The sequence below is a fragment of the Pteronotus mesoamericanus genome, unplaced genomic scaffold, assembly GCF_021234165.1.
Source record: "Pteronotus mesoamericanus isolate MK-2021 breed Mesoamerican mustached bat unplaced genomic scaffold, CSHL_Meso_final contig_502, whole genome shotgun sequence".
In the NCBI taxonomy this organism is placed as follows: domain Eukaryota; kingdom Metazoa; phylum Chordata; class Mammalia; order Chiroptera; family Mormoopidae; genus Pteronotus; species Pteronotus mesoamericanus.
The window spans coordinates 5,483,617-5,553,682 of record NW_026555187.1 but is presented as its reverse complement, the minus strand read 5'-3'; the positions used below and the strand labels follow the sequence as shown (position 1 = coordinate 5,553,682).

The 70,066-nt window shown below is 49.6% G+C and overlaps 2 protein-coding genes across 2 annotated transcripts; one reads left to right on the top strand and one right to left on the bottom strand.

Moving 5' to 3' along the window:
- The first annotated feature begins 12,045 nt into the window (after positions 1 to 12,045).
- LOC129074927 (tumor necrosis factor receptor superfamily member 10B-like) lies at positions 12,046 to 44,732 on the top strand. The gene is made up of 9 exons (XM_054578817.1): positions 12,046 to 12,183; positions 33,314 to 33,428; positions 34,274 to 34,387; positions 35,327 to 35,438; positions 36,427 to 36,680; positions 37,262 to 37,293; positions 37,710 to 37,892; positions 40,271 to 40,346; positions 41,717 to 44,732. Exons 1-9 carry the CDS (start codon positions 12,046 to 12,048, stop codon positions 42,010 to 42,012), a joined length of 1,320 nt encoding a protein of 439 aa, XP_054434792.1. The 3' UTR covers positions 42,013 to 44,732.
- A 6,038-nt stretch (positions 44,733 to 50,770) lies between these two features.
- On the bottom strand, positions 50,771 to 69,440 carry RHOBTB2 (Rho related BTB domain containing 2). Its single transcript, XM_054578978.1, has 10 exons — positions 68,843 to 69,440; positions 64,537 to 64,738; positions 63,778 to 63,881; positions 63,046 to 63,231; positions 61,369 to 62,387; positions 60,973 to 61,091; positions 58,677 to 58,827; positions 54,970 to 55,058; positions 54,163 to 54,268; positions 50,771 to 52,988 (listed from the first exon to the last, which is right to left on the bottom strand). The coding sequence occupies exons 2-10, from the start codon at positions 64,726 to 64,728 to the stop codon at positions 52,771 to 52,773; spliced, it is 2,184 nt and encodes a 727-aa protein (XP_054434953.1). The 5' UTR covers positions 64,729 to 64,738; positions 68,843 to 69,440; the 3' UTR covers positions 50,771 to 52,770.
- Positions 69,441 to 70,066: the final 626 nt, after the last annotated feature.

The following is a 70,066-nucleotide window of genomic DNA, read 5'->3' as shown; positions in this document are numbered from 1 at the left end:
TTGTTACAGCAGAGTAGTATTCCATTGTGTCAATGTACCATAGCTGTTTTATATCTACTCATCTACTGATCAACACTTGGGCTGCTTCCAGATCTCGGCTATTGTAGATAACACTGCAATGAACATAGGCAAGTACCACATGATCTCACTCATATGTGGAATCTGGTGTACACACTGAACTGAGGAGCAAAAGAGACAGACTCATAGATAGAGATCAGGCTGACAGCTGTTGGTGGGGGTTGGGGGTGGAGGGATTGAGCAAATAAGAAAAAGAACTCATGGCTGCCGACAACAGTGTGGTGATTGCGGCGGGGGTGGGGGGTGTGGAGTTGGAAGATGGCGGGGGGGGGCGGATAAATGGTAATGGAAAATACAATAAAAATTAACTATTAAAAAATACAATAAAAATTTTAAAAAAGGAATGCTGGGGACTTTAGCAGCCCTCTATCTCATTCAGCCTCAATCTCTGCTGTTTTTTACAGCCAGAAGTTATGGGGACTTCTCTTCTATCACTGGAACCCTGGGTTGGGGGGCCTAGTGTGGGGCTGGGACCCTCCCTCTTCAGGGGCAACCTCCACAGCCAAGATATCCCTCCCAATTTTTATCCACTACATGTGGGTGTGGGACCAGCCTGCTCCATGTCTCTGCTCCTGCCACCAGTCTTGATGTGGCTTCTTCTTTATATCCTTAGTTGCAGAATTTCCCTGTAAATAGATTTTAGGCCATTCTGAATGATGGTTTCTCTGTAGTTTAGTTGTGCTTTTCATGTAGTCGTGGAAGGATGAAAGTACCGCATTTACCCACCTGGCCACCTTGACTGAATCATATGCTCTTTATGATAGAAGTACCAAAAGCTCTCACTTTATTCTAAGCACTACTTTGCAGTATCCTACAATTCTGATGGGTTATAGTTTCATTATCATTAATTTTGAAATATTTTCAAGTTTTGATTTATTCTTTGAACTATGGAGGAGACATGTTGCTCAATATATCAAATTTGGAAATCTTTTTAGATATTTTTATTTACATTTTAATTTCACTTAGGTAAGGGAATCTGCTTTATATGATTTCATTTCTTTTAAACTTATTTAGATGTGGTTATAGTCCAGAATGTGGTCCAAATTGATGAAAGTACCATGTTCATGTGAAAAGGATGTCTTTATTAGAAGCTGCACGTTTGCTGTGAATGTTCATTAAGTCAAAGTGTTTGACTGTGTTCGGATCTTTTATGGCTTTACTGTTGTTTTCAACTACTCATTCAATCAATTTTATAGGAAAGCATTATAATCTCCATTTCATTCTCTTAGTCTTTGTTTTATGTCTATTTAAGCTGTATTACTAGGCACATACACATTTATGATTCCTAGAAATAATGAATTAAACTTTTTACTACTACAAAGGGCCCCTCTTTATCTCTGGCAATATTCCTTAAAACCAACTTTACCTGCTATTAAAATAGGTACAGCAGATTTTTTTATCCTTAGTATTTGAATGTTATATCTTCTTCTATCCATTTATTTTCAATATATCTGTCTTGCTTTTAAATTGCATCTCTAATAGACAGTACATTGTTTGGTCTCGTTTTCTCATTTTTGCAACCTTTTTAAACTGTGAACTGTAATGCTTAGTGGATTTACAGATAGTGTAATAACTGATATTGTTAAAATCTATTTACTAGCTGTTCATCCAGTCTATTATTTTACCAGTTCTTCCTTCCCCGCACATTTTAATATTAATTAAATATTTTATGGGATTGCATTTTCATCCTTTATTGGCTTTTTATTTGTAAATATTTCAATTTTTTGCAGTTGTTATAGAGCAGACAATATATACTTATAACAGTTACAGTCTACTTAAAGTTTTTTTTTTAAAAAAATAGGTTTATTGATATGCAACAAACGGCACATAATTCAAGCATATAATTTGATTTGGCACACATATGTGTCTGTGAAATCACCACGGCCACCAAGAAAATGACTGTGCCATCAGCCCCAAAAGGTTGCTTACAAATATAAAGTCCAAATATTGAGGGAGGTGTAAAACCCACAGGATGGGATCTGTAGTTTATGGTCATCTCTGCTTGAGGGAACCTGAGGACGCAGCCAGAGATCGGGGCGGGGCGGGAGGAATGAGAAGGGAAGAGGCGTGGGCTGCCCAGTCGCTGTGCCGCGCGGACTCGATGGGCCCTGCCCCTCCCGGCGACAGGCCGTCAGCGGGGCTTGCCAGTGAGAGCGGGGGCCCTTCCTCAGCCTGCTTCTCACCGGGGGCTCAAGACGTAGATGCTTCCACAGACAGGCGTGACCATCGCACCCTCAGAAGCCTAGACATAAGCATCGCCCTAGTTCTCAAGGTTTCCTTTGGCGATAGATCTGCTTCTGAAGTTTGAGTTGGTGTTTGTAGTAAAACACTGAACTGAAGGTCAAGTCATCTGCCTCCCAGTCCAGGGCCAGCCACGGAGGAGCTGCACGATCCTGGGGAAGCCACGTCCCTTCCTCTCCAAACCTCGTGTCACTTCTCTTGAAATAGCAGGTTGCGCTAAGGGACCTCTCAGGGACCCTCGGGCAGTGACCCCGTGCTGGCTGACCGCAGGCCTCGTGGATGGGCGCCAAGCGCTCAGCAGGGGACCCGGTGACCTACACGCTGGGCTGCTGCCCCGGACGCTGCTACCCGACCCCGCTCAGCCCCTCCACTGCATCGCTGCGTGACCGTCAGCAAGTCACCAGATTTATCTGTGTCTCACATTGCTCAGCAGGGAACACGGATAATCAGAGCCCCACACATTACGGTTGCTGTGACCCTTCAATGAATTACTGTGTACAGACAACGCTGAGGACAGAGCCGGGTACAAGGTAAGTGCTGCATCTCAGAACACGCTAGGGCTAGTACAACCATCACCCACAAAGCCGATTAATCAAGATCACGTCCTCCAGCCCAGCGGTAACACACCGTGAGGCCTGGCCACGCCGTGGCCCCACCTCTGCCAGGCGAGGTATGGGGGAGCGGCACTCGCAGCTGCCGTGGCGGCCGCTCTGGAGCCGGGCGGAGGCGAGGGCGCTGGGGTCTCCCGGGGCGGTTAGTCCTTTGGTCCCTGGGGGCTCCCAGGAGCGGGAGAAGCACAGCGTCCTCTGCTTCCCTCCCCCAGGGCCCAGACTGTCCCTAGCGAAGGGCTCGTCAGCCTCTTGGTGGGTGAACAAGGGCTTCCTCCCCGGGGACACCAAGGAGGTGAGCCTGGGGACGGCTGCAGGGCACTGACCGAGGCCGGTTTCCAGGCTGCAGCTCAGAGAGGGGCCCCCAAGGGCTTTCCCATGGCCTCTGTTGAGGAGACGCCGATCGGAGCTCCCAGAGGCCGAGCGCGGGGCAGAGAACTGGAGGCGAAGACACGGCACAGAGAGCGACCCAGCGATGAGTGGAGGGCCCACCCAGGGCCTGGGCGAGTGGCGGTCTGTGCACACGCGAGAGGAACCGGCCCAGGTGGGAAGAGAGCATAGGAAACCGGCACGAGAAACCGCCAAGCACACGTCCTTCTGCACCAGAGCGGACAGAGCTCGTGGAAGCGGTGCTTGCTCATTATTAGAGGTTACTACATCCTTAGCAGTTAATGAGGTTAGATCCCACCTAAGACACATGTAGGTAAGACATAAATGAAAAGTTAGCCTCAGAGGAGCAAACTAATTTTTCACTTCCTTAAATATGACCATAACAATCCCCAACACTCTTTAGAAAACCACCCCAATACCCGTACCAGTGGAAGTACTGTTCGCAATGTGGATGTGTATTATCCAACTGTAAATGACTGGCATGAAAAATAAAATCCCCCAAACCAGGAAGAAACCCAACTGACAGCAGCAAGTTAGGAAGCGACCAACACTAGAATTAATAAACAAAGACCTAAAATAACTGCTACGAATCTTATCAGAATTCAGAAACATGTAAAAAGAAACATTTTACCCATCCCTGCGATAACATAATTAGTAAAGAGATACTGGAGATCTGAAAAGAACTTCTAGAAATTAAAAATAAAAATAAATATAAAAAAAGTACTCCAGCAAAAATGAAAAATACACTGAATAAGATTAGTAGCAGGTTAGATGCCGCCGAACAGGGACTGAGGCGTCTTAGCATGGGCTGGAGTGATGAGCCGCCTGCAGCCACATGGATTGATACTTTCCCTGCTTGCCCTTCACATGGAACCATGCAAGGTGCCTGCCAGAGGGATGACTGAAGCACCAGGACATGCCAGGCCTGTGGCCCCGCCCCGCCACCACCGCCTCGCTTGACGCCTGGCTCCTGCGTTCACACCCCGACGCCCCGCGGCACAGCTCCCTGCCGCCCCCTCAAGGAGCCATTCAAGCAGGAGCAGCCACTGCTGGGGCGGCGACCATGTGCCCTGCGGCCTTCCCAGCACCAGACCGCCGGCACCCACCCTCCCACACAGCCTCCCACCCAGCCTCCCATAGGGGCCCCCACTGCTCCCAGGGTTTACAACGGCCCTGCAGACAGCCTTCCCTCCCCTCTCCTCTGACACATGAAGCGGGGCACACCCGGGGCCCAAAGCTGGAAAGGAGCAGGGCAGGCCCGCCGTCTCCGCTTTATCAGGACGCGTGGCAGTACAGGCAGGGCGGGGGCCATAAGTGACCCCAGGTGACATAGCTCAAGTACACGGCTGGGATTCTAGTCCCCCTGCCACCCAACCCGGTCTCCTGGTCATCACTCCCAGCCTTGGAAATCCCCGCTCACAGTAAGGAATCAAAACCTTAACAATGTGGTGCCCTGCTTTCTACGCCTTTATCTGCAAAGGATTAAATTCATGTAGCAAGGGTGTAAGGGATGATGAGAAAATATCCCGAGATGTTCTAAATTAAATTTAGGGGCCAAAGAGTGGGAGAAAGAGAACTCTTAGTCTATTAACGGTCACGGGGTAGCCAACAAAAGATTCCTTACACTCCGGTTTTGCCTTTTGGAACTTTAGAGTAATTTCCAGTTTGCTATTTTCGCAGACTATTTTAGTTGGGCACACTCTGACTCCAGGAACCTCTGCTCTTTTGCACATGGGCTTTCCGAACTGCCGCTCCAGGTAATACACAGGAGGGGACCTTTCCTTAAATGGACTCTGCTACCCAAGAGCTGGCTTTGTTGCCAGAAGGGGAGGGGGTCTGGCCCTGAGCGGGGCTGCCTAGGACCAGCTGTCGCGTACGTGAGTTCTTAACTTCCTGCTCAGGTAAGTTTTCACAGCATGAGCCCAGGTGACTATGAGGATACGTTACTAGAGCTGGGGACAGTAAACCAAGGAAGGGCTTAGCATAGAAGCAACAGGAGAGCCCAGGCTGGGCTGCCTGAGCTCGCTAGGAAGTCAAAGAGGGGGCCTTGGGGACAGGTTTAGGGAGTCAGCCTGGGACAAGCTGCCACTGCCCACTGCTCCCCTGGTTCCAAGTCGCAGGGCCCTTAGAGTTTAGGAGACGTGTGCCTGTGGGGGGAAGAGAGGGAGGAAGGGGGGAAGGAAGTGGCAGGGCACGCTCCCCGGAGGGAGCGCACGCACTGGGCCCTTCGTCTTGAGGGTTTTCTCTCTGTCTTGCAGGCGAGACTATTCGGACAGTTCTCAGAGAAGGGTTTCAGCAGACGCTGCATCAGTTCCGCAGGTGTGCCTTTCCGGGCTGTCTTCTCCGCTGATTGACCAGTGACAGGGCAGGGGGCTGTTAGTCACTGCAGCTGGTTCTTACATCACCCACCTGGTCTTGCTGCTTTTCTGGGCCTGGAGCTGAACTACAACGGAGGCCTAGATGTTATTTCTGGGGAGGTGACGTTCTGTATCTGTCTGGGATTTACTCAGCCAGTTTGTTCAGCTTTCTCTCAGTTTTCTTATTTCACTTTTCCTGCCCATAGCTCATGTAAATGCTTTTGGATTACCTCCTTCTTTCCCCTTCCCCCAACTTAATGTACGCAGACGCTTACAAAACTCCCAGTGGACGTACTGCCATTTCTACCCAGCCATGCTGCTGGCGGTTTAGACTTCAGGCCCCAAGGTTGCTCTTTAGGCCAACATTTTGGGCTCAATGAAACAATCCTTACTGAAGGTTTTAGCAGTAGAAGTTAAAGATTTTCAGTCGAACAGTAACAGAAACAGGGTGGTCTCCTGGTGTAAGTATAAAATGGTGCAGCCTCCTTCTGGAGGACAATTTGTCGTTATCTAGAAAATCCTCCAGTCATTGATCCAACCGTTACACTTCTAATGAATTACATAAAAGACATAAGGACACATGACACATATAAAAGTAGTCACTACAGGGCTGTTGGAACTAGCAAAAAGTTAAACAGTATAATAGAAACAGCTGTTCCATCGGAGGGATGGGTAAAATACACTGTGGGTCACCCAAGCAATAAAATGCTGTGCGATTACTTGAAAGAATAAGATACATCTTAACATACTTAGAAAAACATCTAATGTAATTCGTTTTTAGGTTCAGATTTTTAAGAAGTGAGGAAGCATGCAAATACATAGAAAAAGGCAAAACTTAACGGGCTATGTGGAGAATCGGAAAGGCACAGGGCGCACGTTTGCAAAACCACCCATCTCGGCTTCCGACCTTGTCCACACAGGTGCCCTTGCACCCCTGGGAGACATGCCGGCCTGGCTAAAGTGAGCCATTTATGAAGCAGGGTTACACGGGGGTCACCCCTAACACAGGCTATTTTAAAGATAACTTCTCTAATGACTTTGGGTACAAGATAGCACTGACTTCTTGAATTTAGTAATAATAAGACATTTAACATTTTATTATTCCTATAACCTTTTTTGTCATTTAAGAAAAAAAATCATAGCATCATAAGAACTCTCAAAGGGACAATTGGCCAGAGCCTCGGTTGGCCTAGGGTGGGGCAGCAAAAAATATGAATACTTCCTTTCCGCCTTCTAAGTTCTTCTTGGCTGGGCTAATCATCAAATTAACCGAGACATTTACAGGAAAAATTCAAGTTTTTAACACAGGCACATAGGGAATTCACATAGGCATGAAAATTCCAAAAATAGGGAAGCAACACTGAGTATAAGATATTTTTGGAAAAAGGAGGAAATGGTGGGGATGAGGAATTAGGCTTCAGAAGTGACGTTACCGGACAATGGACCCAGGGGCGGGGGCGGGGCGGGCCCGGGGGCCCAGATGCTCTTACCAAAACAGCGCCGCCCACCTTCCTAGGGGTCTCTCGGTTGTAGGTCCTTTCCCTGCAGCCCTTAGAATTATGGCTGTCAATGGCAGAGTTTGGTGAAAAGGAAAGGAACTATTTATTCAAAAGTTATACCGGTTTGATTAATGGCTAAATGTTGCCCTTAAATCTCAAAACCCCTTAAAATCACCTACTATTTAAAACACCCACCAACACACACAGTCTTTACTTCCCTGCCTTTGCCCAGTCAGGGATACCATCCTTCAGAAGGAAAAGAACAGAAGTCCGGGGCTCGGCTAGGCAGCTTTTTGCGGTTCCCGGCACCATCCACTGCGTCGCCGTAGATCTCCAGCTCTTAATCCAAAACCATGTGGCACGTTTTCATGGCCCTCTAGTAAGAGTCCTTTCTCTTCCCGCGTGGTCCTCTCAATTGTTCCCCAGAGACTGAGTCCCTTTTTTTTTCCCCTCTGGCCCTGTTTCGTCTCCTTCCTCTCTCAGTTGTGTTCTGTATTAAGTCTTTCGAACCTTCCTGGTTAGCCTTGTTGAGATGTAAAATAACCCTCTTTGCATATGAGGTCTGAAGCTATCCTGTTATTGACATGCAAATGACTCTCAGTGGCCCCGCTCCGCTTCTGGTAGGAAGCTGGCCTGGTACTGATACACAAAGTAACTCTCAGTGGCAATGGCGCTGCTCCAGGTCTCCCATCCCCTGTGCAGTCTGTCTTAGTGCGGGGAGAATATATTTTCCATGGACACCCCAATTTCTGGACCTTATTACAAATACCCTTAGGGGGGCCCTGGCTGTGCCCCGTTACAATAATGGGTGATTTACAGGTAGTTGAGGAAGAGTAGAACACAAGTAACAGGAAAATTCTTGCTAGATGACTCAGAAACAGTGTGACTCAGTGTCCAGCCACCAGGGCGTGTCCTAAAGACTTCTGTTCACACTTAGGCGAAGGCAATGTCCTTAATCTCCTTCCTGAAGCCAGGTTTCTTTGTCTTATTCTCTCGGGCCGGAAGTGGGGGGTGGTCTAAGTCTCTTAGTCTTGTTGTAATGGGGCACAGCCAGGACCCCCTACCAAAGGGTATTTGTGATGGGGTCCAGAAATTGGGATGTCCAAGAAAAATATGAGATATTCTCGCGGCCTCCCTGCTGCTGCCCTGCCACGGGTCCACGGGTAACATTATTTCTTAAAGGTAGGCCCTTTCCCTTCTGGGCCCAACTGGGTCCTGCCCAGATTTGGACCCCACTCTTTTCTGCCTCTGGTGACTTGGGCAGGTGTCCCACTATGTCGCCGTTCTCCCGCCCGCTTCTGGCCACCAGGAATGCCTTCTTAAGCCAGGACGGCCTGGGACTCAGCAACAGTTCACGTAAGACTATGAAGATTAGGGTCCTGGAGCCCCAGAGCTGAGGACTGGGTCCTGGAGTGGGCCCAGCTGGGCCCTGAGGCAGCCAGCGCGCTGTGTCCCAGCTGCCCTGTGCTGGCAGAGACATTGGCAGAGAAATCAGCAGTCTTCTGTATTTCCTGGGGCCCAGAAGTTTCAGCAGCCTGTGGGGTACACAGGGCCACGCACTGGCTGTGCTATAGAGGAGAATGTTTTTTTTACCGCCTGGCTTATTTTGCTTAGCATAATACTCTCCAGTTCCATCCATGCTGTTGTGAAGGGTAGCAGCAGCTCCTTCTTTCTGCTGCACAGTATCCCATTGTGTAAATGTACCAGTTTTTTATCCACTCATCTACTGATGGGCACTTAGGCTGTTTCCAGATCTTGGCTGTTGTAAATTGCACTGCTATGGACGCAGGGGTATTTTGAATTGGTGTTTCAGGATTCTTAGGGTATATTCTCAGCGGTGAAATTGCTGGGTCAAAAGGCACTATATTTTTAAGTTTTTGAGGAAATTCCATACTATTTTCCACAGTGGCTGCACCAGTCTGCATTCCCACCAACAGTGCAATGAGGGTTTCCTTTTCTCTACATTCTTGCCAGCACTTGCTGTTTGTTCATTTAGTAATGATGGCCATTCTGGCAGGTGTGAGGTGGTATTTCATTGTGGTTTTAATTTGCATCTCTCTGATGGCTAGTGACCTTGAGCATCCTTTCATATGTCTCTAGGCCCTCTGTATGTCCTCCTCAGAGAAGCGAGTGTCTGTTCAGGTCCTTTGCTCATTTTTTAATTAGAATGTTTGTCTTCTTGGTGTTGAGTTGTATGAGTTCTTCATATATTTTGGAGATTAAACCCTTGTCCAATGTATCATCGGAAAATACGTTCTCCCACACTGTTGGTTCCCTTTTCATTTTGATGACAGTGTCTTTAGCTGTGCAGAAGCTTTTTAATTTAATGTGGTCCCATTTGTCAATTTTTTCCTCTCTCTCCCTTGCCCTAGAAGATGTATCAGCAAAAATATTGCTACATGAGGTATCTGAGATTTTCCTGCCTATGTTTTCTGCTAGGGTTTTTATGGTATCACGACTTATATTTAAGTCCTTTACCCAATTTGAGTTCATTCTGGTGTATGGTATAAGTTGGTGGCCTATTTTCTTTTCTTTCTTTTTCTTTTTTATTTTTTTCATGTACCAGCCCAGTTCTCCCAATACCATTTGTTGAAGAGGTGATCTTTATTCCATCGTATGCTTGTGCCCCCTTTTTCAAATAAACACCATATGATTTCACTTATAAGAGAAATCTAATAAACAAAATAAACCAATGAGCAAAACAGAACCAGAGACATAGACTCAGGGAACAGACTGACAGCTGCCAGAGGGGAGAAAAGAGGCGGACACTGTTGGAAAGAAGGTGGAGGAACTAGTAAGGAGCATACACGACCAATGAACACAGACGACAGACAGTGTGGGGATTGACTATGGAAGTGGGGGGCAGGCTGGGCGGAAGGGGGTGAAGGGGAAAAATTGGGACCACTGTACTAGCATAAACAATAAAACAGAATAATTTTAAAAATTATGAAAAATCACTCAACATTACCCTCTTAAAATGAAACTGACCACAAAGAATTATTCTCTCCGTCAAATAAGGGAAAAAAAACCAATAAAAAAATGCGTGCACTTGCAAACTGCTCAAAAGAAAGCTCAGTTAATGTGGCCATTCATTCTCTTTATATGAGTCAGTTACCAAGTGTGAAACATGCTCTACGCACGGGAAATATAATCAAGAGCTGAATAAAATCAGTTCATGACATGAAAAAAAAAAAAGGAAAATGGTGACACAGTGTACTAATTGGAGCCCACCACCACCCCGCCAACATCTAATCTGCCTCCTTCACTCTCGTATTCAACAACCGTTAAACCGTTTACTTCAGCCCTTTGCCTAGTCCTTTCAAGTACTGGTTTTGTTCTTGCCTGGAATTGGGAGGGGAAAATCACACACACCCCAAAAATGGACCCATTGACCCCTTTCCTTACTCTGCATTGAGGATGTTTAGAGGATACTCCTTGTATTGTATTGTTTTGTTTTTTTCCGAAATATTTGACACGATTGGAAAGTCTTGCTTGTGTTTACGGATGTAGCAGGACATGTTTATATTATGCCCTTTTAATAGGCGGAAGTAATAGGCGGAAGTATCAGGTATTTCAGCCTAAAGGCAAGCTTGCTCAAACCCTGCGATCCCCCGCTGTGGAGGTGGCAGCCCCCGGGGACTCGGCTGAGCTCCATCCGCCCAGGAGCCTCGCATAGACCCAGGCGCTAGTGGGAGACCTGGGCCGGTGGGCCTGCTGCTAACAGGCAATTGTGCAATTGTTTTAAGACAAAGGCAGGAAATCGGGACTTTTTTCCTAAAGCGAAGCAAGACACATTCAGGAGATGGTCAAAAAGGCACTGCCATGCTCATTATTCCTATAGCTTAATATGAGGATTAAAATCATTCGACTGCCTGGTTCATGGCAGCATTGAATAAATTGTTTCTGTTACTGCTGGACAACAGCAATTACTGTGAACGTGACCATGTGCTGCCGCTTCAGGATTCCACCGAGGTTCCTCCTTCCAAAACGTGTGTGTCTCAAGATCTCAGAAATCTAGTCTTGTTCAAGGTAGTGCTTACTTTTAAGTATGTGGTTTGTTAGGAGAAAAATTTACTTTACTTTAATGGGAGGTTTTTATTTTTTTAAATATTTTATTTATTTATTTTTAGAAAGAGGGGAAGAGGGGATTTAGATTTTTCCAGTTCTTTACGATTCAGTTTAGGAAGGATATACAATGTCACCCCAATAAAAATAAATAAAAAACTTGTTTTAAAAAAGGAAATGTGTAATGGAAAAAAGTGAATTTTACCGTACTAAAGAGGCTTCTCATATATAGGACAGAGCACTGTATATTTTTAAATGACATTTATTATATATTTTAAGTTGAACATGTTTGCTCTGGGAGATTGAATGATACATATACACAGAAATCTCACTGTTTTGCCATCATCTAGATGTACCCCCATTCGTACAGTTTATAAGACATAGATGAATAGGCAAAAGTGGGGGGACAGAGTGAGGGAAGAAAAGGTTTGCACTGGCTTGGTATCGCAACACGTCATGTGTTTTGTTATAGCTACGGCCACCCACACACCTGAAAACACTGAATCTTAAAACCACAATCAGCTATAATCTGGCTGTTTCCGTGGGTCAGAAATTAGGAGTGATTTAGCAGGGCGGGGAGCACACGTGCGGTAAGTCACGCCCGCGGCGCCTAGACGTAGCGCAGTGGGCGGTGGTTTACTACCCCGCCCTGTCACCTGACTGGGATAGGGTGCCGCTATAGGGCGCGCGGGACACCGCCCAGCGCCTTACTCCACCATTTAAGGCCGGGCGTTCGCCCTCCCCTCTGAGTAGTTGTTTGGAGGAGCTGTGGAGTTTCTTTTGGCGGGACCGAGCCGAAGATTCCACATGGATTCCGGGCTGCCGGGACCAGGAGCGCGCCCCGACGGCTCCGGGCGGCGGGCACTCTCGCGCGCCCCAGCTCTCGGCGGCAGGTCTTGGCTGTCTCACCTCTACATCCTGATCGGTGCTTTTTATTTCGTACAGGTGAGACCTGCCGGTGTTCCTGGCCCGGAAAGGCGCGCCTGGTGGCCGGGAGGGGGAAGCGTACGCGACGGGGTACCCGGGGCATGTCCGGGCCTATCCTCCGGACGGACCACGAGCCGAGTCGGGGGAAGACGGGTGCCGGGGAGGCAGGAGCTAACCGGGCTGAGCAAACGGGCTCGCGCTGCATTTCTCCGGCAACTAATTACGGATGAGTCATTATAGGGAAGGTTCGGGAAGCGGTCCAAGGACAGGTTGGGAAATCCCGCAGTCTCGAGGAGGGGACACGGAAATTGGCTTTCTATATTTTTATTTTTATTTTTTACACTTATGTTTAAATTCTAAGACTTGGCTATCGCAGGTCATTGAGCTGGCAACCCGCAAAATGTCGCTTTTCACCAGACTTGAAGGCGTTTCCGTTCAGAATCCGATCTCCGCTTGTTTCCTTTGCGGTCTCTTTCCTGCAAAGTAAACGGCTTTCAAATTGACCTTCACCAGCGCGGCCGGGGGTCGGGGGCCGGGGCTGCGACGCTCCGAGCGGGAGTGCGTGCTGCGCGGCCGAAAGCAAACGAACGAACCAAAACGGCACGTTGAGGGCCGCCCCCGTTTATTTCTCCCGTTAACGAAATAAAAGTAAAACCAAATGCCAAACTAACGTTACCGGTATCACAGAGGTTTAAATGTTTTTTATTTAACAAATTAATTCAAAATTTAGAGAAGCAGTATTCATATATATCGGTAAATATATCCATACTTGTTATATCGTGAAGCTCATAACGAATACCATTAGAAGTTTTATATCGGTCCATGCAGACTTCTCTTACTCTATTTAACAACAGCATAATGTTTTACTGTGTGGGTAAAGAAACATGGGTGGACCCATGTATTTTACTCTTGACTCTTATGAATCTCTTTTTAGATTATATCCTGTTTATGATTTTGCTAATTCCTGCAGCACTGTAGTGTATTCTGTTGTATGTGTCGTATGTCCATGTGCACTTTATACTTTGTAAGTCTTTAGAGGTGAAATTGCTGTGTCAGTGGGTTAGATTTTATATTTTCGTTTAGACAATGAGAAATTGTTCCCCAGAAGATGGCTGAACCATTGTACCCCCCCCGCCCCCCCCCCCCCCCCCAAGAGTCCATAGCTTTTTCTGTTTCCCTATACTCTTGCTACAATGAACTTTAATTCATTTTGGAAAATGGGACACCATATTGTTGTGGTTTTGATTCCTCCTTGCTAGTAGGGATTTTCAAAGACCCAGGCTGGGAGTGGTGACCAGGGGACCGGGTTAGGCAGTAGCGGGAGGGTGGCCGAGGATTGGAATCCCCGCTGTGCACTTGGACTGTGTCGGGGGCGGGGCGGGGCAGCCTGTTATGCCCCGCCCCAGCCTATACTGCTCGGAGCGCACGTCCTTGGGCTATAGGAATAATTACGTCGGGTGAGGCCCAGTGCTGAGCGATTGTCTGCCTCCTCCAGGTCCTCGCTGTGCACTTGCTGGAACGGCCCCATTTTTGTTCTAGGCTTTTCCTCCCCAGCTGCCTGTCTGTCAGTAGGAACTGTGAGGTTGTTTAAGAAGCTTAGTCAGGCTGTGTGTCCTGATACAGCGGAGACGGCGGACCTGCCCTGCTCCTTTCCAGCTTTGGGCCCCGGGTGTGCCCCCCTTCATGTGTCAGAGGGGAGGGGAGGGAAGGCTGTCTGCAGGGCGGTTGTAAACCCTGGGAGCAGTGGGGGCCCCTGTGGGAGGGTGTGTGGGAGGGTGGGTGCCGGTGCTTTGGTGCTGGGAAGGCCGCAGGGCACATGGTCGCCGCCCCAGCAGTGGCTGCTCCTGCTTGAATGGCTCCTTGAGGGGGCGGCAGGGGCGCCTGAGCCCGGGGCAGGGAGCTGTGCCGCGGGGCGTGGGGGTGTGAGTGCAAGAGCCCAGGCATCAAGCGAGGCGGTGGTGGCGGGGCAGGGCCACAGGCCTGGCGTGTCCCAGTGCTTTCAGTTGTCCCTCTGGGGATCCATCCCAGGCCTCCTGCGAATGCCACAGCCCCTGTCTTGGACCGCATTCTATTCCCCAAGGCTGGAAGAGAAGCCTGGCTCCACCTTCCAGGTCTGCGTGGGAAGGGGTAGCAGGAAGACACACTGAAGAGCTTGGGGCAGCTTGTATCCAGCACTCAGCTGGGCACTGTCTTCCGTTATTCAGTGTAATTTTGCCAACAACCTGGGAGAGTGATGGTTTTCACCTATTTTACAGGCAGGAAATCAGTCAGAAGGAAAACATTTCTATTATTATTTTTTCCTGATCTGCTTTATGATGGCAGCTTTTATGACCTAGGAAAAGCATCTCCTGCCTTTTGGGTTCAAGTTAGTGGGAGAAGTGGAGGGAGAGAACGGAGCTCCTTGTACATGACACCCCAGTGGACAAGCACTGTAGGCAGCCACCTTGGACCTTTACATTGTTGAGTGTTCGGTTTTGCTTCGTTCTCTTAAAGTGGGCTGGGTACTGTTGTGGTCACAATGAAAACTGCTTATTAGTATGATATTCTGATAATTTATTCTTAAATTTTATGCCTGGGCTACATTTGTACTATTTGGGGGTTACCTTCATTAACTATTGTCGACTAGGCTTGTTTGGGGAAAAAAGGGTTGTAACCAGCTGCGCACAGACAAGGCAAGTAATGAGTAGGCCTGCCCGCCCAGAGCGGAAGAGGAAATTAAGGGAAGGGGAAGATAGTACCTTAGAGCTTTATTAGGAACCTAGAGTGACTGCCAGACTCTACTGGCCTCTCCTAGTGCTGTAGCAGATTGGAACTTCCAGAAGCCCATGCCCCTCCCATAGACCCACCCAGCTGATCTTGTTTTCTTAAAGTCAGTTTTTATCCTCTTTCCTTGAAAGCATCGCTGATCAACAGTCAGTTTTTACAACTTCGCTTTTTTGTCACTCCAGGTTGGGGAGGACCTCTTCTGGGTGTTGTCTCTCCCATCAGAGGGGAAGTGCTGGGAACGGGTTCAGGGTTAACAGGTGACAGGCACAGAACTTAATAAGAATATAAAACAATTAGGACAACATAGTAACATGATGAATTTAAACCAGGAGCTCAGACCTGCCGATAATGAAACAAAGACCATTATTATCTTGGATAGATCAAAGTTCTTCATGACTGATTTAATAACCAGAAAAGGTCCCCCTTTCTCTTTTTTAAAAAAAATTCCCCCCCCCCATAGCTTAGGAAAAGTAAACAAGGGCATATTTCTTCCAAGAAGAAGAGAAAAATTAAATAAGAATTAATAGTAAGAAAAGCATTGTACAGGCCAGATTCAGTTATTTTGGCGACTTGTTTCCTTCAGAGGTTGCCTGCTTTAGTTTTTGACAGCTCTAGATTCAGGTTGCCTGTGCACAGCGCACTGGCGTTTGGAGCCTTCTTCCGGAGGGACGCGCGGATCCAGAGTCTGTTCCCTGGAGTTCAGCAGCGCGAGGGCTGGTCATCAGTGCCTGGTGAGGGCCCTTTCCGCCAGGCTGGAGAGAAGCTTTTTTGAGATGTCACTTTGAGGTTTTTTTTTTTCTTGGTAGGCACTATGAAAAGATTGTTTTACCACAGCATGATTCTTTTCTTTTTTTTAAAGATTTTATTTATTTATTTTAGAAGGGAAGGAGAAAGAGAGAGAGAGAAATATCCATTGGTTGCCTCTTGCCCCCCAACCGAGGATCTGACCACAGCCCAGGCAGGTGCCCTGTCCAGGAATTGAACAGACAACCTTTCGGTTGGCAGGATGATGCCCGTCCCACTGAGCTACACCAGTCAGGGCAGGGTGATTTTCAATAGAAGGAATTAAGCTTTTACCATATTGAAATATGTCTCCTTTTACCAACTATAGATCAAATGCATGGGGTGTCGTGTAATTAGCTCAAAAGGTAAAAGCTTATGAGTCCCAAAAAGGATAGACCTGAGATTTAAAATGACTAGCAGCAGTGCTTTTGGCTAAGGTATTTGAAGAGCTTCTACAAATTTTGCCAATTGAATCTTAATGCCAGTAATACGTTCAACTAAGCCTGGAGACTGAGGTTAGTAAGCATAATGAGAGTGTTGTAGAACTAGCCAAATAGCACAGACTTGCTGTAGCACTTGACCAGTAAAATGGCTGCTTCCATCACCGAAGTGTAAGAAGAGTTTCCCAGGTGGGAACAATCTTCTCTAACAGGACTTCAGCCACAGTAGAGGCATTAGCTTGTCTGCAGGGGAAAGCTTCAGTCCAGTGAGAAAACGTACATATCAAGACTAAAACATAATTTATATTCATCAGATGGGGAGACTGTATAAAATATACTCGTCAAACCTCAAATGGTCTGTCAGACAGTTTTAAATGCCCAGGAGCAATGTGAATGGGCTTCCTGGGTTCTACTTTACCCAGGTGGGACGCTTAAGGTAGGCACTTTTTGTGATTGTGTTAATATCTCCCCACCAATATTCATTCATGAAGGCTGTCGCCTTGTCAGTGGCCTAATGGTTTAATGCATGTAGAATGGTGAGGAGCAGAGATTCCAGAAATTCTGGTAGGACTGGGTGGTGGTTTGGTTTGAACCAGAGCTTTCCCATCAAACCAGCAATTGTTAGCCTTTCGATCTTTTTCTTTTTCCGAAGCCAGTTGCTGGGTTTCTCTGGCCAGTTTTTCCAAGTTATCAACGGGAGAAACATCTCGGACCGTGGCAGGGGTTTGACTGCTGCTGATGCTGTTCAGAGCGGCGTTCTTAGCAGAAATGTCAGCAAGGTGATTTCCAGGACTTCCAGGGAGTCCAGTGTAGACATCCTAGAATCTTGGTAACAACTAAAGTATCGGGTAAAAGTATAGCATCCAATATTCCTGAACATACAGACTATTTTTAATTTTATCTCCATTGGAGGTACGGAAACCGCATTGCTTCCATAACATTCCAAAGTCATGAACTACTTCGGAGCTTCAAAGGCATATCTACTGTCACTACACTTTGCTGTAAAATGTAAACTGAGAGCAAAGGCATAGAACTTGGCCTGCTGTGCTGCAGTGGCCACAAAGATGCTGCCTCCGTGACTTCAAGAGGTTAAGTTACAATAGCATGCCCAGCACAGTGCTCAACCATTTTAATTTTTTAAGTAAGAACTATCTATAAACCAGGAGAAATCAGCTTTACCTAGAGGAGTCTCTTGCAGATAGTCACAAGGAATCATGAGGTGCTTCCTCCCCAGTCTCAGAAGGGAGAGGAGCAGCTAGATAAAGTTTATTACAATATGAAAGTTATATGGGAAGCAGTTAAAAAGCGATTTCATAGGAAGTAAGGTAACTAACTGAAAGATGCTGGGTGTGATGAGCATTCAGAACTTCCGCCGCAGGAGGGCAGGAGCAGCAATGGCCCTGAGGCAGGAGGGGTATCCCTGAGCCTCTGGGCCCATGTCATAGTCACTGCTGACAGTATCCCAGGGGTCTGTGGTGACCCCCATGTTTTTGAGTGAGTGCCCCAAGGGCATTCCCTTCCTTTTCCTGCACAGAAAGGAAGAAGGGAATCTGATAGGATGCCCAAGAGCAGGTGGGTTTATTAAACTTGCCTTTAAACCTTTAAAGGCCGTCGTCCTGATCTTCCCATAAAATCGGATCAAATCTGCCATTCTTTATTAGGACATGTAAAGATTTTGCCGTAACGGATGTGGGATCTCACTTCAGCAGTCACCCATTAGCCTAAGAAAACCTCACAGTTGACACTTAAGTTTTGGGCCTTGGGAAGCTTAGGACACTGTGATGCTTCTCTGGATCCAGGTGTAGTTTTTGTTCGGCTATCAGATATCCCAAGTCTCAAACCTGAGTTTGGATTTCAGAGACCTTATGTTCCTTTAAGGCCAAAAGTTCTAGCAGATGGATGCCACCTTCCTTTGAGGAGGCCTGAGAAGAAGAGCAAAGTCCAGTATTCACATATTGCATGAAAAGAAAAGGCAGACTTGCACAAAAAAGGGGTGTTTGTGGAATTTTCCACTTCAGGTTGCCATGACTTCCTTCTTTCCTTGGGTTGCTTGGCAACCATTTCAGCACCTGTGCTGAGATGAAAAGGTGATCATGATGTTGCTCATTACCATAACCTCCGAAATGTCATATAGCAGCCGCACTGTGATCAATGGTGTGTGCGGAACATGAAGTAGTTTTGACATCATATGGCTACCTGGTATTTTTCCATTCCTGGGTCCAGGGTCCTATACTGGCTCATTTCACTACTGAGACACTTTACCCTCCATATTCTTAAGGAATTAGGGCTGGACGTCTCTTCTACTGAACGTGGAAGGAATAAAGTTCTCTCACTGTCTGTCTGATCGAAAGAGTGGTAGGGGCCCAGGTCGTCTTATCTAGGATGGGCTGGATGCCTTGCAGGACCCTTAGCTTGACGTGGAAATGTTGCTGTCTAGAAGAAGGTTAAAGAGGCAAGGTCCAAGTAATAGTAGAAGTAGAAGGGCCACTTAGGGGCCCCAGAAGGGAAAGGAAGTGGGTTAGCAGGGCAGGTGCCCTTCAGTGGCTTCCCAGATTTGTTCTGGGTTGCCACGGTATGCGCCTCTTAACCAGGTAGCCTGTTGTGATGATCTCTGCAAAGTTTCCATGATGTCCAGCTGCAGACTGCAATTGCAAGGCTCAGAAAAATGCTTTAGTTCTTAGGAATTCCAAGGCAAGGGATGGGAGGGAAATTGGAAACATGATTGGAGAGTCATAAGCAGTTAATAGGGAAACTAGAAGAATTCAGGGTCTAGTCCAGTTTACAAATAAATACAAAACCTTTGCTTTTGCTTTAGATACTGTTCTTGTTTCTGTTTTGAAAAGAATGGCTTGGTCTCAATCTTGAATTGTTTTGCCAAAGGTCTGGTAAATGGAGTAAGATCTCTAATGAGCAAGCTTTCAATATGTTATGTCATAAGGATTTTATGCAGAAAGGATTTCAATGGATGGTTTAAAGAGGGAAAAAGATCTCACTCCCCTTTCAGACAGTAAAACTGAGAAAGAAAAGGAAAAGGAAAAAAACGGGTATTTTTAAACTCAGGTGGGCCAAGCAGTGCCAAACCTGACACCTTCCTCATCTCTTTTCTGGCCTCCGAAAAGCTGTTAAGGACACTTAAGATAATGAAACAGCTCACTTTTGAGCCCAATAAAGGAATGCAGTGATCACCAAGAATAAAAATGTGAATGTATGTGCCAATAGGGGAAAAACTCTGAAAGTTATGAAATGTATTCATGGATTTCTCGATCTAAAGAATGCTAATTACTTTTAATTGTCACTAAAACTTGAAAATTCTAATTAAGGGGGGAAATAGGGTTTTGGTAATAAAACATGTAAATTAGGGCAATATATTTTGAAGGAAATAGAGATGAAAGTGGGTTGGTTATTTCTAGGTGACTTAAAAGAGGCAATGCAAAGGGACTAGGTAAGTTGTAGGTGGCCCGTGTGAGTTGAAGAGCGTTTGTGTCAGTCACAGAGGGTTTGTGTAAGTTGAAGCAGGTCTGTGTAAGTTGAAGCAGGGTTGTATAGAGGAAGGAAGCAAAAAGAGAAGGAATTGAGGAAATGAGAAAAAGATGAGAAAGGATAAAGGAAAAGGACACAGAGGAAAGAAAGACATTGTAGAAGGAATACTCAAGAAGGAAAATGGTAATGGGAAAAAAGAAGTAAAGAAAAGGAAAGGAAAGGCACCCAGATAGATGGTAGGCAAAGTGATAATTTTAATGACAAATGAAAGAGTCAAAGGCTCCCTTTGGTTTTTCCAAAACCAATTATTATTTTCCAACACAAACCCCAGGTACAATTAGACAGTGGGCAACATATTAATTGACTTCTTAGTCTGATACACTTTCACTTGTAATTCTGATTGTTATTGTGAGATGTTGTTACAAAAAAAACAAAGGAAATTCCTTTGTCAATTGTATTGTAATCAGGTCTATAACTGTCATTTTACGTATTTTTTGGGGTGGGGGTTATTTAGGGAGAGTCATTGCTTTACTCTGATGCATTTGCAAAAATGTTACATCTTCAAAAAGATCCCCAGGAAGGACTTTGACTAATTCTGAAATATAAATTTTTGAGAATAAATTTTAAGATCATACTTTGAAATAAATGGATTTGTAGGGCTCTGGGGAAGGACTGGGTTCATAAAGATACTGTCATAATCAGGATAAACAGGAATTGATTGTGGGACTGAATGAACTTAGGATAGTTATGGTTCTTGTGACTTAATGTTAAAAAATATTGCTGATTTAAAAAACTTGTTTTCTTAGAGTAATTTGGTAAATTTTAGCAATATTGAAACACTTGTATTTTTCTACCTATAGTATTCCTCCAGAATTTGGAATTTCTTAATGAGTGTTATTTTTATGGCAATGTTTATTTGTATGGATCCGATAGGAATCTGATTTTTTTGCAGTTATTAACCAGGACTTTGACTAGAATGTCATGTCTGACGGAGACATACCTGGACTCTGAATGTTAGCAAAAAAGATAAAGATTGATTTTGAAGCTGATAAAAGCCCCTTGGAGAAATGGCCTGATACTTTGCTCACCTATATGGTTCATGGCAGTCTTTCCAGGTAAGGAGTGAAGGCTACTTTCCTGGGAGATAGCAGGGAACGACCTTAAGACATTTTGGGGACCCTGAGAACTTGAGAAACCCCCAAATCTGCAGGTACTGCAGACAAAGCCTGTTGGCACTTGTGTGGCTTGGCTTCCTAGCCCTGAGAGGCTACTTAAAGCTCAATCTAAAAATTCCTTGTAACATTCCAGCAAAATATATTTAAGAAAGCCTATATAATCAATTGTTATTCTTGTTGTGTTTCTGCAAATAATCAGGCCATATTGAAACTGGACTTTAATGCAGTAAATGAATTGGTCTTAATTTGACTGATAAAAATGAGGGTGGTTTTAGGAGAAAAATAGTGTTTCAATAAAATCTGTCACACATTTATGAAAATTAGATTCTAGTTCAGTTAGTTGTCTGTAAAATTGTATTTTTCACCCATGAACTAGATTGGATCCTGAATTTTTCTAGTTTTCTTAAGTGTTTTGGCAAAAACCTTCTACCTTCCATAGAAATGGAGGGAAAATTGACAGTGGGGATTTGTAATAATGGAAAACTGTAACCTACCCCACCATGCTTTTGACATAGTTTCTGTAAGTGCTAACTCTGACTAGCATGCAGATGAACAGCATGTTTGTATAAAATCCTAGGAATTAATTTCAAAAGATACAGACTTTGATCTTTAAGCATTCTGGTTCCAGGAGATTTGCAGACCTTCATCCATGAATTTAGGATGACGTGCAGTCAGGATGACTAATGCATAATGATGCACACCAGGCCCTCACTTGCCTGCCCTAATAGACTGTGTTAGTCTACCCCTGGAGAGCTTTGCAGCCCCCTCCCTTGATCTCTTTGTTCTGTTCCCCTCTTCCTCATTATAAAACCTCCACCTCCTCTGAGAGAGAGAGAGATGGGCTTTGAGATGTGAGTCCCCCATCTTTCCCAGGAGATGGGCTTTGAGACATCAGTCCTCCATCTTCTAGGTGGCCAGCACCTGAAAATAAGTCGCTTTCCTTTACCTTAGCACCTGCCTCTTGAGTATTGGCTTTTGTGGTGGCAGGCAGCCAGACCTGTGCTTGGGTACAATAACATGAACTTATTTAACTAATAAACTCAGGTAGAATAAAAGTATGTTTAATACTGATGATTTTTCAGTACCACTTGACAGACTGCACCTAGAACACATGTATATAAAAATACAGATAAACATAAACAGATCTCATAGCTTTCATTTCAAAACACGATCTTCTGTGTCCCAGGTCAATGCAAAACTCAAGAGGAAAAACTGGATCTAAATTACATTTCTGGTAGAGTAATTAATTTAAGATTTTATTCAGATGACCACAGCTTGGCATGCTGCTGAATTCTTTTAAAGCCATGTTAAAATTAATTTATAATCAATGAAAGAATGCATCCTGAGAGACGTGAGGTCCTCTCTTTTCGGGGTGCCCCTTATGGTAAACTTGTTGACACACTAACAGCAGGAAATGGAAATGGAGTGTGCACACTATAATTGGAAGGCTCCGAAGGGAAAAGAGAGGGGCTTCAGAACGCCTGCATTTTGGGTGGCAGGTGTTCCCAGAGGAGGATGGGGCCCGAGCCCACCTGCTGCCACGGGTCTGGAGATGGAGAAGCCTCAGGTGCCAGTTTCAGTCTTATGTTTGATCCTCTCGGTGGGGCAGACTACAAAGAGGAAAGGGCTTTGTCCCTTTTAGGGTGGCACCAGCGAAGTTCAGGCAAGGGAGCCCTGGAAGACTACCACTGCCACCTGCTTCACCATGTACAATGAAACCCCAGGCAGAGTGTGTAAAGTCCCCGACGCCCGGGGAACATCTCAAGGGGCAGGAGGGAGGGAGCAGTGCCCTCTTCCCCTGAGTGAGAAGGCTCTCACAGAGGCGTTGGCTGTAATCACCAAGAAATGATACAGTTCCTTTAAAGCAAATGTCAACAATAAACAACATATTTCACTCACACATTCATACCCCCCCCAACATAGAATACTTTCAGATTTAATTTGCCAGCTCTAAATCAAACTAAAAACTAGTTTCCAGTTCAAAACAAATTCCATGGCCAGGTTGAAACAGAGACTAACAAGTAACTGATACAGTTCCAGTAATTATCTAACTTCCTCGCTGTAAAGGGAAGATGCTGTTGCTCACCTCCGCTGGGACAGCCGTGAGCACTGCTAGGGCAGAGCCTGGACAGATCACCGCCAGGCAGGGCTCACTGAACCACCGGTGGAAAACTCTTTCAGAGCCAAGTCCCTCGTAGTCACCCCCTGCCCCCCCTTTTAATCTCCACGAGAATACTGGGGCCAGACCACATTGCAAAACTAATATTCTTATTTTTCACGACCGATGGCATCTGAAGCAGAGAAGGAAGCCCCTGCCGCTCCCAAAGGGAAAGCCAAAGCAAAGCCTTTGAGGCAAAGAAAGCAGTGTTAAAAGGCTTCCTTCGCCACAAAAAAAAAAAAAAACAACAAAAAAACCCACATGTCACCCACATCCCCGCAGCTCCAAAGGCAGCTAAATATCCATGGCAGAGCGCCCCCAGGAGAAATAGGCTTGCCCACTGTGCCATCGTCACGTTCCCCCACGTACAGAGTCTGCTGTGAACAACAGACGACAGCAGTACACGTGTGCTCACTGTGGAGGTCAAGGCCAATGAGCACCAGATCAAACAGGAGCAAAAAGAAGCTCTATGATGCTGGCGTGGCCAAGGTCAGCACCTGATCAGGCCTGATGGGGAGAAAGGCATATGTTCACCCGGCTCCTGGCTATGACGCTTGGGTCATTGCCAACAGAATTGGGGGTCATCTAAACTGAGTCCAGTGGCTAATTCTAAATATAAAAATTTTATACTAAAAAAAAATTAAAAAATTTTTTTAGTATTGAAGAGAGTGGAACACAAAACACTGACTGCAGTGGGACTGGAACCCAATTTTAGGGACTTTAACCCCGGACTTCTGCGGGGGAGGCGGGGGGGGGGGCTTGAACCCAACCTTGGGAATTGAACCCGAGATACTTGGGGTGGGATAGAGGGAAACAGTTTGTCTGCCTGCAGGTGGAGCTACAGTGAGACTTGAACCCAGCTTCAGGGTCACAGGGACAACACAGAAAAAGCAATGTGACAGAACGAAATCTGTCCAAGGCAGAGGGGGTGCTCCGAGGGTCGGAGGTGGACTCACCAGGCACACTGATGCCGAATCAAAAGTTCAGGCGGCCGCTCACCAGGTGCAGGAAAACTGTCTTGTCTTCTCTCATGCCATTCTGTTGCTGTAGAGACAAAGGGGTTATAGTAACAAAATATTAAGTGGTGTTGGGGTTCTCGGGTACCTCAAGATAGAAATGAGAGGCAAGCCCAGAGAAGTTTCCACAGAGACTGTCTTACCTTATGCTTGAGCACGGGGAAGGCAGCACAGAGGAAGGGAAGGTCTTGGCTTTTAAAAGCTGGGGACAAAGTGGGCCTCCTCGAAAAGGCGGGCTTTTTGAAAAAGGCATGCTTGCAGAGTTTTCAATTTCAGGGTGGGGGTTTTTCCGCTTTCTGTCCGGTTGCTAGCAACTACCTCTGCACCTGCACTGTGGGGAAAGGTGGTTTTGCACAGTACCGTCACCCTGAGAAGGTCCCCTGGCAGCCACCCCCTCACTGAATGTAAGCGAAACAGTGGTTTCAGCATCTCAGGCCATCTGGCCTTTACTGGCTTCCTGGCCACCACTCCCGGGCCCATATCCCAATACGGTCTCAGCACTCCTTTCAACAAAGATGGCCCAGGCTGATACTGGGCCATCTGACCAATTCCAGTAGAAATAACCTCTGTCCCCAAAGGGATTTTTGGGCAAAAGCCAGTTTTGACTCACAGTACAACCTGTTTCCAAAGAAATCAGGCCTTTGCGCCAAATCGAATCTTCACAGACAAGACAGCGAAACAAGCAAGGCCTGACTAACAGACAGACACACAGAAAACTACACAATTCCTAAATAAAGCCCGGAGAGCTTCAAAACCAAAAGCAAAGAGAAGCTCAATTCCAGGAGAAAACTTACCCTGAACTTTTGAATCGAAGAGCAAGCAAGCAGTGAGCCCAAGCAGCTCTGTGTGGGTGCCAGCACCTTGCTGCTCACTGCCCTGAAGCTGTTGAACCCTAGGGCTCATGCAGGAATCCTGGATGAACCCCCAAAATGTCAACTGAAAATTATCGACTAGGTATTCTGTCATCAAAAAGAATGAATTTGGGAAAAAGAAAAGGGTTGCAACCCCATAAAGGCAGGTGGAGGGGTATTTATGGAGGGAAAAAGGAAGTTAGGGGAAGGGGAGGTTAGAACCAGAGAGCTTTATTAAAAACAGCCTTCCTGGAGGGTTCTCTGGTCCCACTCGCGTGTGCACAGACCGCCACTCGCCCAGGCCCTGGGTGGGCCCTCCACTCATCGCTGGGTCGCTCTCTGTGCCGTGTCTTCGCCTCCAGTTCTCTGCCCCGCGCTCGGCCTCTGGGAGCTCCGATCGGCGTCTCCTCAACAGAGGCCACGGGAAAAGCCCTTGGGGGCCCCTCTCTGAGCTGCAGCCTGGAAACCGGCCTCGGTCAGTGCCCTGCGGCCGTCCCCAGGCTCACCTCCTTGGTGTCCCCGGGGAGGAAGCCCTTGTTCACCCACCAAGAGGCTGACGAGCCCTTCGCTAGGGACAGTCTGGGCCCTGGGGGAGGGAAGCAGAGGACGCTGTGCTTCTCCCGCTCCTGGGAGCCCCCAGGGACCAAAGGACTAACCGCCCCGGGAGACCCCAGCGCCCTCGCCTCCGCCCGGCTCCAGAGCGGCCGCCACGGCAGCTGCGAGTGCCGCTCCCCCATACCTCGCCTGGCAGAGGTGGGGCCACGGCGTGGCCAGGCCTCACGGTGTGTTACCGCTGGGCTGGAGGACGTGATCTTGATTAATCGGCTTTGTGGGTGATGGTTGTACTAGCCCCAGCGTGTTCTGAGATGCAGCACTTACCTTGTACCCGGCTCTGTCCTCAGCGTTGTCTGTACACAGTAATTCATTGAAGGGTCACAGCAACCGTAATGTGTGGGGCTCTGATTATCCGTGTTCCCTGCTGAGCAATGTGAGACACAGATAAATCTGGTGACTTGCTGACGGTCACGCAGCGATGCAGTGGAGGGGCTGAGCGGGGTCGGGTAGCAGTGTCCGGGGCAGCAGCCCAGCGTGTGGGTCACCGGGTCCCCTGCTGAGCGCTTGGCGCCCATCCACGAGGCCTGCGGTCAGCCAGCACGGGGTCACTGCCCGAGGGTCCCTGAGAGGTCCCTTAGCGCAACCTGCTATTTCAAGAGAAGTGACACGAGGTTTGGAGAGGAAGGGACGTGGCTTCCCCAGGATCGTGCAGCTCCTGCGTGGCTGGCCCTGGACTGGGAGGCAGATGACTTGACCTTCAGTTCAGTGTTTTACTGCAAACACCAACTCATAAACTTCAGAAATAATCTCAGGCCACAGAAAGACCTTGAGAGCAGATCTGATGTTTTACCCTGTGAATTTATTGCTCAGGTTAAGATAAAAAGGCTGGGTTGGGGATAGGTTAAACCACATAGTAAAGAGGAGATTGCTTAAGGTAATTTTTTTTGATGCCTAACCAATAGAGTTATTGTGAAAATTAAAGGAGACATAATATCGGAACACATCAACCGCCAGGTTCAGGCTTGGCTACAGAGCAGTCTAACCCCGGCATCACCTTGTGGGGGGAATAACAAGGGAAGGTAACCACACGGGTAATGGCATTTCTGGGAGTCTGTAGAGTCCTTATGCAAGAACAGAAACACACTCCCTCCTCCCCTCTCGTTTCCTTCTTTCCTTTGTGCACACTTTTCTTTCTCTGCACCCCACCCCAGCCTCACCTTCAGGCATTCACACGGCCTGTCTCAGCCATAGCCTGGGCCGCTCAGGAAGGAGGACCACACCCTAGAAAGCCTCCTCCCCAAACCCACTTGGTTTTGTTCCCCCAACACCTGCCTGCCTTTGATTTCCTACTGGTCTCTGATTCCATTCATGTGGACTTTACCCTCTATGTCCACCATAGCCACCTGCCATTCACGGCATTGTCACCTCTGCCTGGGCGGCCCCTCCTGGATCTGTGCAACCTTAGGTTATCTGTGTCTCTTGTCTGCATTCCCTGTGACCTGAAACCGTCCTAAGGAAAAGAAGGGCCCCGTCCTGTCCCTGACACTCCGCAGGCCTGCTGAGCAGTGCCACTCAGCAGCCTCCAGACGCGCCCTCCTCGATGAGTGGATAACAGGGATTCTAAGGTGGCTGCGCTGATGCCGATAGGATTTGCCCATCCTGTTCCAGAGTAATGCATTTAATGTGGTTGGTGGGAAATATGACAGGCAGGTTGAGGACAGAAGAGAGGGGATTGAATATCATCCTAAAGAATTGCCCAGGTCCATATGGTCTTGGAGCCAGGTGTCAACTTTCCATTGGGTGGGTATTGTCCAGCCAGCACTTTGAAAAATAATTGTTTCCCCAGGGGAAAGTGGACTAGGTGTGTGAACTCAGACAGATGTGGCCGGAGTGGCATTTAGCTCGTTTCCTGCTGATTGGGCTGGGTGGTTAGGTTACCTCAGTCTGAAAGGAGGAAGTGAGGCAGAGGACCCTGGGAACTCGGGGAGTGGTGGTCAGAGGCGGAAAGGAATTCGAGGTGGAGTCTAGGTGGCCTTCCCTGAGGGCAGGCAGAAGTCATTAACACACTCAGAGTAAGTGGGACAAAAAAGGCTTAAGATTTAGGAATATAAATGTGATTTTGGAAACTGTTTCTACTTTATTGCCAGTATGAGGCAGGTTAGTAAGAAGCTAGGAAAATTCCTCCACAGACAGAATGAGAGAAACAGAGACAAAAGAGTTAGACAACCAAGCAATTAAGAGCCCACTAATAAATCACAGGACCTTGTCCCCCCCAACCAAAAGCTCTTAACAGCAGACGGCCTATGTCCCCCTCTTAACCAGCGAGCAGCTTAAATCAGAGAGAATAGAGACCCAGTGGGTGCTGTTAGTGCCAGGCAAGCCCGAGAACAGGTAGAGTCGGGGGGCGAAAAAAAAGAAAAACAGTTAGGGCTAGACAAATCCATGGTAGAGGGAAGCTGACAGGAAAATGGTCCCAAACCCCACTATAGGCTCATTTTGATGCATCAGCCTGTCATTGAAAGACAGGCCTGGAAAGCTGATGAATATTGTGATAGAGACCTCCCCTAAAATTCCCACTTGCAGAAAGAGAAAAACCCTCAAGACAAGGTCCCAGTGCGCTCTCCCTTCAACAGACCTTGCCCCCCTCTCCAGGCATGTACTTTCACTCTCCCCAAGGCCTGAGCAGCTCCGCTCAGGCTGAGTCCTGTTCCTGTGGTTTTGTGCCCCCTGTGCTAAGCCCTTCCTTTGTCTCACTGTTCCCAGCTTTAATAAACATGCTCTCAAAATCACCTGGATTCATGCCCTGAGTTCTTTTTCTGCACAAAGTCAAGAACCCACACATTCCAAATGTGCTGGGACAGACCCTCAGCCCAGTCCCTTTCCAGGGGCAAGTAGACCTGCATTACACAGATTGCTAAATGAGTATTTCAGGCTGAAGACCATGGAAACATGGAACTTAAGAAAGAAGAAAGAGCATTGGAAATAGAAAAAATGTGGCAAAATGTAAAGGATTGCTCTTTCCCTTTGATTTTGTGAAATTACATACTATCAGAAATTATACATTGTTTATCAGGCTTACAAACTATATCCATGTTAATCCTAGGTCAACTATAGCAACAAGAATGTGGGGACAGTGTTGAATGGACTTATATTGTTAGAAGTCTCCAAAGTTTTATATTAATATTCCCCAATTTAAAAACATTTTTTCCATCACCCTCTTCGACCTCCACCCAGCCCGCCCTCACAAATCACCACACTGTTGTCATGTCTGTGAGTTCCTTTGTTTCCCCTTTTTTGCTCAATCCCTCTACCCCCTCAACCATCCCCAGAGCTGCCATCCTGCTCTCCATCTATGAGTCTGTCTCTATTTTCCCTGTTCAGTGTGTTCATTAGATTCCACATATGAGTGAAATCATATGGTACTTGTCTTTCTCTGGCTGGCTTGTTTCACTTAGCATAATGTTCTCAGATCCATCCATACTGTCGCAGAAGTAAATTTCTCTTCTTTTTTTATGGCCAGGTAGTAGTCCATTGTGTAAATGTACCACAGCTGTTTTATCCACTCATCTACTAATGGGCACTTGGGCTGCTTCCAAATCTTGACTATTGTAAATAGAGCTGCAGTGAATATGGGGGTACATATATTCTTTCAAATCGGTGTTTCAGCACTTGTTTGTTGATTCATTGATGATAGTCATTCTGATGGGTGTGAGGCCGCACCTCACTGTGGTTTTAAATTGCATTTCCCTGATGATTAGTGACATTGAGCATCTTTTTATATGCCTATTGGCTACCTCTGTGTCCTCTTTAGAGAAGTGCCTATTTAGGTCCTTTTCATTCAGATCCCATTTTTAATGGGATTGTTTTGTTTCTTTTGGTGTTGAGTTTTGTAAGTTTTTCATAAATTTTGGGTATTAACTCATTGGATGTATCATTGGTGTATATGTTCTCCCATTCAGTGACTTGTCTTTTCATTTTGTTGATGGTTTCCTTTGCTGTGCACAGACTTTTTAGTGTGATGTAATCCTGTTTGTTTACCGTTTCTTTTGCTTCCCTTGCCTTAGTATTACACTGTTAATTCAGCCCTACAGCTCAGTCCTGAGAAGCAGTGCCTCTCTGATGCACACGGCTGCAGGCATGAGTGAATTCCCAGATGATTGCTCTGAGTGAAAGAAGCCGGGTGGAAATGAGCATATTCTCTGGTTCCATTTGTATGATTCTAGAAAATGCAAAGTAATCTCTGGTATCAGAAAGCAGATATTAATAGTAGTTGCCTGGGGCCAGAATGGTCGGGGCAGATGAGACAAAAGAAAGCTACTTTGGGATGACACGGTCACGATAGTGGTGGAAAAATGTTCACAAATGAACACATGTGTTAAATTTTATCAAATTTTGCCCTGGCTGGTGTGGCACAGTGGATGAGCACAAGCCTGCGAACCAAAGGATTGACGGTTCGATTCCCAGTCAGTGCACAGGCCTGGGTTGCGGGCCAGGTCCCCAGCTGGGGGCGTACGAGAGGCAACCACGCATCCGTGTTTTTCTCCCTCTCTTCCCCCGCCCCCCGCTCTAAAATCAATCAATCAATCAATCAATTTTTGAAAAAATCATTTGAAATAATACTTTAAAAAATTTTTAATCAAATTTTATTCCTTAATTATGTTGCTTATTGTGCCAGTTATACCTCAGTAAATCAGCTTTTTAAAACTTTAGACTGTAAACAGTTAAAAGTATGTAATGCAGTTCCTATAGGAACTGCTAATAAATAATGCAAACATACATAGACAAAAAGCCAACACAATTAAAATGGAATTATAAAAAAAAATTTTGTTAATGATAAAGTTTGCAGAGAAGGAGCAACAAGACAAAGAATAGACTGGAGAAACAGGAAATACATGGTAAATTTTATTTCTACATCTACTTCAACCTTTTCGGTAATCACATTAATTCCAAATCAGTATTAATTCAAAAGTAGAAATGGTTGGAATTAATGAAGAACCAAAACCCAACTACTGCATATGTGTTTCTTAGAGATGCAGTTTAAAAGCCAAACAGATATGTTGAAAGTAAATGGATGGAAAAAGGATACAACATCCAAATAGTAAGCCCAAAAAAAAAAAAAAAAAAAAAGCATTCTACAGCTCTCCAAGTATCAGATGAAGCTGAGTTAGGACAAATAATATTGCCAGAGATAGAGACCTTTTGTAGTGTTAAAGGATTGATTTATCAAGAAGTCAAAATAATTATCCATGTGGATATGCCTAATAATAGAACTTCAAAATACATGAAGCAAAAATCTACAGGATTAAATGGAGATTATAACAATCCTTTCTTAGCAGTTGAGAAAAATGATTCGATGAATACAACTCGGTAAAGTCATAATGTGAACACTATCAACCACCTTGACTTAACTGTCATTCATAGAAAAGACTCACCGTCTACTGCAGACTCACTGAACGCAGAAAAAGTAACCACCTTGTGGCGCAGTGCTGCAGGTTAGGGCTGCCTCAGGGAGGGCGCAGGCCCAGGTGCTGCGGCCACGCTCTGTCCTGTGGCCTAAGAGAATTTGGGTTACACATGTGTATGAATTAATAAGCTCATTAGCGGGTACACTTAAATGTGCATTTTACTACGATGTTCATTGTACAAGTTTGTAAATTTTACTGTGTGAAAATTTTCATAATAAAATGATAGGAAAAGAATCGATGAGAAATGGAGCCAGTAAACACAGGAGGGAATAGCACTGCGAGAGCAGAGAACAGACTCGACATGAGAGAAGGCAGAAAGGAAGGACGGAGGGGCCTGCGTGAGAGCAGCTGTTGTTGAGTACTCCATGGGCTTTTAGGTGGAAGAGGGCTGCCTTTTATCTTGTTTACATCCAGTCAGTTGCACTGAGCTCAACAATGTGTTTATTCTGACCTTTTTTCTTAATTTAACTTTTTATTTTAAAACACTCTTAAAGTTACAGAGAAGTTGCAAAAACTATCCAAAAAATTTCCTGAGCCGTCCGGAAACCGCATGCTACCCTGACGAAGGGCGTTCCTAGACACTGCAGCGCGTGCTCCCCAGACGGAGCTCTCCGGGAACGCAGGCCAGCCCCCCGACGCGAATGCTCACATCGACGACTTACTGCTCACTTCAGATTCCATTCAGGCTTCTTCAAATCTCAGTCATTTATAGATCAGAAATTGGCGTCCGAATCAGTCTCATCATCACTTTCCTAGGACTTGGGTATTGAATGGGACATTGACAGGCTTCATTAGGACCTGCTCGCAGGGCACCTGCACTTTTTTTTTTTAATTGTGGTAAAACACACAGCACATAAAATTTACCACCTTAACTCGTTTTAACATCTAATTCTTTATGAATGTCACATAGTTAAGTAGGGTTACTTACATTCACATTGCTGTACAGCCCATCTTGAGAACACTTTGATTTTTCAAAACTGAAGCTATATGCATTCAGCAACAACTTTTAGTTCCCTCCTGTCAACTCAGCCCCTGGAGACCACCATTCTCCTTCCTGTCTTTATTAATTTGAATACTCCAGGAACCTCACATAAGTGCAATCATACAGTATTTGTCTTTTTGGGGACTGGCTTATTTCATTTAGCGCAGTGTCCTTGAACTTCATGTTATAGCATGGGTCAGAATTTCCTTTTTAAATAATCCGATGTGTAAGTGTATCGTATTCTGTTTATTCATCCATCAATGCACACTTCAGTCACCTTCACCTTTTGGCTATTGTGAATAATGCTACTATGAATATGGATGTGCAAAGGTCTTGAGTCAGTGCTTTCAATTCTTTTGTTTATATATTCCTGGAAATGGGATTGCTGGATCATCTGGTAATCCTATCTTTAATTTTTTGAGAAACCACCCTAGTGTTTTCCACGGCAGCTGCATCCTTTTGCATTCCCATCAACAGTATACAAGTTGTCTAATTTCTTTCCACGTCCTTGTCTACACTTACTTCTTTCTTTCCCTTTTTTTCTTGTTAATAGTAGCCACCCTGGTAAGTGTGAAGTGGTTTTAATTATATTGCATGTCTTTGTAGATGCCGTTGTGTGTTTCTGCTGTGTTATCATTGAGATCTGAGAATACACATGATGTGATTTTATTCTCAAAGTACTGTGTTCATCAGAAAAAGTGTGTGTCTTCTGTAGATGTTGCCCATCTAGTCTATGAATGTCAGTTAAGTCAAGGTGGTTGAAAGTGTTCAAATCGTGTATGACTTATTCTTTTCATCAGATCATTTCATTAGTTGTTGAGAAAAGGGTGTAATAAATCCATTTTAATTTTTTCAGTTTTTGCTTCAAGTGTTTTAAAGCTTCATTGTTGGGCACATAATACCTTTATAATTATGACTCTGATGAATTAATCCTTTTAACAAAACAAAAGGTCCCTCCTTTATCTGCGGTAATACTATTTGTCTTAAATCAGCTTCATCTGATATTATGATAGCTACAGCAGCTTTCTTAGGCTTGCTATTTGGTACATCTTTCCATTTCTCTGCATTCAATATTATCTCTGTCTTGCTTTTAAATGGCACTTCTAATAGTGTGTGATTGGGTCTTGCTCTTCATCCTTACTAACCATTTCTGCTACTGAATTGTTTAGGGGATTTACTGATATGGTTGAAATGGTTCTTACAATTTTATGATTAATTTTGTTTGCACATGTGGAATGAATACATTTTGTTTTAGTGCAAGAGAAAAGAATATTGGCAAATTTTTCAAGCGTAAGTGACTTGCTAGTCTCCAAGGCTAAGGGACCAATGTGAAACAGAAGAATAAGAGCGCAGAGCTGGAAGAAAGACCCCAGTTCTGTCTGCTTTTGGCAGCTGGGCTGAAGAGAATGTGAGAGGGGTCCTGGGAGGGAGGAGGGTCAGCAAGCCACTCATGCCCATCCCCGCTCTGTCCCCACAGTTGCCTCTACAGTTTTCAGCGTCCTTTCCCATAACCGCAGTGCCGGGAAGAGTTCACCCGCACCCAGCGCCCCTGTGGGGACGGAGTGACGACCTCTCAAAGAAGTGTCAGCCAGGTACGTCCAAAAACCGAGCTCCAGCCCTTACTCCACTTGTCTCCAGGTCCTTCCAGCCCTCTGATTTCCGAAGTTTCTGGTTCTTCACCCACAGGTATTTATTAGATGCCTTCTGTGTGCCCGGCACCGTGCTAGAGGAGGGTGCAAGGCCCCGCCCTCCTGGAGCTCTCCTGAGACGGTGTCCAGACCCACAGATGAACGTGATGGACAGATGAGATAGGAACCATGAGGATGACTGAGTGATGGATGGGACAGAGACTGGGTTGAGGAGGTGTCCCGGGGGTGGTGACGCAGGTGCAGAGAGCCAGGTAGAGGGGCCTCAGAGGGTCCCCAGGGGGCAGGGGTTGAGCTTGTTTGAGCAAAGCAAGGGGCAGCCGGGGTGAGTGCGGGGGGCCGGGTGGGGGGAGAGGTCACCAGGGCGGGCGGGAACAGAGCACAGACCTGGGGTACTCCGGAGGGAGCAGAGGTGTCACTTTTTGAGTGAGGTATTTAAGAAAGGCAGAAATCTCAGTGTTTGATACTGATTATATGTTGAAATCATACTACTCTGTTGGATATTTTAGGTTAAAAAATACATAGTTAAAATTAATTTGGGCCTTCTTTTTACCCTTTTGAAGTGGCAACTGTGAATTTGAATTTCATGTGTGGCTTATAATACATTTCTGTTGGCAGTGTTGGTCTAAGGTATGTGGTGGAGGCAGAAATGGAGAAAAGACTAAGGCCAGGCTGAGTGGATTTCCCTGTTTGGATTCCACCGATGGCCAAAAGGAGTGGCCCTTAGCCACCACTGCCGGCCTCTGGCAGTCTTGTGGGGATGTACTGACCAGCCTTCTCTCCATTCACAGGGTATTACCTGTCAGAATACAGTGCATCTTGCGTACCGTGCACGGATGGAAAGGATTTTACCAACCATTCGAACACCCTCTCTTCTTGCCAACTCTGTTCTAAATGCTTTTCAGGTAGAGAACACATGGACCCCCATGCCTACAGTGAGGATGCTAGGCAGTGAGATGAAAATTGTATCGAATGGGGAGCCAAAAGCCTGATTTCCAGCCCAGTTTGGTCTTTGTCATACCCTTTCTTTTTTTTTTTTTAATTCCTCACCCGAGGACACGCTCATTGATTTTAGAGAGAGGAGAAGGGAGGGAGAGGAGCATCCGTGTGTAAGAGAAACATTGATCGGTTGCCTCTTGTACACAACCTGACTGGGGACTGAACCTGCAACCTGGGTATATGTCCTGACTGGGAATTGAACCCACAGCCTTTCAGTTTATGGGATGACACTCCAACCAACTGAGCCACACTGGCCAGGGCTTCATCATACCTTTTTTAATGAGAGGACTTAGGTCAACAAAATAAAATGTAAACAAATTATTTTTATAATCATGTCATAGAGTAGGGACATCTTTTAAACCGTCAGATGACAGTAGTGGGAAATATCTGCCCCTTGATGGGGGGACTCTATAGTTACAGCGTAAAAGGTGTGGCCAAGTGGAAAAGTGCTGGTTTGTAGCACGGCCCGGGCCACGCGCCTCCTAGGCTGCGCTCTGCGCTCTGCGCTCCTGGCCGGGGCTCTGCCTCCCTCAGCCTCCCTCAGCCTCGGGCCTCAGGCCCCCACAGGGTCAGGTTTGCGGAAGTTGCCCAAAGGCTCCTCTCCTTCCAGGGTCTCCCGGATTATACCACACCCGTCTTAATCACCCTGGAAACCGAGAGAGATTTCCTCCCAGTCCTGGTCTTTTTGACACACGGGGACAGGGGAACACTCTTGCCTTTTCTGTGCCTCATGGGCATTGCTGCAGAAACGGAGTGAGGCTGAGTGGGAGAGGGTCTGGGTGGGGAAAAAGGGCGAGGGACATGTGAAGGAACCATATCCCCCCAACGGTATCCTTTGTCTTCAGATAAAGTCGAAACAGCGCCGTGCACCAGGACCATGGACACCCAGTGTCAGTGCAAACCTGGCATGTTCCAGGATGACAATTCGCCTGAGTTTTGCCAAAAGTGCAGCCCTGAGTAAGACCCGAAAGCCGCGGGGCTCCCCGCCTCAGCAGACCCAAGTTCCCTGTACCCCTTTCTCTGTCCTGCTTCCACGCAGCCTGGCCCCCCCCCCCGCCCCCCGCCGGGCCTCCCGAGCCTGCGGTGGCCCCTCCTTGCCCACCTGCACGTCTTCACACCGCCCGGTAGCATCCTCTTCCCTCACCTCCTCAGCACGGTTTCCCTTCGGCGGGGCTCACCTTCCCGCTGGGCACAGTGGGCATCTGATTGGGGCCCATGGTCCAGTCAGTGGCCCACGCAAAGGCGAAGTTGCTTTGGATACCAGAACGAGAGAATTGAGTAGAATACAGCTGTGCTTATAATCACCTTTGTAGCAATTCAATCCTAAGATGTTCTTATAGCATTTTTTTGTGCGGACAGGGGCCCATGAGCACAGAAGTGCCCACAGCCAAGTCATGACGAGGCCGAGCCTGTAGCTTCCCGGAAACCCGGAGCCAACTCAGCCTGCCTTCTCACCAGGGCCCTGTTCCCTCCACCAGGCTGCCTTTTCCTTGTTGGTAGAGGCCTAGAGCAGTTTGCTCTTCCCTGACTTCCAGTGTGGCTGTGATTGGTAGGGACAGGCAGCGGGCGGAGGACAAGGGAGTCCTTATATGAAAGGTTGACTAGAGGATGAGGCTCAGCTTGTGCCCGGAGGGCTTCTGACCCTTGACCTGGAGTGAGGTGCCCCCTCTCCTGGGCTCCCCCCGCAGCCCGGGGTGCTCAGCGCAGGCCCCACAGAGAAGGCCCGGCTCCTGAGGCTGCCGTTCCGGGCACTCAGCAGGAGCCCCAGGGGTGGGAGGGCCATGCTCAGCTCCTTCCCGGACGCAGCAAGGGGGTGAGGGGACCTGTCGTGCAGGCCGCAGACGCTGCTGCTTTTTCCACTCTCTAGAGCCTGGCTAGGGGGTCGCCCCCTCATTCTCTTCCTCTTCACAGAACCCCTTCACGTCCTCCCTGTGTCTGAACCTAGGTGCCCCGCTGACATGGTCATGGTCAAGCCCTGTACCCCGTGGAACGACCTCGAGTGTGTGAAGCAAGAACCAGGTACCCAGGCCAGCGAGAAGACCCCTGGTTTCTGGAGAACCCGCAGCCTGGAGCCGCCCATCACTTTTCCTCCCTCCTCAGGCAGTTCGTGGTCATGGTGGGTCGCAATTGGATTCTGCGTCGTTGCTCTGCTGCTCTCGGGATGTCTGTGTTATCGTTACAGGAGCACCATCCTTCAAGGTGAGGTTGGTGGGGTGGTGGGCAGGTGCTGAGCTCTCTGCTGCCTCCCTCACTTTCTGCTGCGATTCTCCAGGCAGCAAGGCCCTCCCCTCCATCTCCCACATCTGCTGGGGCTCTCCGGCCTGCTCTGCTCACGTTCCCTGGGCCCACCTCGCCTGCGCCTCTGGAGGGGTCGTATTAGTTCCCCTCTCTTGGGGCTGACAGCCAGCTCCCCTCCTGGCCACGTCTGGGAGGCAGGCCACTGCTTCACGCCTTCAGGGCTTCCAGTCAAGGCGGAGAAGTGCTCATTGTGCCTGTTCGGTGACAACAGTCAGGGGGAGAGGTCAGCGGTTTTTTACAGCTTTGGTCAGAGCAGAATCCAACAGAGATTTGATAATGTGTGTGGGTTTTTGTTCGTTTGTCTGTATACTTCTTTCCCTCTTTCCTTCCCCTCCCTGAGGGTGTCCCAGAGTTGGATTGCCCCTCCCTGTCACCAGAAACAAAGCGCCTTGTCAGTGTCTTTGCCCCGGGCCCACTCCTGCCTCCTGCACTGTCCCTGGAAGGCCCGCCCCGCCACTAATGCAGTGCCCTTTCTCTTCTAGGCTGTGGCATGGAAAACACTTTCATGAACAGAGTGAGTTGGTTTCTCTAGGACCTGGTGGCGTCAAGCCCTCAGGAACTGCTTCCTGTCCAAAATAAGGCCCTGGGTGGACATGGTCTCAGCTTGTCCTGTGCTGCTGTCCCTGGCTCTCTAAAGTGGCCTGGGGGCCTGGGCCAACTCAGGACAGCTGGCCTCTTGGGAACAGCCCAAAGGCCAGGTAGCCCCGTCCTTGCTGCTGCTTGTGACACCGCACCCACAGCCCTGCGCTCGGCTGTGGCGGTGTCAGGCAGGTGTGCTGAGCAACCCCCTTAGCATAGCGCCAGCGTCCTGGTGCCAACAGCGAAGTCCTGGTGGTGCTGAGCCCTGGGCGGGGGTGGGGTGGCGGAACCTCCTGTGTCCTTTGAGACCCCTTAGGGAGCCTGGAGCACACTCCTCTTTCCCTTCCCCAGATCTTGTCTTTGTACTCATGTGCCCCAAGAGGGCGTGAGGATCAGGACAATGTCCACAACACCTTCCTGAGCCGCGAAGACTCGCCCCCGACGCTGGCCCCTGAGGAGGAACGGGAACGCCAGGAGCACGCGGAGCCGGCAGGTGGCGCAGAAGAGCCCCCGAGAGAGGCAGAGCCTCTGCTGGTGAGTGGATGATGGCCTCTCTGCTCACCCAGGACTGTTAAAAACAGAGAAAGGTCAACGCTGGTCAGGTCTGCCGTCCCCTGGGGAAGAGGTGGCGGAGGGCGGTCAGGACCCGAGGGGAAGGGACAGGGAGCTCACCATACTGATGTGTGGCCCGTCAGCTCTGTGGAAGGTCTGCATTTTCTCACCTCTCCGTTCGTCGCTGCACCCCCAGTCTGGAACAGGCAGGCGCCGAACCAGGAGCTCCTCCCACCTGTGAGGGATGATTGAATGAAGGCTGCCAATAGCCTGCTGTGTAGTTGTAAAATAATGTAGTAAGCCATTCCTCGTAACAATAGGAATGCCAGTTATTGCAAAATTATTACATCGAACCTATGTGAAAATGAACTTTAGTCTATAAATATCATATTTGGATGGTGGCTTTTAGAAGTAGAATTTCTGGGTAAAGGTGTAGAAGTTTTTTAACTTTACGCACAGTTTTGGTTCATAATCAGTTCATCAGTTCTAATGTGACACTAAGTGGTAAAAATTTAATTTTCTCTTCCTCATAAGCTTAGAAAGTCATTCCCGTTAACATAAGGTGAAATTCTCTAATTTGTTAGAGTTGTTTTATTTATGATGATTTTTACCATATAGCAATATTATCTAAATGGAATCAACTTCGTGGCATGATTTGACTTGAGGAGTCTCTGAATTGTTCTGAGTCACTGCCTCTTTCCTCCAAGCCAGTTCACGTCTGATTCTCATTTCCCTCTGCTCTTGGTTCCTTCTTTATCAAATGTGAAATTTTTACAAAGACCTCGGACCTCTCTCCACCTGGAGTGTCCTTTTCTGTTTCTTTCTTGCATCTATAGTATGTTCTTTTTACATAAAGAGAAAGTATAAAAGGAAGAAAACAAACCAAGAAGCCATGACCCCTCGATCCTGATTAATCACTTGCCGCATTTTTTAAAAATAGTTAGAACCTACCCACAGTGAGAAGAGGCAAATGGCGTGGCCAGGTTCTCAGGGAAGGTGGAGGCCGCCTGCATTCCTTCCCCACCCCGTCCCCGCACTGTCTCACTTCCGGTAACCACGAGAGACGATTGGTTGTGACTCCTTGCTGAAGTCTTTGTACATGTGCCGTCTATGTACAATACGCTGCCAAAGGAATCTTTTTAATACATTTTAACATCTGAGAGTGCACGTACCTCTTCCTTAGCTTGCCACAACTTACTATTTCTACTCAGGTAAAATTTAGAACTATATTGTAAGATATTCTCTGTTTCCCAAAAAGTCATTAGAACTTTTTTTTATATTACCTTACATTAGTCCGGGAAGAACTGAGATCTTACAATAATCAAATTTTTTTTCTTATCAAAGAAGACAGCATTTCAGGCCAGGGGTTTTATTACGACTCGATGAAGATTTGTGTCTTCAGATAAATCCTATTTCTGGTTAAAGTTGTTTCTTTGTATTTTATGTGTTTTTGTGACCCTCACTGGTTGGATCCTGCTGCAATTCCATTTTCTAACTTCCTGTCTCTACCATGTTTATTAGCATTCACCAAGACGTGCTTTTACTTTTAAGTACTGTAGTTTACACCTTAGGGTGTTTTAAATATATAATTATATCTGAGATAATGATGATCGTTTCTGCCCCCTTCCACCAGCCCTGCCTCCTTTTCCGGTCATGTCTTGCTTCATAGTCCAGAACTCACAACGTCCAGTGGTGCTTAGAGAGGGCACATGTTTTTATCTTGATTTGATTTCTTTGGGAAGCCTGCAATGTTTCACCCAAAGGAATGGTGTTGACTCTTGTTTTTCTATAAGAAAATCTTATCATTATGGATGCAGAAATAATGTTTAATTTTACAGAATCTTTTTTCAGCCTCCATGGGGACAACCTAATAGTTCCATTTCCTTATTTAGATTATTGATACGGTACATTATAACTGATTGAAGTTCGTGGAAGAAACCCTTATATTTTGCAGGGTGTGCTCCTATATATTCTTCATTTGAGTCACATGAACGCCTGGGAGGGAGTGACCGTCCCCTGACAGGGTGGGTGGGCATGGCCTGGAACGGGGAGGAGGGAGCTGGGCGGGGTGGGGGGATGCCCCACATCTCGACCAGGTGACGGTTACTCAGGTTTCTTCAGTGGTCATGGCCGGAACAGACACTTCAGGAGTGAGCATCGCCCCAGGAATGCAGGCCTCCCTAAGCACACAGGCACGCAGCTTGTGAGGGGCACAAGGCGAAAGGTTCCTCTTTGTCTTCATAGAGAGCCGGGAAGGGAGGCGGCTGCCCCAGGTCGCACAGCTGGCTGGTTGTCAGGCCCACTTCTGGAGTCCAGGAGTCCTGACCCAGACCAAGAGCGTCCTCCACTCTATTTTATAGAAACCAGCCGGACCTGAAAGGTCTCACAGGAGAAGGGGGCCGCTGATTCCGGCGAACGACGCAGACCTCATAGAAAGTGAGTGTTTTATTGGGGGCAGTGAAGCAGTGTCCTGACTGCTGTCCCCGCGGCTGTTACGGCAGTGCAGAGCCTGCGATGCTGGAAATGGGGGGCGGGGGTCCTATGCTGACTTGTCACTGGACCACCAGGACCCTCAATCCCCTCCCCCACCACTCCCTGCCCTCCCTGCGCCCCACCCCCCAGCTGCAGACCATCCTGTCCTGTCCCAACGGTGGTCTGCAGCTCCTGCCCTTCCCTCCACCACCCTCCCTCTCCCCTGGTGTTCCCGGCTGGGTTCACCACAGGGAGGGCGCCTAAGGGGCAGTGCCGTCAGCAGGGCACCACAGGCCCAGGGAGACTACCGAGCACCTGGCCTGTGTATGGATAGGTCAGGTTTGAAGAGTTGTAATTACAAGCTACAAATTAGATTTCATACATTTGTACCCAAAAGGAATATAAAATATCCCATTGATAATTTTTTGGTTGCTTACAAATATATTTTTTATGTATTGAGTTCATACCAGATATATATTTTTTAAAGATTTTATTTACTTATTTTTAGACGTAGGGAAAGGGAGAGAGAAAGGGGGATAGGAACATCAGTGTGGTTGCCTTTTGCACGCTCCCTGCTGAGGACCTGGCCCGCAACCCAGGCACATGCGCTATCTGGGAATCGAACGAGCGACTCTTTGGTTCGCAGGCTGGCGCTCAATCTGCTGAGCCACACCGTCCAAGGCCATACCAGCTATTAAAATTAATGTCACCTGTTCCTTTTTATTTTCTTTAGTTCAGTTATTAGAAAAATGTCAGTCAGTAGTCCCGGCTCCCCTATATTCCTGTGGGTCAGTGGTGTGCCGTGCCTTCCACGCATGTCTGATGTAATCCTCAGTGCAGTCCCATAAGATGGTGGGGAGGCGGGGCTTTGCTCTGTCTTCGGGGTTAAAGTCTTGCCCCGAATGTCTGTCCCCATCTCTCTCTGCCAGTTTGTAGGTGAGGCCCAGCTGGCTGTGCAGCCAGAGACCTCCCCGGCTCCAGGCCCGCGCACTGCACATGTGCAGGTGTGGCAGCGCTGGGACCTTACTCTGAATAAGTGCAGATTCCCTCCTCTGAGGGCCTGGTGCTCCACCATCTCCCCCACCTTCTTTCCCACCCTTTGTCTCCTACCACATACTGCTTTCTCTTTCCATGACATCCACCTTCCCTCCCAGGTGGGCTTGCAGTGCCATGGGCCTAGGTGAGGCCTGCACCGTTTAGCCTGAGTCTCTGCTGATAGGACATTGGAAAGGGGTGCAGAGCAGCAGGTTACCAGCAGGGGGTGCGTGGGCCTAGACCTGTCCTTTCTGCAGGGGGTCCTACCTCACCAGACTATCTGGCTTTTCCCCACCTAGGCATGAAGCAGTTCTTCTATTACTTCGCAGATGAAGTGCCCTTTGGTTCCTGGAACCTGCTAATGAGGTCACTGGGCCTCACGGACAATGAGATCGAAGTAGCCAAAGCAAAAACACCGTACGTGCGGGAACACTTCTACGAAATGATGGTGACTTGGACCAACAAAATGGGACGGAAAGTCTCTGTTAACACCTTCCTGAACACCTTGGAAACCACGGGGCTTAAAAGTGCAAGGGAAAAAATTGAGGACCACTTGGTGGCGTCTGGGAAGTATATAGAAGGTTCTGTTTCCTGAGGGAAGAGAATCTTCAGGAGACCTGTGGTTTTTTAGTTTACCTTTTCTCCTGCAAAGGAAGCACAACTGGAATTAGCCTGGGAGAAACAGGCAGTCCTTGACCAGTACTTGAAGTTGTACTATCCGAAAACCTACAGCTCTTAAAAGTATTCCAGAACTTTTTTAATACACTTTTTATGAAATGTTTGTTGTATACTAGGGCTGATAGTTATAGGTTCATATGTATACTGAAAGTTATTTTAGTTGTTTTTCCTTCTCCTAAACTTGCACTTTTTACTTGTTATTTACTGTGTTGTAAGATTCACCCATGTTATATACCCATTTAGTTATGTCTAATTATGATAAGCATTTATATTATTTATACAAGGTGAGCCAAAAGTATGTTTACAGCTGTGATAACATGAAACGCGGAGTTTATTCTGTTTTATTATTTATTTATAATATTATATTGTATTTAGCCCATAGTAGGTCATACGTGTCTATGATTCCAGTCAGTCTGACTCCAGTCCACCTCGACAACCAGTGTTTTGTTTATTTCTTTTTTTAATTTAATCTTACTGTATTTTTCCCATTACCATACAGTCCTCTTATATACCCCTCCCCCCAGCAACCACCCCACTATTGTCCACATCCATGAGTCCTTTTTCTTTTTTTGCGCAGTCCCTCCACCCTCTCACTCCCCTGCCACTAGCTGCCATCCTGCTCTCCATCTATGAGTCTGTCTCCATTTTCCTTGTTAGTTCAGTTTGTTCATTAGATTCTTCTTTTGAGTGAAATCATATGGCATTTGTCTTTCTCTGACTGGCTTGTTTGATTTAGCATAAGGTTCTCCAGGTCTATTCATACTGTCGCAAAGGGTAAAATTGTCCTCTCTTTTACGGTCGAGTACTATTCCATTGTGTAAATGGCCCATAGTTGTTTTATCTACTCATCTATTGATGGACACTTGGGCTTCTTCCATGTCTTGGCGATTGTAAATAACGCTGCAGTGAACGTACAGGTGCGTATGTTCTTATTGAATTAGTGTTTTGGGTTCTTTTTACATATATTCCCAGAAGTGGAATTGCTGGGTCAAAAGGCAGATCCATTTTTCATTTTTTGAGGTATCTCCGTACTGCTTTCCACAGTGACTACACCAATCTGCATTCCCACCAACAGTGCCAAAGGGTTCCCCTTTCTCCACATGATTGTGAGCATTTGTTGTTTGTTGATTTATTGATGATAGCCATTCTGACAGGTGTAAGATGGGATTAATTTGCGGTTTCCTGCATTGCGGTTTTAATTTGCGTTTCCCTGATGATTAGTGACGTTGGGCATCTTTTCATGTCTGCTGGCCATCTGTATGTCCTCTTTGGAGAAGTGTCTGTTTAGGTCCTTTGCTATTTTTTAATTGAGTTGTTTTTTTGGTGTTGAGTTTTATAAGTTTTTATAAATTTTGAATAACCTCTTGTCAGATGTATTGGCAAATATGTTCTCCCATTCTGTGGGCTGTCTTTTTATTTTGTTGATGTTTTCCTTTGCTGTGCAAAAACATCTTAGTTTGACGTAGTCCCATTTATTTATTTTTTTTCTTTTGTTTCCCTTGCCTGGGGAGATATATGCAATAAAATACTGCTATAAGCAATGTATTTTATTGGATATATCCGAGATTTTGCTGCTTATGTTTTCTTCTATGGTTTTTATGGTCTCAGGTCTTAACATTTAAGTCTTGGATCCATTTTGAATTTATTCTTGTGTGTGGTGTAGGAAGGTGGTCTAGTTTCATTTTTCTGCATGTATCTGTACAGTTTTTCCAAAGCCATTTGTAATAAGTTGTCTTTAGCTCATTGTATGTGTTTGCTTCCTCTGTCGCATATTAATTGACTATAAAGGTGTGGGTTTGTTTCTGGGCTCTTTATTCTGTTCCATTGATCTATTTGTCTGCTTTTTGGCTAGTACCTGGCTGTTTTTATTACTATGGCCCTGTAGTATAGTTTGATACTAGGTAGCATGATTCCGCCAACTTTGTTCTTTTTCAGGGTTGCAGTTGCTGTAAGGGGCCTTTTGTGGTTCCATGTAAATTTTGAAATACTTGTTCTAGGTCTGTGAAATACATCATTGGAATCTTGGTAGGAATTGCATCGAATCTATAGATTGCTTTGGGAAGTATGGACATTGTAATGATATTAATTCTTTCTATTCATGAACACAGTCATAAGCTTCCACTTATTTGTATCTTCTGTCTCTTTCTTCAGTGTCTTATAATTTTCCTAGTACAAGTCTTTTACATCCTTGGTTAGATTAATTCCTCGGTATTCTTTTTTTAGCAATTGTGAATGGGATTTTCTTAATTTCCCTTTCTGTTAGTTAATGACATAAAAATACAACTGATTTGTGGGTAATAATTTTGTATCCTGCTAGTTTGCTGAATTCATTTATCAGTTTTAGTAGTTTCTTAGTGGAATCTTTGGGATTCTCTATGGTACAGTATCATGTCATCTGCAAATGACAGTTTTACTTATTCCTTTCCAGTTTGGATGCCTTTTAGTTCCTCTTATCTGACTGCTGTGGCTAGGACTTCCAGTGCTGTGTTGAATAAGAGTGGTGAAAGTGGACATCTGTGTCTTGTTCCGGTCTTAGGGGGGATGCTTGTAGTTTCTGCCCATTGAGGATGATGCTGGCACAGGATTTGTCATATATGGCCTTTATTGTGTTTAAGTTGTTCCCGTGAATCCCACTTTGCCGAGAGTTTTTATCATAAATGATGTTGGATTTTATCAGATGCTTTTTCTGCATGTATTGATATGATCATGTGGTTTTTACCTTCATTTTGTTTTTGTGGTGAATCACATTTAGTGATTTGTGAATCTTGTTACCAGCCTTGCATTCCCACAATAAACTTTGCCTGATAATGGTGTATGATCTTTTTGATGAATTTGCTGTATTTGGGTTGCTAATATGTTGTGGAGGATTTTAGTGTGTATGTTCACCAGGGTTAGTGGCCTATAATTTTCTTTCTCTGTAGTGTCTTTATCTGGTTTTGGAATTAGGATATCGCTGGCCTCGGAGCCCAGAGTAAATGGCTACAAAGGAACTTTTGTGTGTCAGCCCTTTAAGAGGCTCTCTGAGTCTCCCTCCAGCTGTTTCTCCCTGGCAGACAGAAACCCTGCTGCTTTTCACAGCTGAACGTTCTCTGGGTTCCTTTCAGGCTCTGGTGTGTGGGCCGGGGAGCCCAGTTTGGTGTTTAGACCCCACACGCTTCTTAAAGGGAACCCCCCAACCGTTGAAATATCCCTCCAGAACTTCAGCTGCTGCCCGTTGGAGCCCAGCCACACTCCCTTACTCTTGCGCCTGCTCCACACTCCCTACCAGCCTTATTGTGGTGAAGTGGTTTCTTCTGTCTGTCCGTGGTCATAAGGTTCCTCTCCAGCTAGTGCTCATTTGGTTACTCAGGATGCTTTCTCTATAGTTGTAATTGCAGAATGGCCCTGGGAGGAGGTCAGTGTAGCTTCCATTTATCTCCTCTGCCATCTTAGAGCTCCCCCTAGTTTTCATTACGGTGCCCCCAGTCCCTGTCTGAACTCATGGGCTGCAGCTCATGTATAAGTCATGTCCCCACCTGCTGTGAGTTACTAGTTGTCACTCAGCTATTAAAGGACATCTTGTGTTCTAGGTTTTGTCCATTGTTAATAAAGCTGCTGTATATTTTTATACATTTTTAGAACTGTAATTTTTTTTATGTGGCTGTGTATTTTTCTTACCGGTTGGGTAAATACACTGGGGTATAATTGGCTGCGTCGGATGGCCACGCCCTGCTTAACTTCACAAGAACCTGGCACGATGTCTTCTGAAGAGGGTCCTCCATTTTTATTCCCATCAGCAATGAATGAGATTTTCTGTTGTTTCATATCCTCATTAGTAATTGGTATTGTTAGTTTCTGGTATTTAGCCATTTTGTTTTTTTGAATTTATTATTTTAGAGAGAGGGGACGAGAAGGAGAAAAAGACGGGGAGAACTATCAGTCAGGTTGCCTCTTGTCTGTGCCCCAACTGGGGCCTGAACCCAAAACCCAGGCATGTGCCCTGACGGGGAATCAAACCAGTAACGTTTTGCTTTTTGGAGCGATGCCCAACCGAGCCATGTTGGTCAGGGTGGTATTTAGCCATTTTAATAAATGAGTAGGGTATCTCCCCTGGTGTTTTAAATTATTTTCCCTAATGTATGATGCATAACATTTTCCAGTAATTGCTCAGTGTTGAGCAATTTATACATGCTTATTTACATATTACCTATTAAGGTGTCTACTGATACTGCCATATTTATTTTAATTTGGGGAATGTGTTTTCTTCTTGTGAAGTTTTACTAGTTCTTTGAGTATTTTGCATGTAAACCTTTCTTTGGATCATGAAACTCTTCTAATCTTCGCACTATGATTTTTATATTCTGCATTTCATATTTAAGGCGATGAATGATTTTGAATGAATTGATTCTAAGGTACAATGTGGTGGTGGAGCGCCGGGCTCCTGGATCTGAGGGTCCCTGTCCCGGGGGCCGGTTGAGGTGGGAGCACAGACTCTGATCCTCACAGAGCCCGTCCTGGGGTTGTCACGGAGGGTGGGAATAGACAGGAGTCATCACAGGCAGTTCTCTGTCTGCCAGGAGAGAGGGGGCGTGGCTGTTTCCTCTAGTGGGGAAGGCCCCCCGAGCCTCTGTGCTCAAGGGCTTTTATTGAGAACCCTATGGGCGGGGGTTCTCACCAATCAACGTCAAAAGGCTATGTTTACAGAAAACAGAGATCATAGATAACAATTGAAGGAACGGGAGAGATCTGCCTCAGGTCAAGGTCTATGAATCATGTAAAAATCTTCCTAGTATGAGCCGGTTACCATAGCTTTTGAGGGAAGAACAAAGCAGGCTTCAAGGAACTTACTTCTAGGCCTGATTCTCCACCCCCCCTCCACAAGAAAGTCTTTTGTTCTAGTTTCTGGCTCCACCTTCTGTGGTCTCCACTCCATTTTAATTCTGTAAACCTGTTCTGACGAATTGTCTCAGGGGATGAGAAAAGTGTAATGGGTCACAGTGCTGCTTGTTTGAAAAGGCTCCCAAGGGTGTTGCTCCTTGGTTGCCCCCAACTTTAAGTGGCATTCCCTGTGGGTCCCCTGCACGTTTTAGGAACTAATCCCAGACACTCTTGTGAAAGCCAGCTGGGAACGCCCCTTTTCTTCTTCGGAGTCTCTGTGGCGCTGACTGGAGCACTCATTCCTATCCTGACTACTTAACTACTTACTTGCTGGAGACTTCCTAATTACATTTGAAAGCAGAGGGAGAGGAGGGAAAAGGCCCGGGAAAAAACAGCACTTTTTGCTCCAAGCTAGATTCTTGCTTTCTCATCTCTGAGAACTAAACCTCGGCGGGAGTGTGCGGCCGGGAACTGCCTGCTGCAGTTTGGGGCTGTACCTGCCCTGGGCATTGTTTCAAGCCTGAGCCAGGCAGGCGGGGCAGAGCCGCCAGCAGATGAGACTCCTTTCAGCTAGAATGGGGACTCTGGCCAGATCAAAGCCGGGGTTGAGGGTCTTTCTCCCTTTCTCTGCGACCCCCAAGTTCTTCCCTGATGCCCCTACAGCTGTGCCTTAGGTTGCCCCTTCTATCGAGGGGTCTTACCCATCGTTGACTAACCAGCCATCCTCCAGGGCCAAGCAGGGTGATGTGAGGGAGGCAGGGGCTGCGCCTCTGCCAGGGGGCCAGGTGTCTCCCCAGTGGCCTGTTTGCCCAAGGCCTCCTTGCTCAGCTCCAGCCTTGGGGCCCCTCTCGCCTGTTGGCGGGGCTGCAGTCCCTGAGACTGATGGGGCGTTTCCCAACAGTACAAGGGTGTGTCTTCGCTAATTCATTTCCTTATGGTCATCATTTGTTGGTGATGACTGAAGACTAAAAGACTATCTTTTCTGTGTGGAAGTGCCTTTATTCCTGTGACAAAAGTCAGGTTGTCTCTTTGTATAGGTCTGTTCATGGACTCTCTATTCTGTTCCGTTTGTGTGCCTGTTCATTTTAAAGTATGCTTTTTTGATGGTAGCTTTATAATAAATTGGGAAGTGTGAGTTCATCAACTTGTTTTTTCATCAGAACTGTGTAGATTACTCATTGTTTAGAACTAGTTTGTTGATATCTACAAAATGACTTGCTGAAATTTTTATTGGGATTGTACTGGATCTTTAAACTGGTTTAGGAAGAATTGACATCATAATACTGTTGTGACTTTTGATCACAGACATGGAATACATCTCTTTTTTCTTTCAAGAGTGTTTTATATTTTTCTTTTTATAGTTAAGTTTAATTCATACGGTAATTCTTTTATTTGTTGATGAAACTCTATGCTGTTTCCACAGTCGTTGCACCAATTTACGGTCTACCAACAGTGCACAAGGGTTCCCTTTTCTTTACATTCTAGCACTTGTTATTTCTTGTCTTTCTGATAACAGCCATTCTAACAGGTGTGAGGTGATATCTCATTGGGTTTGATTTGCATTTTCCTTTTGTTGAGTAACTTCGAGCATCTTTGCATACACCTATTGGCCACCTGTATGTTTTCCTTGGAAAAATGTCTTCAGAACTGGCCATTTTTTAATTGAATTGTTTTTGTGTACTTTTTCTTTTTCGCTTTTGGGTTCTTTGTAATTTTCCATGTTAGCTCCTTATCAGATATGTGATTTCCAACTGTTTTTTCCCATTGAGTAGCTTTCCTTTTTATTTTTTTCCTGTGTAGAAGTTTGTAGGTTTGATGTAGTCCCACTTGTTCCACTTCCTTATTTTTGCCTCTGTTGCTTTTGTTTTTGGTGTCAGATTCAAACAGTCATCAGCCAGACCTGTGCAAGCAGCTTGCCACCTGTGTTTTCTCTAGGAATTTTATGATTTCAGGTTCTTACGTTCAAGCTTTTAATCCATTTTGAGTTAATTTTTGTGTAAGGTTGTAAGATGGTGATCCAGTTTCAGTCTTTTGCACGTGGCTGTCAGTTTTCCATTAATTGAAGAGACTGTCCTTTCCCTGTTGTGTATTCTTGGCCCCTTTGCTGTAATCTAATCGACCGTACCTGTGTAGCCTTTAAATGTAATACGCAGTTTGCCAATATTTTGTTGAGGATTTTTGCATCGATGCCCATCAGAGATGTTGGTCTGTATTTCTGGGCCATGTCACTTCTCGCTGGCTGTGAACCTGAGGCCCAGCACCGCCTGCCTTTGCAGTGCACATTCCCTGTGTGAGGAGCCTCGAGCCTCTGTCAGCATCTGGCTTCTGCACGAAATATAGATATTCTTAAATACTGGGCCTAGAATGACTGATGTTTTAGAGTTTTGTTCTTGTATCATTTTCTTTTTAAAATACTTTGTAACCAGCCCTGGCTGGTGTGGCTCAGTGGATTGAGTTCTGGCCTGTGAACTGAAGGGTTGCTGGGTTGCTGGTTCGATCCCCAGTGTAGGGCACATGGCTGGCATGCGAGGTGCAACCCCATATTGATATTTCTCTCCCTCTCTTTCTCCCTCCCCATCTCTAAAATAATAAAACCTTAGAAAGAAAACCTTTAGAATACTTTGTAACCATTCTCACTTTCCTTCCATCATTTTCTGCCTTAGTATTTATTCCTGTCACACCAGGATCCTTTGGATGATGGAGGTGGCCATTTCCTGTTTCGGGGCTTTACAGTCTCAGAGGTGTGCGTATTGTCTTATTCCAGGATGGGTGTGACTGGGCTCGAACTAGAAGTGCCTGGGCATTTAGGCATGTTCGAAGATGAGCGTTCTGGTGGAGCTTGGCCGGGGGGCGTGATCTCCTTGGCCCTGCTGCTTACACACTTCCCCCACTTCCTCCTGCAGCCCCACCCAGAGACCCCTCCCATTCCTGAGGGACGTAGGCGTTTCCTGCCTTTGCTGTTCCTTCTGTGCAGGACGCTCTGGTGCATCCTGGTGCCTTCAAGTGAAGAGAGAACGGCTTCCCAATCAGTTCTCTCTTCCTCAGGGAACTTGAGAGCCCATCTATATTATTAGCCTTCAGTGTTGCCATGTTTATATGCATTCGAAAGGTGAGCTTCCTGAGAGTATGAAGTTCTTGTTTTACATGGGGGTTCAAATGGCACCCCACACACACATCATAAGCATTCGTGTTTCATTAGTGGCAGATTATTTTTTTTTACATTTTTCCAGTGGAAGGTGCTGCCTTTGAAGAGTTTGTTGGAAATACGGCAAAAAAAGCCATTAGGTACAAAATACTCATGTATTTATGAATTCATGACCAAATTAAATATGAAACCTTTTATAAAAAGAGGTGTGTGTGTATTATTCCCCACCCCCCACCCATCCTTGCATTCCCCTCTGGAACAGCTGAGAGACGTGAGTACAGAGCTGCGTATTCTCGCCAGGGGACTTCTCTCTCTCTCACGATGCCTTCAGGCTTGCCCCACGTGGGTGGGTCTCCTGCTCTGTGGATTTCCAAGTGTCAGGTGTATGGGGGACTGCAATTAAGCCCCTCTTCCTTCCCTCCTGGGAGAGGGACCCCAGGCCTCGGCCTCGCCTCCCACAGCCGCCTCAGGTGGTATCTCTGGGTCACACCTGGGCTTCCTTTTCCCTGCCTGGGGCAGCCCAGCTCTGACTGGGCGGTGGGCCCAGATTGCTGGGGTGGATCTGTAGCCCTCCCCCGTGGGACACCTGCAATCCCTGCCCCCGCCCCTTCCCCCCTCCCCCACCCCCAGTGGCCTTTCTGCACCCTCGTCAGGGGGCCAGATGGCTCAGCCCTGCAAGCTCATGAACACCCCTTCCCTGCCCCGTGGGCTCTCCCTCTCACCTACAGTCCCTGGGAGACCCTGTGGTTCCTGCCGTTTCCTTCCCCGGAGGAAAGGTGCTGGGCGCAGAGCTGTTCCCACCCTGCACTGCAACCACTGCCCCCCAGCCTTCCCCGAGGCCGCAGACTGCAAGCTCAACTCGGGGAGGCTGGCGGCCAGCAGAGGGCAGCACTCGCCGGGGGCACCCACGAACCACCCTGGAGGACGTGGAGGGGATGCAACGTGGCCTTGGAGAAGTCGGGCTCAGAAAGAATGGGCCCCGGCCACTGCAGGCCTGCTTGCCCTGCCACCTCCTGCTTCTAATTTTGACATGGGCTTACCCTCAGATCTCTGCCTCTTGGCCCCGCTGACGTGTTACAGGTGCCCTTGGTTTCTGGGTTTGCGCTCTCCCGGTCATGAAGCCTGACTCTTGGTGGTGGGACCCATGCCGGGCCCTTGAGACCACAGCCAGTCCCTCCTCCTCAGGCCAGGCGACTCTCTGGCCATGGGAGTAAAACGGCATCAGGAGCAGCAACGGGGGGCAGGGTCTGTTGCGGCCCAACTTCCCCTGCAGGGCTGCAGGCTGCCGTCTCCATCCTCCCGCCCCATCCCTCTCCTCCCAGTGGACTGCGGGGCTGCTGCTGCTCAGGTCTCCCTTTTCTTCCAAACCATCACCACCTAAGGTCCTGTCCTGCGATCTTTCTACACAGAGATTCCTAGTCCCAAGCCAGTGACCTTACTGACCTTTGGCCCCTACCCCAACTCTTCCTCCCAAACATTCCCACCCTGTGGGGGGCCACCTCGGAAGCGGGGCAGGATACCCGGGTTCTCACAACGCGCAGCAGGAGCCATCTCATGCCATGTGTGAGGGAACCCCAGGGCCTCGCCTTCCCTCCTCTGCCCCAGCCCTGAAGCCTCAGTCCCTGTGGCCGAAGGCGTGGGACTTGGGCTGCCCCCCCAGAACCTGCCTCAGGCCAGGGCGTCCCCAGTCACCACAGGTGACCGAGCACTTTCCTGAAAGGCACTGGAATCAATTCTATGATCTAAACCTTTTTCTCCTCCACGTGGGGGCCCCTTTGGGGTTCGATACAAATGTGAGCTATACAGGGAACAGGGTCTTTGTGTGTTCTTTCTTCTTTGAGGGGATAGAGGCTAGAGTGTTCCTGTTGGTGATTTGTTTGTTGCTTTTTTTCTCTTTGCTAGTTTGGCCCCGCACCATAATAAGCAGCCATGCTAACTAGAGGCGGGAGCAGAGCCCGGAGGAGCCCAGGATTGCTGCACTGGGCCTGTGGCCCGTGCCTTCCCTCCCCGTCCCAGCCGTCTCCTCCGGCTCCCACCTGAGTGGGGCAGGGGAGCAAGAAGTTTCTTGCGGCACCAGCAGGCCCTGCTCCTGGGCTGGGAGCTCTGAACACGTTCCGCCAGCTCCGCCAGGCCTGCGCCGACGGCTCCAGCAGGCAGAGTGCAAGCCTCTGCTAGGCTCTGCAGGAGCAGCGTCCACCCTGACTTCTCCAGTGAGGATCTGAGCAGCCTCCTGTGGTCGAGCCCACTAAACATGTGCAACCCTCCAGCCCCCTGGTGGGAAATCATGGCCTCCAGGGGCAGAACCCTCCCTGCACACCGCTGCTCCCTGGGAGGGGCTGCCTCCGCAGGCCCCGGCTGGCGTTGGCCCTCTGACTCCAGGGCTCTCCAGGGACAAGATGCCAGTGCCCTCAGCTCTTCCCTGCTCCCACCTCCCAGGAGCTGCCCCTTGCCCTGCTTCAGAACTGGGCACCTCTGCAGGGGTCCCTGGTCTGATCCACAAGGCCCTGCCCCTCTCTTGCCAAGCCCTGTTGGCTGGTGAGAGCAGCTCCGCCCTCCGGGTCCTGGTTGGGTGGGTCCCCTTGTCCCTGGAAGGTGGAGGGGGCGATGCAGAGAGCAGAGGGGTGAGGGCAGGTGGGCACAACAGCAGCAGGGTCAGAAGAGGGTGGCAGCATCTCAGACCACAGCCGAGGAGGAAGATGGGGACGACGAGGAGGCCGCAGAAGAGGACGGTGAGGAGGGACTGTTCCAGAACAGCCACCGCCGCTTGGGCTGCCGTTTCAGGTGGAGATAGTCCTCCTTCTCACGCTCCTTGCGGGCCCGCTGGTAGTGATCTTCCTCTTTCAGGTACCACACGGGCGGCCACCGATGCTTCTCAAAATACTCCTGGTTTTCTGGAGCAGAATGCGTGGGGCGTGGTGAGAAGGCAGGAGGGAGAAGGGGCGAGAGGAGCCCTGGGGCATACATGGCACCCAGGGACGCCCTCCCCGACCCCACGCCTCAGGCCTCCTGTCAGCGAGGAACACATCCCAGCCCCTGGGGCCACAGAGCTAAACCTGTGCCTTCACAGCACCCCCACTTGGCCACAGAGCTCCCTACAGAAAGTCCCACGGGAAGGTCTCAATGGGAGATGAAGAACCAGGGCAGGAGCAGGTGCACGTGGCTGGGGTGGGGCGGTCCCTGCCAGAGCTGAGGTTCTGAGTGCACGGGGACCCGGGACTGCAGGAGGGCTGGACCGGAGAGGGCTAGGCTGGAGGGTCTGGGCTGATCCGGAAAGGCGGGGGCGGGTCGCGGGAGGTTTGGAACCCGGGGAGTGATGTGACCGGAGCTGTGCTTTATAAAAAACACTAGAAGGTTAACAAGGAGGGAACGGGGTGAAGGAATGGGTAGAACGCAGCAACAACAGGGTGGCGGGGCGCGGGGGGGGGCGGGGGTCTCAGCAGAGGGGAGGGTGCCCAGTGACGACTTCAAGGAAGCAGAGTGGCAGGGACTCCAGGAGGCCAGGGACGCCTGTCCCTGGTGCCCTTGAGCTCCTGCTGGGCCCTGGGACCTGAGACATTAATCAAACAGAGGCAGGGCCCCAGGGACGTCAGAGGCTGCCAGGATCTGGGTGTCCAGGCTGTGGCTTGTGCTTGGGCCGAGGTCATGAAACAGTGCAGCAGGTCATGAGCAGCATTAAAAACAATTTATGTGTTTTTCTGTACGGGTCCTGGGTCACAATATAAAATTGTAGTTCTTACTGTGGAGTTCTGTCCAAAAAGTCTGAAAAAATACCCATAGTCCAACGCCCTCTTTATCCCTGGGAGAGCCCAGCTCAGAGAGGCGGAGGGAGTTGCCACGGGTCCCCCGCTCCCCTGCCCCCCCCCCCCCCCCCCCGGCCAGCACTTTGCCTGGGCCCCTCTGCTTGGCTGGATGCACCTCTACGCTACTTCCCACCTGCGAGGCCCAGTTAACCCAAGGATCTTTGGTGGCTTCTGGCTGCCCTGGGGTCAGACTGGAGACGTGGACCCAAGTGGAGGCCCCGTCAGCGTGAAGAAGGGGGTCAGCAGGTCCTGTCAGGATGCTCACCTGGGGACATGGCCTTCATATCTCGCGGGAACTTGCGGCACACGTTGTTGTAGTTGGTGCAGATGTGGTGGAGACACCAGTCTGCCAATTGGTACGCGCAGTGGAACTGCGGGGACAGACAGCGGGGTCACACGGGGGCCGCAGCTGCGGTCGGAGCTGAAGCTCCACAGGACTGGCTCTTGGCACCGTCGGCGCCCCCACCTCGCCTGTCCTGTGCCAACATCCGAGGGAGCCCCCGGGCCTACGTGCTGGCTTCCTTCAGTCTACCCTCCTCAGACCTCACCGCAGCGGATGTTCCTGTCCTCCCCTCAGGGGCCAACGCAGTGGGCTCGCGCGGCTGAGTGGGCTCCGAGCGGACTTTCCCGGGGTGTCTGCAGGGCTCGAACCCGCCACCCGTTATCTCCCTAAGCTAATCTTGAAGGGCAGAACTTCTGACACCCTCAGGGCCGGTGTGGGAGATTTTGCTAGTGTGTATGGTAATCAAGAGGTGGGCCATTAATTTTGGATGGGGAGTCCTCAGTGTTCCTTAAATGACCTCAGGCAGGCAGCAGCCCCGTCTACCCAGAGGACTGGGGCTGGCTCCCTGCCCTAGGGTTGCCTGATGTCTCAGTCCCCCCCGCCCCCACTCCCCTCAGCCAGCCTCTCCTCCGGGCGTGTCAGGGTGCACCCTCTGGCCTGGGGGCTGACAGGGACTCTGCACAGTCAGGCATCTGAGTCTGACGTGGGTCTCCTCCCCCTCCACGGCCAGTGGGCAGACAGAGCCCAGGGTTGAGACTGGCGGAGGGGTTCCTGCCCGTGCCATCCTACCTGAGCCAGTTCCAGGAACACAAGGACGTCCCCATCGATGTCCACCATCATCTGCGTTGCCTCCATCAGCCCGGTCACTGTGTACTGCTCTGTGACACACACAGCCAGGAATCAGCGGAAGAACTATGCACACAGACACGTGCTCACCGCCACCCCCCCGCCCCCACAGGGTCCTACTGCAGGGCAGAGAGAGACCGAGGCCAAGGGCAAGTCCCAACAGGCCCAGGAAAGGCCACGGGCGACTTAAGTCTGCTCCCACCAGCTAGGAACCGGGCAGGGGGGCAAGGCGCCCCCGTGGCGTAGGGTGGGAAGTGAAGAACATCAGTATCATCTGGGAGGATGTTTTCAAGCTACACATGCTGGACCCCAGAGTCTGAGACACACAGGAAGGAAGCCCCCAGTGCAGTCAGCCACGGAAACTGCCAGGAGAGGGTACGAAGTCTCAGGTGTGCTAACTACGACCTGGAAGGACGGATGAAACCAAGTTGTTTGTATTAATTTAAACTTACAACAAATTGCGTACTAATGTTGCATTTTAAGTTAAAGTGTTTATATTGTGAATACACAGTTTTCATCCTGAATATTAACAGTATCGGTTATAAACTCCTGAGGTGTTTTATATGTAAAAACATAAACATATTTCCCAGCTCAGTCCATGGAAAAGATCTCGCCAGAGCAGCCATCGCAGTAGCAAGGCGCACCCCTGGCGCGCAGACAGGAGCTGGAGACGCTGCCCCAGGGGCCCGAGGCCAGGGCTCCACAGAGAGACAGCTGAGTCCAGGTCGGGGGCAGGGGACGGACAAGATGAACCTGGAGCCCCTGTCATTCCACAGAACCAGGAGCACAGAGAGAGCCTGGAGCCAACCTGAAGAGACTTCTACTGGTTAAAGGTTCAGTAAGTATCTGAGCTTCGATAAGGATAATTACAAATATCTGAAACGGGTCGAGTTCAGATCTAAGGGTTCATAAGAATATTTAAAAAAAAAAAACAACCCCAACTAGTTCTTCACCCTCAAATGATGATAGGAAACAGATATATCTTGAAATCTGGTAAATAAAAGGAAAAACTCAAGCATTTGCCTGTCTTTCCTATATGAATTACGCCACTGATTAACCAAACAGTAGGTGAGGGGAGGTTTTTCTCTTTTTAGAAGTATTCCAACAGATAAGCACAGAAGGAATGATTGAATAGGAGTATTATCATTTCACAACACCTAATACATTAATGGATCCAGGCAATGCTACTCAATGGCTGATAACATCACAAAAAGAAAAGCAATCTATTTTTTTTTTTTTAAGATTTTATTCATTTATTTTTAGAGAGAGGGGAACGGAGGCAGATGAGAGAAACATCAATGTGTGGTTGCCTCTTCAGCGCCCCCTACAAGGGACCTGGCCCGCAACCCAGGCAGGTGCCCTTTACGGGGAATTGAACTAGTGACCCTTTGGTTCACAGGCCAGCACTCAGTCCACTGAGCCACACCAGCCAGGGCCAATCTATGCTTCTTGATGAAAACAAAAACAACCTATGAAGAAGTATCACCAAAAAAAAAAAATTGACTGTGAATGTGATCTAGCCTCCATATCCAACAACCAGTTTACAGGAAATATGGTGCGTTACAGAAATACAATAAGCTAAAATCTAGATTTTCTACAATAGATCAGTGGGTTTTTTCCAACAAATAATTGCAAGGGAAAAAAATGTTTTAATGAACAAGGTGCCCTTAGATGAAAAGAACCTTAAAAGCTATATAACAAATAGCCCTGGCCAGTGTGGCTCAGTTGGCTGGCCACTGTCCCACAAAGCGAAAGGCTGCCGGTTCGATTCCCAGTCTGGGCACGTGCCTCGGCTGCGGGTCTGGCCCCCTGCCCGGGCATGCAGGAGAGGCAACTGGCCGATATTTCTCTCCCTTCTCCCTCCCTTCCCCTCTCTCTCTCTAAAAATAAATAAATTATTAAAAGAAAAAAGGTATATTAAAGATAAAACCAAGCTATAGTGTTTAAGAGCAAGGAAGTGAGGTCATAGTAAGTACGCCTCAAAAGAGTAAGAGGCAGAGTGGGACCTCCCGGGGCAGAGGGAAGCCTGTGACTGGGAGTGGTGGGTGGGGGGCTCCTGGTGTGGCCGGAAGGTTCTAGCTCCTAATATGGATCATTTTTATAATAATTCATTAGGCAGAACACATGTGCATTTGTGTTATATTTAACAAAGAAGTTTTAAACTTGACTTTTTAACTTCAGAGAAAGCGTATCTCACAAAGCATAAAGCACACCAACTACAGCATATGCAGTGTGTTCTCTGCTGGTCCCTGACGAGGTATGTGCAACACGTTTTTGCACACGTTCTCTGGGGAGCATAGGCCATTTCATGGGAAAAGTGACCCAACGATATTTTCTATGAGTCTTTTCGTGCATCAGGGCCATTTAACATTTTTAGTGGCAACCTCGTGAAAATTACCCACATGTGCTTAACCAGCGGTGGCTGTTGGACTTGCCACTGATTGCCTGCCTGCTGAAACAGACTTATTAAAAAGTTTTTTTTTTCCTCTGAGTCATTGCCAAAGTTGAATTACTTGGTCCAAGAGTTTGTGGGGCTTTATGTGCTCAGGGAAGACACGTGCCTCTCACGGGCAGCAGGGATGACACGCTGCCATGGCCGTGACCTGCAGAAGCCTCTCTCCTGCCCCTGCCCTCACGCCCCCTGTGCCCCCAGCTGGGGCCCCTGGACGCCCTCTGCGGGCTCAGCCCTTAATGTTCGGTTCTGATCCCTGATTTCTGCCTTCCTCCTACGGCCAAGCTCCACCTCGTAACCATCTCTCATCACAAGACTGATGTTTCCCTCGTAGCCGAGACCCAAGCGTGATCACCTGCCCAAGGGCCCAGCGGTTCTGACACGGAACCTCAGCCCAATATCACAGGCTCTGCCCTCTGCCCGCCGCAACCTGCCCAAGGGCACGACCCTGATACCAACACCAGTGCAGGTGCCAGTGCCAGCGCCAGCGCAGATCCCATTCCAGCCTCAGCAGCCGTCTGCCTGCCTGCATCAGCCCCGGGGGCCCGAGCGGCCTGCCTTCCCTCCTGTTTCCATCTCTGCGTGCCCAAGGGCCCCTAAGGCTGGCCTGCTCTCAAAGTGAGTGCCAGCTCTCAGTCTCTTCAAGGAATGAGGAGTGGCAGGTCAGTGTTCACTGCCTGTTTCTGGAAGAAGAAAGAGAAAATGAAGGTGGGAGAGGAGGAGGAGGAGGAAGAGAACAGGGAGAAGGAGGAAAAGGAAAGCAACACAGAACAATGAATAAAGCAGATTTACGTGTCAAAACAAAACAAAAAGGGGAAGGGAGAAGGAGGAGGAGGAGAGGACCAAAGGGCAGACGTGGGAGTTGCATTCTGTTCTTTCTGATTCCTTAAGTGACTTGCCTGAAAGAAGAAGCCACACTCACAGGGATACCAGGCACTATGATCTACCGGAGGCCACTTTGCTGGGCCCAAAATCACCTTTGGAGACGGCCTACCGGTGACTCCACTGAGCATCTTTCTCCCACACACTCCCTCTCCTCTGTGTCCTCACCCAGCCGCCAATACGCAGCCACATGATGCTTCACCTTACGTAGGCGGGTCCCTTGGTGCCGGCGGTGAGCACAGAAGCCACCTCTCCTGGGCGCTCCCCCAGGGAGTGACTTCTCCCTCAGGGAGGTCTGGGCACTCGGGTGAGTTACCTGTGAGGGCAACCAAGTGCGGCAGGCAGAGGCGGTTGGCCAGGATGATGAGCTTCATGTCGTCCAGGTCGGGGCTGGAGGTGAACATGCCCGTGTACAGGTACTCCAGCACGGCCCGCATGCAGCTCTTGCTCGTGTGAGGGAACACCACCTGCAGGGCACAGCAGCCCGCGGTGAGGCCCGCCCTGGGGGAGGGTCGCTCAGCTCTGAGAAGCTCGGAAGGCCCGCAAGGCCCGCAAGGCCCACATGGCTGGTCCCCCCAACCCCGAACAGGCAGCCACCCCTGTGTTGCCCCTGTACCTGTTGAGGAAAGTCCCCCAAAGGCCCGTCTCCCAGAGCGACAACCTGTGCTAAGCCCATCAGATGGCAGCACCGGTGAGCAGGGCTCTGAAAGCTTTTAAAAAGCCCTCGGTTCTCACTGGCATCCTTCCAAAGCCGGTGGGTAGGGACGGTGCTTGACGAAGCCCTTCGGGTCACAGAACCTACACCCTGGCCCCTCCCGGCCCTGCAGGGAGTGGGCTACAGAATGAGCAAGCCGACACAGCAGGCTTCTGGAAGTTGCTACGAGGGGCCTTGGGGACCTCCTCAGAGCAGCGCTGCTACAAAGCTGCTTTCTCATTAGCCACAAGTCTCAGGCTGCGCTGGGAACCGGCCAGCGCACTGAGCTGCTTCTGCGGTGCCGCAAAGGGCTCCGGGCTGGCCGGCCCCTGGGGCTTCGCAGGGTCCCTGGCTCCCCCTTAGCGTATCCCAGTCCCCTCCGGCTTCGAGGATCAAAGACAAACCCAAATCTCAACCCTCCATGTAGCCTTTCTTCCGTAAGGGCTTTCTTCCCAGAAATCCTAGGATGTCCCTACTCTGTGACACAGGGACTGGGCTGCATTGTCCCTAGTCCGGTCTTCCATTCAGCACTCACTGAGGACCAGCCCTGGCAGAGAGGGTGCTTGGCAGCAGTAAAGACCTAGTCCCCGCACGCAAGACACCACAGGCCAGCTGGGAAAACCGCGTGTGGATGCTCAGCACTTCAAGCAGCTGCACAAAGCAGAACCCTGGTAACGGCAAGGCTGAGTGGCGGGGAATTAGTGCTACAGCAGTTCAGGGAGCACGGAGCACACCCGGGGCCTGGTGAGGCCCCTCTGCTTCGCTGAAGGGAGTGTTTCTAAGGATACAGTGAGTGGCCCCTTCCAACTCTGCTGCCACTCTCTGTGCCTCGAGGGGGCTGCCAGTGAAGGGGAGGGTGACCACACAAAGCATTTCTTTGCATTTTCTGTATTTTGATGCTTTGACCTCTGTTGGCTTGCTGACCCTGGAGGGTCTTCCCCTCCCAGGACTAGCCAACTGCTCGAGACAGTAAAGGGACCCTGAGGATGCACCTGTGGTCCGCAAACCAGCCAGTCCAGAATCCCCACCTCTGCCCCCTCCTTCACCGCTACCCCCCTGCCCCAATCACCCCAGGCACCCGGTGACTACGGATGGTGCCTACTCCCCAGAGCCCGCTGAACTCACTCCAACCAGCCAGTCTGAAACATCACCCTGCCCTGCCCTCCCCTTCCTTCCCAAGGAACCACAGTAAAGGCCACCACAACAAAGGGTGACCACGGCTCCCCCTGCACCCCGTCTCCTGACGCACCCTGGCGCCTCCGCCTGCGCTCCCCCCACCTCGCTGTGCGTGCCCTCGCTGATTACATCTGGGGGTGTAACAATGGCAATCTTCAACGGCAATTTCCTCCTGATCTGCTGTCATGCTCCCCATGCCTCAGTGACGGGTTCGGCCTGGGACACACTGAAATAATTTTCTAGTTTCGCGTGTGTCATGGAGAAAGCAAGGTACGACGTATAGAGCCAAGGAATCAGAGGTCTCAAGTTCAAGTCCCAGCCTCTCCGTCCTACATATACAGCTCTGCACGAGTCGGTACCTCTTCGGGGCCTCCCTTCCCTCGTGCATGAGCGTGCGTGAAGTGGGAACGCTGAGCCTTGTGCAGGAGTCAAGTGTGAGATGACAGCAGATAATGTACTGAAAGTGCTTTCTAAGCTGCGGGCTTAAGATGCCTCTCCCTGCCCACCTTCTCCACCAGCAACGTGACATTGCTTTGCCCTCTTGAATGTCCAGGCCCATCAAGCCCAAAGATTCCCAGCCCCGGTGCCCTGTACAACCCTCGGCCATGGGAACCGTCTCATAAACTTCCCCGAGGCCCATCAGCCTCCGTGTAGCACCCAGTAAGCGCTGAAGAAAGCACCAGGAAATGACACGCCTCAGATGCTGTGAGTGCAAGTCTCTCCCCCCGCACCGCCGCCTTACCTCCCTGGTGGAACTCTCCACAAACGGCCCCCCAAACATGGCGGCCATCCAGTCGCAGCTGGAAATCAACAGGGGCTTGTGGGCACTGATGGTGCCGTCATCCAGGATGAAGGTCACATCTGTCCAGGAGGAGACGAGGCATCACATGAGGATGTGGTGAAAGGAGACGGGGCCACCCACCCTAAGTGTCAACAGTCACCCAGACAGCACGCTGCTTTCAGAGGCCACCAGCTGGGGAGCGCACTGTGACACACGCTCGGGCTCCAGGCACAGCCAACATATCTCCAGGACACCAGCAGCTGCATGCGAATCGGACCAACCCAGACTCCTCCGGAGGCCACCGGAAGGGCACAGCCCTGCCTCCCCGCTGAGTCCCTAACTACGCACACTGCCTACCTGAGAAGGTGCCCTTTGCCAAGCACTCCTTCACCCGGTTGGTGCGGCGGACGTGGAAGGCCTTGGTGATCTCCTGGTTCATGAAGGCCTCGTTGTTGAGGATGTTGGCCACCATCATGCGGAGGTCGAAGACCTCGAGCAGCTCTGCGATGTGGGCGATGTGCATGAGGTCCCGCTCCTTCTCGTCCAGCTCTCCAGTGTACAGGTACTTGAGGACGGCCCGGAAGGGCCCCGGCTGGATGGAACTGTCCATTTTTACCACCACCATCAGTCTGGATTTGTAGGTCAGCGGATCTTCTGCCATCTCCTCCTGGATGCTAACGAAAGCTCGGCTCCAGGAAGACAGCACGCGGCCCCTCCCTGGCAGGTACCCGGTGCCGTTGCCCCGTAAGATACCGTCACTGGTTGAGGCCCGGAGCCCGGCGGGGCCGGAGCCCCCACCGTCCTCCACGCTCTCGCACACGTCAAAGCTGGCGGCGCGAAGCAGGAAGTCCCGGCCGTGGTGGTGGTGGTGGTGGTGGTGGTGGTGATCAGGGTGAGACCGGTGGTCCTCTGAGCGGGGGCCCCCTGGCCCCGAGGGGCCCCCCAGCTCCCCCTCACTCAGGTCCATGAGGAACAGGTCGTAGAACTTGGAGGAGGAGGTGGAGAGGTAGATCTTGTGGGCAAAGATGCGCACCCGCTCCTGCAGCACCAGGATGACATCCGCGCACAGCGGGTCCTCCAGGAGGTGGGCGGGGCACTCCTCACTGCTGGAGGGGGGGTCGGGCACCACGATGATGGGCGGAGGGGGCTTGGGGGGCAGGAAGGGCGCCTGCAGCAGAGGCCGCTGCACGTTGCGGAGGTGGGACTTCCAGAACTGCAGGTGGCGGCGGGAGATGAGGGCCGCGCGGATGGCGTTGTCGAAGACATCCTTAATGCCGAACTGGGCCACCACGCTGGTCTCGTAGTAGGGGGTGCCCAGCTCCTTGGCCACCTCCCGGCCCTTCTCCGGGGGAAGGATCTCGTTGGGCTTGATGGGCCTGGACATTCAAGAGGGCAAAGCGACGTCACGTTGCTGGCGGAGACGGCGGGCAGGGAGAGGCACTTCGCCACGGCCAGCCTGTCCTTCACCAGGCCGGCGGGTAGTGGGTTTATGTCCCAGGCCCCACGCCCACCCCTCTCAATTCCAGTGAATCTCTGCCCTTTCTCCTTTGTCTGACCAAATCCTACCAGTCCTCAAGGTCTACCTCCAATCCCCTCTTCTTCCAGGAAGCCCTCTGTGTCTGTCAGGCCCTGGCGATTTCACCGCTCAAAGCGGTGTTAGCACGAACTAGCTCTCTGGCAGTCAGCACGCACTTTTCCACACCGGTTGTTAACGTGTTCTGCTATGATTTCCCAGCAAGACTATAAACCCCTTCCACGCAAAGACTGCCTCTCTCCTCCCCTCCTCATGCTGCTTAGTCCCGCATTGCCTATACAGTGCATGACAGATGAATGAACGGAAAGATGAACGGATAAGATGGGCGATGTGAATAAAAGACCGAACACTCTTGTTGATTCCCTATGTGGACTTGCTTCAAACGGAGGGAGAGGTGTAAGACTAGGGGGATTCCCTCAGGGCTGAGCAAGGAGCCACAGAGACACATACCCCTCTGCCTGCCTTCCCCCTTGCCCCTTCCTAGGCATCAGCTTCGCTACCTGGCCAAGGGTCGCCTGGCCCTATTGACAGCCTCCAGGTCGGCGTAGCGCAGGTCCAGCTGGCAGCCCACCAGGATGACGGGTGCTCGGGGGCAGAAGTGCTTGATCTCTGGGTACCACATGGTCTTGACGTGGTGGAGCGAATTAGGGTTGGCGATGGAGAAGCACAGGACCACCACATCGGACCTGGGGTGGGACAGCAAGGTTAGGCGCAGAGAGAGCTGGCAGTGGGTGACTTGCCCCTGGAACGAGGGAGAACGGGCGTACCCACCCCACCCGTACACGCAAGTCCCACCTCTGTCACATGATCTGCTTTCACGACCTTACCCAAAATCTGTAAGAACAGCACCTCTACCTTGTATACCTCTAATTTAGCGTTTAGAGCTTCCGAAGACTCTCGTTTTGACCTCGTGCCTGTGCTGTTAGAAACTACCATTTTTACTACCCTGGGGCTGAGAAAAATCATCTTGGAACAGTTCTAATCGTCCAAAGTCATGGAGCTGGTCGGCAGCAAGGCCAGGACTGCAACCGGGCCTCCTGCCTCCAAGCCCGCCCGCTCCTCTCGCTTCCCAGCTCCCTGGGGGCGGGAGGGAGGCGGTGGGCCTGGGGACCGCTGGTCCTGCCTGCTCCACTCCCTCCTGCCCGTCGGACTGTCCCGGGGGCGCTCTGTTCCTGGGAAAAGCAGTGAAAACCCACGCCTTGGCTCCCTTCAGGCACCAGAGGCTTCCCTACCTCCCATAAGCAAAGCGACGGTCTTTGTGGTGGTCTCCAAAGGTGTCCCAGAGGCGCAGGGAAACGCTGACATCATCTACCACATCCCGGGAGCGTTCTAGCACCTGTGGGGGCCAGGAAAGTGCGATGGGACACAAAGGCCGGAGTCCCTGGGGCCCCTGTGTGTTGGCTCAGGGTGGCACCAGCTCACCCCCGAGGGACCCGGGCAGCCCGGGGGGTGGGGGGGCCGAGTTAGCACAAGCCTTCTGTCCAGGTGCCTTCGCTCTAGATTCAGTAAAAAGGGCATCCTCCCAGCTGGTCAGCAGGAAGGAGACTCTAAGAGGGCAGCCAGGCACGGGCGTGGAAGGATCCCTCAGGGAGCCTGCCCTTTTTTCCAGCTTTACCTGCAAATCACCCGTTCACCAGCCTCCAACCTTCTGGTATCTGCCGGCAGATTCTTTCCTTCTCTCAGCTCTCATCTCTCCAAATCCCCAACCCCACTGGCTAGTGCTCCCCGTTACTGGGGCTGTGAAGGCACAAGACACTGTGCCCCAGGCAACAGGTCAGCCGTGCAAAACACAAACGGTGCAAGACCCCTGTCCCGGGGGCAGGCTCCCCTGAGCCCTCTCTCCGGGCTCCTTCCTCTGCAGCTGCCCCACCCTACCCCCGGAGGGCTTCTGTGAGCTCAGCACGGGCCTGCGTAGGAAACACTAAGCAATGGCTTGGGAAGAAGCCCAGAGGCACGGTGTGGACCCCTGCCCAGCGGCCTTGCCACCTTACCTCCTGGCACACCCGATACTGGTCGATGGCCCAAACCGTGGGCACATGGGTGGCAAGCAGCTGGTACTGGGTGAGGGTGGCATTGCAGGCCCGGGCACAGATGAGCCTGGTCTTGCCCACGGCGTTGTCCCCCACCACAACGCACTTGATGGTCTCTACGTTTGGCCTTTCATAATCCATGTCAGAATCCATTAATTGGGACCTGAGAGAGGAGAGAGAGGGTCAAGACGGCCTGCACACCAGCTCCCGGAGGGCCAGGGCCAGGGCCAGGGCCAGGGCTCGCCTTGGCTGGGACCACCCCCACTTCCAGCATTCGAGCTTGGGGAGGAGAGGGGACTGGGCAGCCTTCTGGGTGGCAGCTCTGCAGGGGCCCGAGGAGCCGGGAGCCCAGTCAGGCTGCGAGGAGCCGTTCCCCCGGATGGACCACTTGTCTCCTTCTGGCTCCACTGCGCTTCTGGACGGAGGGGCCGGGGCCTGTGACAGGACCGAGGCCCAGGACAGAACCGCAGGCGGGGCGAGCCGCAGGGGCCTGTCCCCTCTCCCCCAGGGAGGGGAGCGTCTGCCCGGGGAAGCTCACTCATCATCCGCGCTCCTCCCGCCAGCAGGGCTGTGGCAGCAGAACAAACAGCTGAGAGAAGCAGAGTCAGGGCCAGGTCCCCACCCCTTCCCAGCATGCCCGAGGGCAGGGCCACTTTAAAATTTAATGGACTTGTCGAGCTAGGAAGCAGCTCTCCTGGCCTCCACCTTCACCTCTCTCCATCTCTAGGGGTGGATTTCTAAGGCACCAGCCCCCCTTATGGAGACGCCAGAGTTTTCGTCCCAACTTCTCTGGGTGGGGAGGCTCCTGGATGCACCTGGGCAGCCCACGGGCCTCCCTCGGCTGCAGGACCAGGCTGGGATGGAGGGCCCCGCCACCCCCACCCAGGCCTGCCCTCCCAGCGTCCTGCGGCCGCTTCAGCGCCAGCGAGCTGCACCCCTTCTGCGCCCGCCATTCCCAGGGAGGAGGCCTCTCCAGCTGGCAGCCCCCGGACACCTCCTAGAAGGACACTCCCTAAACTGAATGCGAGGGGAATGGGGTTGCGGGGGGCAGGGAGCAAGGGGCCAGAAACAGGCCTGTGTTTCTGGGCAAATGCTTGCCTCAGTTTCCTTCTGTGTTGGGCAGAGAAGAAATGGTTTGCCTACCCTTGGAGAGGGATCGCTCAAATGAACAGAAGGACCTACTGTAATCAAGATGTCATGTCAGTGTTTAAAAAGCGGTCACTGGGAGGGGCCCTTGGCTTATGGGGGCTTTCGCTCGCAGCCCTCCTGCTGGCGTCCACCCTCTCGGAAGCTGGGCCAAGGCAGGAGTTACTGGGAGGCATTATCAGACCTCTGTCCAGCCAGGGTCATTGGCTGGCCCCTGCTCATGGCGCTGTGTGTATGAAGCCCACTGGGGGCTGGAGCAACCTGGAGAAATCCTTCCTAGGCCAAGGCAGGCGGAGCTCAGAGAAGTCCTGGAGGCTGCCCAGGTGTCCTCACTGCTGGACCATCCAGCCCGCGAGCCAGGCCACCAGCAGCAACAGCAGCTCCATTCCTGCCGGGCTGTAACTGGATGCCAGCATGCAGGAATGCGGAGCTGAAATATCCAAGTAACGATGGCAACTGGGATTTGCGCAAGTGGATGCATCTCAGCAACCTAAGCAAAAAGTGCAGCAAGGACTTCTCAATGAGACAAGTGCCGCCTCCTTCTTGGAATTTTACAGGATCTGGACCTCGAACAAACAGGGGTCTCCATGCAGTTCCCTTCCCAGTTTCCAGGGTAACTGCATCACTCCTCTCCTTCCTCCACCCCTCCTCTCTCCCCAGCGGGCAACCTTAATTCTAAAACCCAGGAGCCAATAGAACTTCTTTCTCAAATTTAGATGCTAGTGGCAGGCAGAAGGGAGGTCACAGGGAGGCATGGGGAAGGAGCATCAGTTCTTAGGTCCAGGGGCACCTTGATGGCAGAGAGGGTACCAGAGCAGCAGAGCAGTGCTGGTCCAAGGTCAGCAAGTTTGTGATTAAAATGCTCACGCACAAGAGCATAAGCAAGGTGATGAGGTTTCATAGGTGGCGCTGATGCTATGGCCACCAGCAAGCCTCCCAGCAGATCATGTTCCTGCTTTTTGTCCAAACTTTATATCAACCCCCTTGAGACTCGGTTTCCCCTTTCAAACCACCATGACCATAAAGATCCTCACCATTTGTGATGGAAAGGTGGTGTACTCTTCAAAGACTATGGAACTGAGAGTCAGAAGCCCTTGAGTTTAATTGCCTTTTGTGCCCTGGCTGGTGTGGCTCAGTGGACTGAGCACCAACCTGAAAACTGAAAGGTCACCGGTTCGATTCCCAGTCAGGGCACATGCCTGGGCTGCAGGCCAGGTCCCCAGTTGGGGGCATGCAAGAGGCAACTGGCAACCCATCAATGTTTCTCTCACACAACAATATTTCTCTCCCTCTCTGTCTCCCTCCCTTCCCCTCTCTCTAAAAATAAGTAAATAAAATCTTAAGTTAAAAAAAAAATGCCTTGTGCATCCTTATGGTTAAGTAGGAGAGCGACACACACTGTGAGTTCAGACACCAGACCCGGGTGCTGCTCAGACTGGACGGCCCCCCCATCCCCCCATTTCCATCATCCTTCCCCTCTCCACCCCTGTCCCAACGGCCTGACTGGTAAACTTCGCTGTTGTATCTAGGAAAGGACAAACCACCTCACTTCTCTGGGTGTCAGTCTGGCCTTCTGGAAAATGGGTATGAGGGCTTTGAAAGAAAGTCTCCTGAGTCTCGGGGAATTCGTGCCAGGAGAGGCTGGGCTGAAAGGAGGTCCTTGTCTTCTTACGTAATGTGGGATTATATAATGCTAGATTACATATCTATATGTGTAATTATACCACGCGTTAAGATACAGCCTGGCCCAATTAAGCCAGCAGAACTCTGAGTCTCATCAGCTCTGTCTCAAGCAAAGACACTACCGGAGATAGCGTGCCAACCCAACAATAATGTCATTTTTGCTCTAAAATATTGCTATTTTACTGTATCGTCGATGATGTATGATGTCATAATCCACTCAATGAGCTTCTGAACTTCCCCTTTCCTTCTGGCACTCTCTCCTTCAATGACTAGACTTTTCTGCACAATTGCCTCATCCCCGCGCCTTCCGAGGCTCCTGAGTAACCTCCATAAACTACAGCTTCCTTGCCGCCCTGCCCTGGGCATCACAACCCACAACTCACTCCTCTCCTTCGGGTGTCCCAGAGTCACCCGATGTTCCCTCCCCACCCTGTCCCATGATTCTCGTTCCCTCTCTGCTCTCCGAGCTCTCTGTACTCAGGACAGGCCGAGAGGCAAGGTGTGCTCAGATCAGCTACAACCCTCCCCGGCTCCCAGTCCCACCCCCACACCCCTACACACACTCTTTAGCAGAGCCCAGAAAAGCCCCCCTTTCCCTCCCACAGCTGATAGGAGGCTTGTTCATCTGTGGCTGCCCCAGTCTGGTTGTCAGGGAAACGGAATCTCCTTGGGAGCCTGGTTTGTCTCCTAGCAACCAATATCCCACACCCCACATCTGACAAAATGCAAAAGGGAGGACTATCCTAAAAATGAAGGTAGAAATAAAGGATGGGAAGGATGGTCAGGATGAGATGCGGAGAGAGGGCGGCCTTTGAATTAAAGGGGGCCCTCCTGAGAGTCGCGGACTTTATAACATGGAGGAGGATGGAGAGAGGAATTCCCAGGGAAGGTCCAGCGGACAGCAAGGCCCAAAGGGATCGTGAATGACCATATTAACAAAAACGCAAGCCTAACACGGACTAAGCCATCTCAAACACCAAGAACCTACGCTAGAGATTTCTCCCAGCAGTTTGCCAGAACTCAGATGCAGACTGCAATGGAGTTGGGTTGAAAGAAACACCTCTGGAACGACGAGCAAAGCACCCAAAACCCACTGGTTTTTAACGGAAACATTTCAACTACTCTGGACCGTTGTTCCTGACACGCTGCTCTGCACGCACACACAAAATAAAAATAAAATGATTTTAAAGAGGGAGGAGGAAGGCCTCGACACGCCGAGGCAATCAAGTCATCGTCCTTTCCCTGGAAAAACCCAGAGAACATTAGTCCCCCACCACCTGAGACCCCAGCAGCCGAAATTACAGCGGGGGGAAGAGTCGGGGCCAAGGGGAAGTCAGGAGGGGCGCAGACAGGGCCGAGAGGACACAGGAGGGCGAAGCGGCGCGTTCCCAGAGGCTGCCTGCAACCCGGCCATAATAGAAATTAATCATTTACTTACACCACTACATGTGACGGGGTGATTTCTAGTGTAAGGAACACATCTCTTCCTGCTAAGCACGCTCATTTTAGTGAAATGTCTGGGGTCACTCCCCGCGTGCAAGTTAGAACGATGCCGGCGCCGCCGAGCTGCTGCTGCTGCGGCTGCTGCTGCTGCTGCTGCTGCGGCTGCTGCTGCTGCTACAGCCTCTGGGCCCGGGCGCGTTAGATCAGAAACTCCGAGAGAGCAGCCCAGGTAGGACGGCGGGCCGGGAGCGGCCGCGCGCGCGCCACTGCAGCCATCGCCTCTTCCGGATCAGCATCTCCCCGCGCCCCGGGCGCCCAATGTCATGGAGGCGCGCCGGAGCCGGGCTGCGCGCTGCCGCCCCGACCTCGGGCTGCTGGGCCGCGCCGTCGCCGCGGGTCCTGGGCTGCGCAGGCTGGAGGCGGCGCGCAGAAGCGGAGATGGGGGCGAGGCCGCCGCTGCTACGACCGGCTCGCTCCGAAGGCGCTGCCGCTTAGACGCCTAGCGCTGCGGTCCCCGAGACCGCTCGCGACCTCCTTCTTTCATTCACAAAAAAAGGAAAGGGGGGAAAAAAGAAAGAGAGAGAGAGAGAGAGAGGGAGAGAGAGAGAAGGGAGAAAAGGGGGGGTTCATGAATCGCACCAGACTGCTGCGTAACAGGCACCGCCCACCGTGGCGCGCCATTGGTGGGAAGGGGTCGGAGGGCGGGGAAAGGGCGGAGAAAGAAGGGGATTGGGAGCCCTGGTGGTCCCGCCTCCGACCCCGCCCCTTGGCCCTTCTCACTCTCTTCGTTCCCAGGGGCACGCGGCGGGGGCGGGGGCGGAGGGTGTCAGTGTGCCACCTGTGTGGGGTTGCGTTCCTCTACCTGGCGAGGCGCAAAATCTCGCTGGACTCCCACGGGGTTTGCCCCTTCCCTCCGGGAAGCTGTCAAAGAACTCCGAGAGGTACACTAGTCAGCCCTGGAAGGGATGCAGGTTAGAAGAGGGGAACTAGACACTTTTAACTTGTCCCTTAAACCCAGGCCTCCTCTATTTGCCCACGGGGAGAGTGGAGACAGAGTTTCCACCCTCTTTGCAAGCCCTCTGCGTTTCTATCCACGGCACGTGGGAGTTTTTATGGCGCCGATGGTCTGCCTCTCTCCAACACCCCTCTGCGGTGGCAGCCTGTGCCTCGCACTGACTTAGTGGGTTTCAGGGCGGGTCGCAGTACCACCTGCACCTGT

Coding starts and splice junctions, on each gene's coding strand:
- LOC129074927 (XM_054578817.1), top strand. CDS start 12,046: ATGGATTCCGGGCTGCCGGGACCAGGAGCGCGCCCCGACGGCTCCGGG. Junction 35,439..36,426: donor TGCCAAAAGTGCAGCCCTGA/GTAAGACCCGAA, acceptor GTCTGAACCTAG/GTGCCCCGCTGACATGGTCA. Junction 40,347..41,716: donor CGACGCAGACCTCATAGAAA/GTGAGTGTTTTA, acceptor TTCCCCACCTAG/GCATGAAGCAGTTCTTCTAT.
- RHOBTB2 (XM_054578978.1), bottom strand. CDS start 64,728: ATGGATTCTGACATGGATTATGAAAGGCCAAACGTAGAGACCATCAAG. Junction 61,092..61,368: donor GGCAAAGGGCACCTTCTCAG/GTAGGCAGTGTG, acceptor CCTCCTGGACAG/ATGTGACCTTCATCCTGGAT. Junction 55,059..58,676: donor GCACTTGGTTGCCCTCACAG/GTAACTCACCCG, acceptor TGTGTGTCACAG/AGCAGTACACAGTGACCGGG.